This window comes from Panthera uncia, chromosome C2 (assembly GCF_023721935.1).
Source record: "Panthera uncia isolate 11264 chromosome C2, Puncia_PCG_1.0, whole genome shotgun sequence".
Taxonomy (NCBI): Eukaryota; Metazoa; Chordata; class Mammalia; order Carnivora; family Felidae; genus Panthera; species Panthera uncia.
Genome location: NC_064810.1, coordinates 111,963,717 through 112,035,805, shown reverse-complemented (window position 1 = coordinate 112,035,805; position 72,089 = coordinate 111,963,717). Strand labels below are relative to the sequence as shown.

The 72,089-nt window shown below is 39.1% G+C and overlaps 3 protein-coding genes across 5 annotated transcripts in view; 1 reads left to right on the top strand and 2 right to left on the bottom strand.

The window, feature by feature from the left end:
* Window positions 1–5,393, bottom strand: part of COMMD2 (COMM domain containing 2) — a 5,852-nt gene extending 459 nt beyond the window's left edge. The window contains exons 1-4 of the mRNA XM_049629732.1: window positions 5,208–5,393; window positions 5,034–5,111; window positions 4,269–4,351; window positions 1–3,477 (exon numbers count right to left, since the gene is read on the bottom strand). The exon at window positions 1–3,477 is cut by the window's left edge and continues 459 nt beyond it. Coding sequence (XP_049485689.1) covers window positions 3,217–3,477; window positions 4,269–4,351; window positions 5,034–5,111; window positions 5,208–5,274 — 489 coding nt within the window. The 5' untranslated portion in view covers window positions 5,275–5,393 and the 3' untranslated portion in view covers window positions 1–3,216. The remainder of the gene's footprint in view (window positions 3,478–4,268; window positions 4,352–5,033; window positions 5,112–5,207) is intronic.
* A 7,148-nt stretch (window positions 5,394–12,541) lies between these two features.
* On the bottom strand, window positions 12,542–41,510 carry ANKUB1 (ankyrin repeat and ubiquitin domain containing 1). The gene is made up of 6 exons (XM_049629743.1): window positions 41,135–41,510; window positions 39,168–39,311; window positions 30,832–31,048; window positions 21,060–21,174; window positions 16,540–17,478; window positions 12,542–12,955 (listed from the first exon to the last, which is right to left on the bottom strand). Exons 1-6 carry the CDS (start codon window positions 41,222–41,224, stop codon window positions 12,826–12,828), a joined length of 1,635 nt encoding a protein of 544 aa, XP_049485700.1. The 5' UTR covers window positions 41,225–41,510; the 3' UTR covers window positions 12,542–12,825.
* A 19,657-nt stretch (window positions 41,511–61,167) lies between these two features.
* RNF13 (ring finger protein 13) overlaps window positions 61,168–72,089 on the top strand; it is a 162,139-nt gene continuing 151,217 nt past the window's right edge. Inside the window, exon 1 of one of the 3 annotated variants that reach the window (XM_049629714.1) lies at window positions 61,168–61,315. The gene's annotated coding sequence lies outside the window, so the exon portion shown is untranslated. Of the gene's footprint in view, window positions 61,316–61,657; window positions 61,934–72,089 lie in introns of those variants that run through there. The other 2 variants (XM_049629716.1, XM_049629713.1) reach the window with 2 other exon arrangements.

Below are 72,089 nucleotides of genomic sequence, written 5' to 3'. Positions count from 1 at the left end.
CAAGAAGCCCAACTGAAGAGACTTTCGAGTGAGCAAAAATCTAACCCTGAGATTTCAGGATTAATTTATACCACAACACAGAATATTCTGACTAATAACTTCTTCCAATTAATTCTAGGTGATCTGGCTTCCAAAAGAACCCACGATACTGAAATTTAATGTCTAAAAATAATTTGGAAACAACAGGTCAATCCCCTTGAGTGAGCCAGTCCCCAAAATAATACAGATACTTATAAGTTAAAGTGTCTCTTTAAGATCATTTCTCCAGTACAGAAAATTATAGATATGAAAGATAGGTAAACTATAAATATGACGACTGAAAATACTACTTATTGATTCACTTACACATTGTTTATACTTCTTTTTCCTCTATATCTGCATTGATAGACAGGGACCAAATGTATCTAGGTGTATAAACCATAAATTTTTCATCCAAAGACTCAATCTATCCTCAAACTTTTACACAACATAATATCTAAATTAATATCCTTTACAAATAAGCATCTATATCATTCTTTAAAATTTCCAGGTGAAGGTTATACAACATCCCTAACAAACACCTAGTAAGACATATTTAGACCTAATTTTTTTCTCAGAAATGAATTTCAAGGACAGTACTACAGGATAAAGAACAGTAGCCCACAAGGTTCCTGATTAGGACTTATGTTCTGTCCTTCTCTTTGTAAAAATAACAAAAGCAATTTAAATGGATCAGTCCTAAAGGTAAATCGTCCCTCACCAATCTCAGATGCATTCAATTTACTTATGTTATTAAGTGCATTAATTGTGCTGGCAATTTATGAAGGGAAATGTTTCTACTAGAAACTGAACTATGATGATTAATGTATTTCTCATAAGCAACTGCACAATTAGATGGTAATTGTTCATTCACTACCAGTGTCCATGAGACAAATCAGTTACTCAAAAATGAAACATCCTGTAACTTGTCACTAGTTTCCTAGCAATTCAGCTGATCTTCATCTGACAAGTCTTCCTCCTATAAAGAAGAATCTACTCCAATTAAAATCCCTTGTAATAATTTTGACTAATGAGCTCAGAAAATCAATTAGTTCTCTAAGTAGCTTTTTTACCCCTTAAACGTATTTTACCACATGAAGCAATATTCATTCAGTATACACTCAACTTTAAACTATATTAGTTCTTGCAGTAACACACTATTCAAACCCATTGCACTGGGTAAATGAGCTCTCCCAAGTTTTAGAAAATTCAATTGCTTGTTTCTAATTTCTAAAAATGTCTTCATAATGGAAAAACTCAATGCAAATCAATAAAGCCAAAAAAATAACTTCTATGGGCTACTAGAACCCAAAAGTCAGAAATTACCCACACCCAAGAGAGAGCTAAAGATTTACAAGATAAATTACTACTGAATCTCATAAACATGACCATCTCACATCTCCTCCACCTGGTTATTATGAAAGGACCTAAACATAGAAGCTTGGCCACAGTGATCTCCTCCTTCCCATAGCCCCACAGGATTTGCTGCTTATGATGTCTCCCAAGAGCACGAACTGTGTCTGATTCTTTAAATCCACAATACCTAACACATGATAACTGTACAAGAAATATTTGATAAATAATTTAAGAAGCTACTTACCCTCCCCCACCTTTTTTTATATTCAGCACTGAATGCCTATTATGTACCAGGCATTGTGCTGGGGACACAGTACTGAACAAGACACAGTACCTGCCCTCATAGAGCCTACAATCTGGTTTATACCATACCCTGTGTTTATACCTATTCAAGCACTCATTACACTGGATTATAACTGCTAAACCCTCTAACTGAATTTCTGTATCCTGTTTGGACCATCTTACCACCATTCAAATCAGGAAGAATCCACTATAACAGTAATTTACAAACTTTACTGCAAATTAGAATTACCTGGGTAACAAGTGGAACTCTAAAAAATTCTGATGCTCGGACCAAACCCCATAACAATAAAGCAGAATCTCTGGGGCGGAACATAGATACGAATTTTTTTTTTTTTTTAACATTTATTTATTTTTGAGACAGAGAGAGACAGAGCATGAACGGGGGAGGGTCAGAGACAGAGGGAGACACAGAATCTGAAACAGGCTCCAGGCTCTGAGCTGTCAGCACAGAGCCCGACGCGGGGCTCGAACTCATGGACTGTGAGATCATGACCTGAGCCGAAGTCGGACGCCCAACCGACCAAGCCACCCAGGCGCTCCACGAAAATATTTTAAGACTATCCAGGCCTTTCCAATATGCAGTCAAGTTTGGGAACTAGTGTGCAACCTATTCAAAGCTCATTCCCTTATGCTTATGCTGCCTCCTCTTCCAAGAACATTAACCCTGGTTTTCTCTATTTATTGACCCTTCTGAAATTTTACCTCCTTTTGTTTAAGCTTTCCTGGATTCTGCAAGCATCCACTGAACGACCTAAGCCATGTTTGTGAAGTACAGTACATAGCTGTAACTTTATGTATACAACTATATTCCCCCCCTCCAGTAACTTATAACTATCTGTAATTACTAGTTATTTTGAGAACACCTAATATCCCTGAGTATATAACATCTTTTCCAATTGAGAAAATGTCTCATACTTCTTTTGTGTACCAATGCATTTGGCACAGCTCTAATCAGCAAATGATGACATTCAATAAACATCTATTAGCTGTCACTGCTTGATAAAGGGCTACATACAAGAGTCTGAGAACTCCCTTTCGGTTATCAATGTGGCTTTGCAAATGACTGAATCTTACAAACGTAATGTGTAAAAGCAGCCAGACACAAAAGAATATTTACTGAATCATTTCATATATAGAAAGTTAAAGAACAAGTAAAAGTATGTATTTGAAGTCAGGGTGCTCGTTAACCTTTGGAAAGGAAAGAAGAAGAATTGGTAAGAAGCAAAGAGGATGCTTTTGGGGTGTCTGTCATGGGCAAGTCTTGGTTTTATGGGTGTTTTTACCATGTGATAATTCACTGAGCTATACAATGACGTATGCACTTTAATCCATGTATGTTTTGCTTAGGCATAAAAGTTTTTAAAAATCAAATACTGCTTTAAAAATTTGCATGACCATCTCCTTACCAAAAGAACCTATTTGTTACAAACTTTGCAAGTGAAACTGATGTAAACACATTAAGCATATCAGAAAATGAACTATTTGTAAAATGGTCTCAGAATAAACATTAAAAAAATAAAGTTTCAAACCAAAGTTCAGTTAAGGTGGTAAAGAATACAATAAGCCTGAGGACATAGAACCAAAATTAATCTTATAGTTTGTCAGGTGGGGGGGGGGAAACCATACCTGTACATCTAGTCTCCATTCAAGGCTGTGGTAAGTGGGAAGGTCTGGTGCCAATTCACTCAGAATAGTTCTGATCTCTTTTCTGTTGTCTAGATAAAGCTGAAGCAATAATTTGTTCAATTCTTCAGAGAATCCCAGAACAAAAACAGAATCTTGGAAATCCAGTTCAGAAATCTGGAAGTGAATCAAGTTTAACAGAACATCAAATTTATGTTTGTCTAGAAATGCTAAAATATTTGATATACACAAAAGAATATGATATCTAATTCTTTTCTGCCTGGTAAAAGAAACAACATCCTTTATAGAGATAACTCTTACCCACTATTTTGAAGTCTGAGTTTCTGATACATAAAAATACTTGTATTAAAGCATAAAAAGAATTATTAAAATGCCCAGTTTCTCAGGGTGCCTGGGGGCTCAGTCAGTTGGGCCTCTGACTTCAGCTCAGGTCATGATCTCACAGCTCGTGGGTTTGAGCCCCATGTTGGGCTCTGTGCTGACAGCTCAGAGCCTGGAGCCTGCTTTCGATTCTGTGTCTCCCTCTCTGCCCCTCCCCCACTCGTGCTCTGTCTCTGTCTCTCAAAAATAAATAAATGTTAAAAAAAATTTTTTTTAAATGCCCAGTTTCTCTCCTATTCTCTGTCAAGTCAGATACTGCTAATATGCAAAAAAATAAAAAATAAAAATAAAAAAATCATTTATTCCTCCCCCTTCCTAGGATACCCACTATTGTATATGGCTTAACAACATGCAGAATTAGAGGGAATTCCAATTTATACTAGCAAGAGGCTTTCATACCAGCAGATCACATTACAGCCATATTGTTTAGGCATGGCTTCACTAAATCAATTATAAACCATTAACAACATTACTAAAATAAGCAGGTGCCTGCCAAGGCTATGATGCAGAGTATACTGGAGCTTTTTAAGGTTGAAGAAATACAAACACTCCACAGAAGCCCTTACCATAAGCTTTGAGCTTTCAGTGAGGAGGTATGTTAATCCTTCCACACCATGCTGGACAGTGTCACTGCTCACATTTAGTTTTCCTGGGAAAAAAGAAAAAAAAGCAAATAAATTATTGTGTGATATTTATCCTTGTATTCAAATTCTTATTTAGGAATAAATATTATCCATTATTCCATATTTGCAAACACTACGATGAAAAATAATGACTTAGTAATAGACTCCTGTTCATTCTCCACTGCTGGACAAATGCTTTGGGTATCTGCCGCCGTGTAACCTTCTTTTCAAAATGCAGACCCGTGGAGACAGACTAGCATCAGACATAACAGTCCTTAGTCCTTCTCTTGAATGTCCAGCTACTTCAAGTCTGGCATAAGTGGAATTCAAGGGCTGACAATCTCAGAAACTACCCTGTCCAGCAGGGAAAAAACAATACTGCAGCAAAAGCGGATATTTGAACTAATTATAACCAAACACTTGCATGATATTAATGGCTCACCCAACTATTTCACACGCTTTGGTGCATTTAAGCATCATAGTATCTTTGGCATTTGTCCATTTTACGGATGACAACACCGACTTAATAGAAGTTTTAAAAATCTCAAAGCTACTTAGGGGATGGGCAGGATTTGCGCCCTGAAGAGCCTTTCTGCTTTTATTCTACCACAATGAGAACTAGACCATTGGAGCTGCAAAAACCCCTATCTCTCCAGGGTGCCCAAGAATGGCCCGCACTTCCCCGCGAAGTGCCTCTCCCAGGCTTACTGGCGGCGCCTTCGTAGATCTTGGGGTTCGAGCCTCGCCTCAGGAATTCCACCGCAATCCGCCCAAACTCGGCGACCACTGCAAGGGAAACCAGGAGACCGTGAGTGCCGGGCACACCCCTTGTTCCCCTCCCCAGACCACAGAACACCACCCTCCGCGGCCGCGTCCCCTGACCCGTGCTGTCCACTTGCGGCAGAAAGGCCAGGTGCTCTTTATGCTCCTCCGAAAGGTCCAGCAGCATCTTCCCAAGTCAGAGGACTTTACTCGGCAGTGTTGACCCCGCCCTCGCCACTTCCGGGGCCAGCGTCCAAACGCAAAGAAGCTCCGGCTTCTCCACATCCCCAGCTTTGGGTTCCGGCCTGAGTCCTACACTCGAACGCCCGCCGATGGTGTATTCTGGCGTTGGAAGATTCTTCCGCTAGCAAATCGTATTGAAAAGACGTAGCCTGGTGGATGCGCGGTGCCATGCTCGGTGGAAGATGAAACGACGTTTAAAATCCTGCACGCCCCCATGTGGAGCCTACATGAATAATATCAGTAGCTAACATGTATTAAGCACTGTATCAGGAAATGTTCTTACATGTATTTACTTATTTAGAGTTGAGAAGAATTCTATGAGGTAGGTACCATTATTGTTCCCATGAGGGATAAGGAAACAGAGAAAGGTCAAGCGACTGAAACTAACTTTTATAGAGCTATTAGTTTGCACAGAGTTTTTGTATATGTTATCTTATTTGATTGATCTTATTTAATTCGCTCAAGAGCTATGACCTCGTTTTTACAGATGACGAATCAAAGCTCCAAAGATCACATAATAAGCCAGAGACACGGCTGGAAGGAGAGGGTCAGATCCCTTGACGACCTGCTCCAAAGCCCATCATTCTACACAGCAGGCTGAAACCTGAAGGTTTGTAACAATTTCTATGAGTGATTATGAATTAGGATAAAGATGATGATGACAAGGGGTGCCTGGGTGGGTCAGTTGGTTGAAGCCTCTGACTCTCGTTTTTGGTTCGGGTCAGGATCTCACGGTGTGTGGGTTTGACCCCAGCATTGGGCTCTGTGGTGACAGCGCGAGGAGCCTGCTTTAGGGATTCTGTTTCCATCTCTCTCTGCCCCTCCCCTGCTTGTGCGCTCTCTCTTTCTCTTTGTCTCTCAAAAATAAATAAATAAACATTAAAAAAAAAAAAAGGTGATGACAACAATGACTGATGCTTGCAGAGTTCAGAACAGTATTTTTATCTTTATGTGTTGAGACAGTGTGAAATTTTGGGTCTTTTCCCAGCTTTTTCTTCTCACCTGCTGTGGTTCAAATATCGGAGACTATGGAATTGCCAATTGATAGGAACAGGACTTTCCAAATCTCACCCCCCTTGGTGGGGAAGTTGGTGGGGGGAAAGAGAAGAGGGAGTAGAGAGAGATTTCATATCTATTGTTATATGTAGGGATTGAGATAATTCTCTCTATACTATCTCCTGGGCAGAAATGAAAATTGGAAGTTGTTTTAGCTCTGTTTGCTGTGTGTACCTTGTCCTTCACATTGAAATTGTTTGTTTCCGGGGCGCCTGGGTGGCGCAGTCGGTTAAGCGTCCGACTTCAGCCAGGTCACGATCTCGCGGTCTGTGAGTTCGAGCCCTGCGTCAGGCTCTGGGCTGATGGCTCGGAGCCTGGAGCCTGTTTCCAATTCCGTGTGTCTCCCTCTCTCTCTGACCCTCCCCCGTTCATGCTCTGTCTCTCTCTGTCCCAAAAATAAATAAAAAACGTTGAAAAAACAAAAAAAAAAAAAAAAGAAATTGTTTCCTCCACAGAAAGGAGGGGCACAGAAAGGAATGTCTTTAAATTTGTCAGTTAGGTCTTGAAGCAGCATTTGCAGAGAGAGCACAATATTTTCTTAGACTGTAAGTTGGAGATCAGCAAAAATAGCATCGTTTCCTGAAGCAGCTTTTATTCCTAATTGAGAAAATGTCTATTATTTAAGAATAGTTTTCGGAAAAAAGTAAAATCATGATTTTTTGACAAATATATAATGGACACATGTCAAAGATTGTAGTGAATCCATGGGTTAATGAGGGGATCATTGCAGTAAGAACCAGTTTCAGCTGGCACAAAGGAGATACTTCAAGAATCATACATTCATGGGGAATAAGAAATGCCTAAATGAATCTACAAGTAGATATAATACTATGCCAATATGATATAGCCTTTCTTCCCTGTGATCTCAGGGACTAAAAATGCGGGTGGCAGGGGTGAAGGTGGCGAATAGAAGTAACAGAATGGAGTGGCCAAAGAAAGTGATCAAGAAGCCAAGTTATAGCTGGGGGGAAACAGCCTGGGAGTTAGAACTCTCTGGGACAATTTACAGAGCAACGTTTTTTTTGTTTGTTTTTAAAAAAATTTTTTGTAAATGTTTATTTATTTTTGAGACAGGAGCAACAGAACATGAGCAGGGGAGGGGCAGAGAGAGAGGGAGACACAGAATCAGAAGCAGGCTCCAGGTCCTGTGCTGTTAGTACAGAGCCTGATGTGGGGCTGGAACTCACAAGCTGTGAGATCATGACTTGAGCTGAAGTTGGACGCTCAACCAAATGAGCCACCCAGGCACCCCCAGAGCAATGTTTTATTACTAAATATCATATCATAGTTTAGAGGAAATTACCTGAATGAAAAATCTGAAGTCTAGATTCTAGATCTGGTTTTCATACTTCCTATAAGGCCTCCAACAAGTTGTTTTTAAATGTTATAAACTTAGCCTCTTGATTTTTTTTTTTTTTTTTTTGAGAGAGAGAAAGAGAGCAAGAGAGTGTGCATGCAAGCAGTGGAGGGGCAGAGGAAGAGGGAGAGAGAGGAGTTTAGGCAGGCTCCATGCTCAGCACGAAGCCCAACATAAGGCGTGATTCCACAAGCTGGGGCTCAATCCCACAACTCCGGAATCCTGACTTGAACCAAAATCAAGGGCCAGACGCTCAACCGACTGAGCCACCCAGGTGCCCCATTATACTGTATTGACTTCACTTGATTGTCTCCTTTACTTTAGTGTCATCTCCACGGGTGTTTTAATGATGATTGCCCTTCTGTGCCATACAGGGCTGTTATCATGCTTAAATGAATTAATAAGTTCACATTAAGGAATTGATTTTTAAATATTTATTTATTTTGAGAGAGAGCGATGGAAAGCAAGCTGGGGAGGGGCAGAGAGAGAGGGAGACAGAATCCCACGCAGGCTCTGCACCATCAGCACAGAGCCCAGTGCAGGGCACAAACTCACGAACAGTGAGACTGTGACCTGAGCCAAAATCAAGAGTTGGACACTTAACCAACTGAGCTACCCAGGAACCCCAAGAAATTTATTTTAATGATCAAATTAAACAATAAATTAATGTTAAACAACTGAAAGATTTGCAAACTGGAGCATTTCTATTTTATAGCTGATTTTATGTGCCCAAATCATTGAGAATTCTGTGTGCATAATCATCCTAAAATCCATTCATTTGGTGCAACAAATGTTTGTTGAGCAATTATTCAAAGGTGCAAGCATATGCTATGCCTTGGCAGTTTGGAGGTGAACAAAACAATGTCTTTCCCTCTACACGATGACAATAAATTGAGGGGGACAATTAGGTGAAGTCAATATGAGTATGATGAGCTAATACTTGAGGTTTGAACAAAATGATTTGGAACCCCACAGAGAAGGTAGCAACTTCTACTGATTAACTGATTAACTCTGATTCCAATAAGATTCAGGCTAAGTGTCCCAGGGTATGCCTATACATGCTAATGCTAATGCTTTACAATTGTATTACATTATAAGTACGTAAGGTCTTAAAGTCACTTCGTGCCATTTTACTTCTGGGGCTAAAGTGAAGAAAGTATACTCAGTATTTTTTCATTTGATTTTGGCAGGGAAAAAGGCTTCATATCAATTGTCCTCTCTCATGCTTTCCTTATTTTTCTATTTCCCTCCACCTCATCCTTTTCCTTTTCCTTGAGATATCCCCACATTCCTTTTTCTTTCTCAGACATCCCAGCCCCAGAATCTTTGCACCAGAATTTCCTTGGCTGTGTTTCAATGTTATGTAAAATATCATCCTTTGCAAGGAATTGCTGTTTGGTTCAGCATGCATACTGTCACGAGGATAAGAGCCTGGTCATACCCATCACTCACATGGATTGCCCTCTTATGGGTCTGAATCTGGCACAAAATGCATGAATTAATTCCTTTGATTTTTTAAAAATTATTTTAGTTCACCTTTTCAATTGGATTATAAAATAGGTATATAAAATGGAAAAGATAAAAAATACTTTTTGTTGAATTTTCTCATATTGAACACACCTAGTTACCCAGGTCAAGAAATATAATGTTACCAGTGCCCCAGAACCTGGGTCCTCTTCCAGTTACTATCTATCCTTTCTTGTCTCTACAATGAACTAGTACCTATACACATGCTGCCTTATATCTCTTCGGCATCATCTTTGTATTTTCTTTTACATTAATCTTCTATGTGGCCCAACTCCAAATATCTAACTTGAAACTTAAAGGTATTTTTAAAAAATGAACTTTAGGGGGGCTCCTGGGTGGCTCAGTCAGTTAAGCGTCCGACTTCAGCTCAAGTCATGATCTCATAGTCCGTGAGTTCAAGCCCCGCATCAGGCTCTGTGCTGACAGCTCAGAGCCTGGAGCCTGCTTCAGATTCTGTGTCTCCCTTGCTCTCTGCCCCTCCCCTGCTCATGATCTGTCTCTCTCTGTCTCAAAAATAAATAAAAACATTAAAAATTTAAAAAGAAAATTTTAACAAAAGTTTTACACCAAAAACTAAAAAAAAATGATGAAAGAAATAGAGGAAGATATAAATAAATGGTGACATATACCATGGATAGAGAAATGCATCATGGGTTGCAAGATTCGATATTATTAAGATATCACGTGTGCCCTATCAAAATCCCAACGGGTTTTTTTTTTAATAGAGAATGACAAGTTTGTTTAAAAATCTATATGGAGGGGCGCCTGGGTGGCTCAGTCGGTTAAGCGTCCGACTTCAGCTCAGGTCACGATCTCGCGGTCCGTGAGTTCGAGCCCCGCGTCGGGCTCTGGGCTGATGGCTCAGAGCCTGGAGCCTGCTTCCGATTCTGTGTCTCCCTCTCTCTCTGACCCTCCCCCGTTCATGCTCTGTCTCTCTCTGTCTCAAAAATAAATAAACTTAAAAAAATAAAAAATAAAAAATAAAAATCTATATGGAAAGGGGCACATGGGTGGCTCAGTCAGTTGAGCGTCCAACTTCGGCTCAGGTCATGATCTTGCAGTCTGTGGGTTTGAGCCCCATGTTGGGCTCTGTGCTGATAGCTGGGAGCCTGGAGCCTGCTTCCAATTCTGTGCCCCCCCCTCCCCACCCCTTCCCCACTCATGCTCTGTCTCGCTCTGTCTCTCTTTAGAGACATTTATTTTAATAAATAAATGTTAAAAAAAAATATCTATATGGAAATGAAAGGACTAAGAAAAGCCAAAATAAACTTGGAAAAAGAAGAACAAAGCTGGAATAGTCATACTACCTGATTTCAAAGCCCACTATAAAACTATAGTAATTAAGACAGTGTGGTATAGTATAATTATAAGTAAGTAGATCAATGGAACAAAATAGAGAGTCTGGAAATAGATCCATAAATATTGTAAACTGATATTTGACAAAGATACCAAGGTAATTCAATGAGAGAAAAGATGGTTTTTTCAACAACTGGTGCTACAGCAATTTGATAAACAGGGGGAAAAAATGAATCCTGACGCTCACGTCGTATTACACACACAAACATAATTCAAGATGGACTATAGACCTAACGTAAAAACTAAAACTATGAAACCTCTAGAAGAAAACATACGAGAATATCTTCACAACTTTGAGATAGGCAGAGGATTCTTAAAGAGAAAATGGAAGACGTTAGCCATAAAAGAAAAAAAAATGATAAATTGTATTTCATCAAAGTTAAAAACTTTCATTCATCAAAAGGCACCATTAATAAAATGAAAAAGTGAGCCACAGCCTGTGAAAAAATATTTGCAATACATATATCTGTATGTATTTGTATCATACAGAGAATTTGTATCATGAGTATGTAAAAATCTCCAATAAACTAATAATTAAAAGACAACCCAATATTTCGGATGGGCAAAACTCTTGAGTTGATACTTCACAAAAGATATACAAATGACCAATAAGCACATGAAAAAGCCTGCAGTATCATTAGTCATCAAGGAAATGTAAATTAATACCATAATGAAATGTCATTTCAAACCCACTAGAATAACAAAATCCAAAACACTGATGACACCAAATTTTGACAAGTATGTGAAACAACCAGAACATTTGTACATTGTTAATGGCAGTATAAAATCATAAAACCACTTTGGAGAACTGTTATGCAATTTCTTATAATGTTAAATGTACATTTATCCAATGTATTATCCAATAATTCCACTCCTAGGTATTTGCCCAAGAAAAATGAAAGCTTATGTCCAGAAAAAGACCTTTACGATAATATTCATAGTAGTTTTATTCACAATAACACAGAACTATAGGCAACCCAAATACACATACAGCTGAACAGATAAATTATGGTGTATCCATACAATGGAATATACTAGGTAATAAAGAAAAGTCAAAGAAAGATCTGAATGAAGGAAGTATAGATATTGGAGTTATTAGACCTGGACTCCAAAATAACTATGAATAATATGTCCAAAACATTGGATGACAGATGAAAATTTTAATCAGAGAAGTAAAAACTGTAAAAAAAAAAAAGAAAGAAACAAATTAGAACACAAATATACAATAGAAAGAATTAAAAGTAATAGTTCACTGTAAAAAGCTAAACTATTAAAATTGATAAAAACCATTTATGTTTCATAACAATAAGTCATCAGCAAGACTATTTATGACAAAAAGAAAAGTAGAGAAAGCAAAAGTTACCAATACCAGGAATGAAAAAGAATATCACTACAGAGAGAGAGAAAAGAATATACTATTGATACATGCAACAGCATAAATATTACACGGAGCAACAAAAGCAAACAGAAGTGACCAATCATGTGATTTCTTTGACTAGAAAACTTTATGCATGGATACAGAAATCAGAGAAGTGGATGCCTATAGGGGATTAGGATGGACTTAGTTATAGGAGCTTGGAGAGACTTTCTGGGGAAATGGAAGTATTTGCATCTTGACTGGGGTATTGGTTATATTGATGTATATATTTGTCAGAGCCATAGAATCTTACGTTTAAGATTTGTGCAATTCACTGTGTGTACCAATTTTAAAAAATTAATGGAAAGCGATGTTTTAGCAGAAGTTCAAAAGATATCTAAGACCAGAACTTGACTTTTGTAGGAGGATGTTTGTAACCGTCCTTTTAAAATGAATTTATTTTTATTATGTTCTACATTAATATGGTTTAAAAAAAGAGAAAGCATTAAAAATAAACCCAGGAAAACAAAAGAGAAACTGTAAAAGTTCTCACCCCCATTCTTGGTTCCCATCCTTCCAGTTTTCCTACTCTGTAAGGCGACTACTACCTTCCATTTCTTATAGATTCTTTCTCAAACTATGCAAAACACATGCCTGGAATGTTCACTGCCAGTGATGGAATTCAAGAAAACCTGATGTTAGATATTAAATATCCTGTTGATAGTTGTGTAGCATTAGAACTATTATTAGAACTTATAGCATTAATTACTTGAAATGTTAACATTAGAACTGAAGGTTCTGTTTGATCAGGTCTTTGCCCAAACTGAGGTTGTCATGACTCTTCAAAGCACGATTTCTGGAGGATTTTCACATGCTGTCAGGCCTCCTTGTGTGGTCAGGTTAGAAATGCTCTTTTTCGCTAGAACTCTTGCTATTCCTAACTGCTGAAGCCATCGTTTCTCTTTAAAGGCACTGCAAGAAAACAAGACAAAAAAAAAATTGTAAGGAAGTCCAATCTTGTCCCTGTTTGTTGCTGAAATGATAGAAATCTTAAGGTTCATTTTGTAACTGTGGCTAGTTTATCTTCTCACACAGATAGGTTATAAAATAGAAAGTTGGAATCTTTCTGAAACTGGTTCCTTGTGAAGCAGTGGAAGTGTTATTTTCCCAAGCAATACTAGAAATTTAGCACTCACATCTAGAATCAGAAAACCAGTCAATGTCATACAGAATTCTCTAGCTTGAACCTTTTTCTATATTCCCAGGCATGCTTATATAGATGATATATTATCTGGTGTCTCCCTTCTCTTCCTTTTCCTCCCCAACAGAAACATGTTATTTTTCATTGATAAGAATTAAATAGCCTTGGGGAGCCTGGGTGGGCTCAGTCAGTTAAGTGTCAGACTCTTGATTTTGGCTCAGGTCATGATCTCAGTGTCAAGGGTTCAGTCCTGTATCAGGCTCCGCACTGAGTGTGGAGTCTGCTTAAGATTCTCTCTCTCTCCCTCTGCCTCTCTCCCCTGCTTGTACACTCTCTCTAAAATTAAAAAAAAAATGTTTTTAATTAAAAAAATGATATTAAATAGGCTTTAACTGAAATGCAGTGAAATTTAATGTTTTATAGTAGCTATTCCCTGACTATATGCTAATAAGGACTTGTGGATTTGAATATCATTACTCCTACTTTGTAGGATATAAATGTGATTTACTTTATTTTTTTTAAGTTTACTTATCTATTTTGAGAAAGACAGACATAGTGCAAGTGGGGGAGGGGCAGCAAGAGAGGGAGACAGAAAATCCTAAGCAGGCTCCGCACCTCAGCATGGAGCTGGACACGGGGCTTGAACCCACAAAAACATGAGATCGTGACCTGAGCCGAAACCAAGAGTCAGATGCTTAACCAACTGAGCCACCCAGGCATCCCAAATGTGATTTACTTTAGAGGGGTCCTCTGAGGTTCTGTCCTTTTTGTCTTCCTCTCTCTCTGCACCCTCATCCTGGGAGGCCTTATTTACTAATTGCTTCAACTCACATATCCATGACTCCTAAATCCCGACTGACACTTCCAATTTCCATGTCTTTTATCTTCTTTCTAAACCTGCCCCCTTCAGTATCCTTGCTCTAATAACACAGTGGCTTTGCTATCTCCTCACCATCTCTAACTCCAGAAATAAAACTCAATTCCTCCTTCTCTCTCTACTTCTACATCTAATTAGCAATCACAGTTTGCAGATTGTTCCTCAGAAATATCTGTCATATTTGGCTTTTCTCCTCTTCCCTACTATTTCTGCTCTAGTCCAGGTCTTTATCATTCTTTGCTTCCTTTATTGAAGCCTCCTAACTCTACTGTAGGCCTTCCACAGCTTCAGTAAGACTTCTTCCCGGTGACTCTAACACACATCTCCACCAGATACATCTTCCAGAATAAACACAAACTGATTATGTGACTTGTCTGATAAAAAAAAAAAAAAAAAAAGAACTTCCGTGATCTTCCTATCTACTTCCTAACAAGAAGCACACTCTCCACTTGGGCACCCAAGACGCTTCTCCATGCAGGTGCAGTCTATCTTGCTAGTTTCATCTTTAGCCGGTTTCTCCCTGTCCCCTAAAATGCCTTTTGCAGATCTGCTGACTTCTTTGAAAACTAAATTTCTCTCTTACCCTTTCATAAAACAGTGCCCTTGACCATGTTGGCACCTGTACCTGGCTCCTTTTCTTTACCACCACCCCTTTTGTCTGGCAAAGTTCTTGAAATTTAAAGGGCTTCCACCAATTCTATCAGAAGCAATCTTGCGTAAAATTACCTTAGTATTTCAAATATTTGAACTCCATCCAACTTTGCCTCATTCATCATTAATGTTCTGGATTAACTCCTTGCTTTACCTTTGCATGTTTGCATTCTGCCTAGCACTTCACTGGGACATAATAAGCAGTTAAGAATGTTTTAAAAGTGCATCTTTTGATTTCTAATGTACATCTTTTGATTTCTAATGTACATCTATTGATAAAACTAATCAGTGCTTCCTTTCTTATGTTTACAGCATGATTTTAAGATAACTATATAATTTTTTAATGTTTATTTATTTTGAGAGAGAGAGCGCTCTTGCGCACATGCATGCACAGGGGAGGAGCAGAGAGAGAAGGAGAGAGAATCCCAAGCAGACTCCTCACTGTCAGCAAAGAGCCCAATGTGGGGCTTGAGCTCACCAACCACGAGTTCATGACCCAAGCCGAAATCAAGAGTCTGATGCTTACCCAACTGAGCCACCCAGGCACCCCAATGTTTTCAATTAATAATTTTCTTGGGTATTTTTCTAGAATTTTAGGTTATCTCTTATACATTCTAGTCAGAGATAGCTCACGAATTATGAAAATTAAAATTGTTAAGCAGTTAGTTTCATTGTGCTGTTCCAAATTTTGCCAGTTTTATAGCCCGATTACTCTGACCACTAGGTGGCAGCAGCTTAGCTGAAATAAAGTAGAGTGGAAATAAAGACAAATACTGAAAGACAACTGAAACAATCGAGCCTTGTTTTTTTTCTTTCCTTTTCATTATATTGAGTAAGGGGGAAAACCACTCATAAATCTATATTCTACTGTAATATTAGAACGCAAAAAAACCACATAAGTAATGGATGGGACCTGAGATCTGATCAGAGTTGTGTTTTCAGTGAAATCTGATGACCAATGTCAAATTTTATCTTATGAAATGAATGTGCCTGAAAAGTCCACTCCTGATACACTGGTTTTTGTCTTTAAATGTGACAATGGATTACTTTTTAAGCTGACCTTAAATATTAATGTCAACTCTATCACCCTGTCCAATATAGATCTTTCCCAACCAATATATCTTGCCCAGTAAGTCAGCTGAAGTCTTTATGGTTCAGTCTGTTATTCACTTGTTCCTTTCTTTCCTTCCACTTTCATTACCATCCAGTCTTCCATGACACTTTTAATGTGTCTCTCCCCCATTTCAAGTCTCTCCCTTCTCCCTTTAATTATTAACAATTTCTTATTAGTTAAAAAAAGAGTCAAGGGACCTTGTTATTTTTATTTTATTTTTAGAGAGAAAGAACATGTGAGTGGGGGATGGGATAGAGGGAAGGAGAGAGAGAGAATGAGAGAGAGAGAGAGAGAGAGAGAGAGAGAGACAGAGAGAGAACCTCAAGCAGGCTCCATGCTTAGGGCGGAGCCCAATGCAGGGCTCACTCCCTGGGATCATGACCTGAGACAAAATTAAGAGTTGGACACTCAACCAACGGAGCCACCCAGGTGCCCCAGACCTTGTTATTTGATACAACTCTTTCTACTGTCTCTTTTCTTTCCGAAAGCCTGAGGAGTAAAATGATTTTTACTACACAGATTGGATTGGCCAGTAAAATCAATTCATTTTGTCCTAGACACAAGGCTAAGATGAGGTCCTTGAAGCTGGATACTGATGCATTCGTACAACCTGTATTACATTATATGGCATGGTAGGACTTCATGGACCACTTCCTGCCCTAGAGCGGCCCTATTAAAGGTTTGTCCTTATGTATTTAAAGAGAAAACGTTACCTGGCCACGGCTAAGCAGTAGATGGCGTTCTCCCTTGGAGTCTTACCACTGTGCTCTGAGAAGCACGCAAAGGACGATTTGAGTAAAAAATCAGCACTGGGTGTTGCATAGTAAAAAGATGGGTGTGAATAGCCCACTCTTGAAACTGGAGGGAGGGGGATTTGGGGGAGATATGTATTTTTTATGAACTTTTCTTTTTTCTTAGCTGCAGCAGTAATTTTTTTCTGATTTTGTTGTTGCTGTCTTTGTAATTTAAAGGACGTATTTGCATCTACCGGTGGAGGTAATTTCAAGGTTTGTCGTCTTGTGATCTGCTGTGAAATTGCCAAAGGATTGATAGGTTTCTTGCTTGCAGTTTCTTCCTTGAGAGGTGGTAGCTTACCCACAGTGCTTTGTGAGTCCTTGTTCTGAGCCTTATGCCAGCCCTTGGAGGTCATTTGTGGTGTGGTGAAACCATCCACCATCACGGTGTCTCCAACTTTTGCCCCAAGGACCCTTGCGCTGCAAAGCTGGCTTTTATTAAGGTTGTGACTCTGAGCTTTGAGGACCCATTGTTTTATTTTAATATAAATCCTCACGGGAACTGATATTTTCGGAAAAGAAACCGTGGACCACATTTTGCTCAATAAATACAATACACAGTCTTTATGCTTGTGTTTAAATGCGATGATCAGGGGGATTTGCCCCGCTGCGTTTTTACATTCCAGGCACAGCACGCTGCAGTTGACAAAGGCCTTCAGAATCAACAGTTGGCCCGCTTCTGCAGCTGCATGAATGGGGCATTTAGAGACATCTGCATGAAGGGCTTCATGGCACCATGCTCGATAGGGGTGAACACCGACAGCCTCATTGGGCCGCACGCCCTGCTTCAGGGCCCATTCAGTGAGCTCGATGTACCCATAGAAGGCGGCGATGAACAGGACTACCTTTTTCTGATACCTGAATGAACGAAACAAGTGGGAGTGGGTGTTTAGTAAGTCAGCAAACCGATAATGTAGTTACAAAACATACTAGTTAAGATATTTATTTCTTCTTAACTTTTACATAGAATGTTCTCAGGAAAGGTGTATGGTAATATACAGCTTAAACTGCACAGATCCTGCTTGTATAGATTATCCCATTATGCACAGGCAAATAATTCAAAGTGGGCTCCTTGGAGTGGTTTTCTTTTTTATGAAACTCAAAGTCCCAGTGAAAACAGTAACCTTTATATTTATTGGGAAAGTACTGGAAGAAATCCAGCACATTTTAGAACTATGGATTTCTATGTTTGTTTTGTCTTTTCTACCATCAGCCCTTATTTTCTGGCTTCTCAAAGTCTCTACTGCTATTCAGATCTAAACCACTACGTTGCACTCCCACCAGCACCAGTGCCATAGTCTCCTAACTGTCTCCCACCTCCTTGTATTTCCCTACGGGCTTTTCCTCACACAGCGCTCAGTGACCTTTTTATTCCCGAAACGGGAGATAGTTTATCCTCTGTTCCGAACCTTCCAATAGCTTCCCATTGCAATTGAAATCCTAACTCCTCACCTTGACCTACAAGGCCTCTTACAATCAAGCCCCTGCCCCGCTCTCCTGCCCCACTTTCCACAACCCCCTTCCCTGTCACTGTCCTAGAGCCACACTGGCCTTCCTACTATCCCTCCCCATAAAGCATAAGTTGAATGACTGGTGGGGGCTGTTCAGAGAAATAAGAATTAGGGAGGCAAACCTAGACAGAGTTCACTAAGTATTGTCCAGGATATACTTGGGCAGGGCTATCGGACCCCATTATAGAGATGGAGGCAAGCTTGCCTGGCATCATCCAAAACCACCTACATCCAAAACCAACTGACCCTCCTGTCTCTGATTACATGCTCACCACACCATCTTTTGATGTGTATGCGGCTTCCTGTGTAATTTTCCTGTACAAGGAGATGACCTTCTCAGAACATGTGGGTCTCCAGGACCCACAGTTAGATTATAACTAATTAGAATTATGCCTTAATACAGTGGCATTTTGGTTCACACATCATTTTTTTTTCCCCAAAATTCATTAGTGCAAATCAGCATCTCTGAATGTGATCAATTTTCTTATTTTGGGGAGAAGAGTCCCTCTTGGAAGGACTAACTGGCCTTTGCTTTCATATTGTTACCTAGACTAACTGATTCTATCTTCTAAATGTATCTTTTCACAGTTGAGTTTTCTTAGCCACACCTCTGCTGTCATAAGCTTCGTTCAGGCCACTGTTACGTCTTGACTATCTCCCTGTCCCCTGCCTGCCTCTATTCCTCACACTGCAACCAGAGCAATGTTCTAAAATGCAGGTCTCATCATGGCTTTTCTCTACCTTCAATGTCTTCCCAGAACTTAAAAGATAAAGCCCAAGTTCCTTCACATTCCTACAGGTGCCTGCAAGAGCTGGCCTCTCCTTATCCTTCTAGCCTCCGGCCACTAGCTCCCTCTCACTTCATGACCTACCATGTGGAACTTGTTTCAGTTCTTTGAAGCTATTCTCTTGCCCCCTGGGACTTTGTTCATGTGGTTCCATCAATTTTGGAATATCTTTTTTTTTTTTTTCCTCCCTTCCTTTTGCCTAAGTATCAGCCCTTCAGACGTCAGTTGCCTTTCTCAGGATGCTTTACCTGATCCCCTAAGTCTAGTTAGTTGCCCACTGTATACATTCCCAGTCCAATATCATGGATCATGACTGTATCCATGCCATGACACTTTCATACTGAACGGTGACAGCAACAGCACGTAGCAATTATGTCCCGCTTTCCATGTGCCAACCAGCCCTCTAAATTCCGATGATTTAGTCACACAATCTCTGAAACAGTTCTGTGAGACAGATGCAATTATTACTCCCTTTTCCTCAAGGAGGCAACAAGTACAGGATGACTGTATAACTTGCCCAAGTTTACACACTAAACACTTGGAGAGTAGGGCTATGAACCTAGGCAGAAGGGCCCTGGAGTTTGTGTCCCTAATCATTTTGCAATTCTGCTTCTCCAGGAATTGGTGACTTGTTTCTTGGAAGGCAGCTGTGCTCACCACTATACCACCAATGCACACTGTTACTTGTTTTTTTTGTTTCCTTTACTGGATTGTAAGGTTGAAGGCAGGGACCATATCTTGTTTATTGGTATATTCCTAGGATCATGTGTGGTATATGCTCAATAGATCATTGCTGATTGGGTGACAGAATAAAAGGAGCTTTTTAGCCTGATCATGTATATTCTCTGAGCTGATAGGTCTTTTTTTCTCTTTTTCCCCTCCTCCCCTGTGTGCCTCTGTCCATCCGGTTCCTATGTGTGTGTGTGTGTTTCAGCATGATGAGAATACAGATAGTGTGGGCAGGGAGATTGCAGTCTGGGAACCCATCACCAGAGCCGATAAGGCCTGGAACTGAGTGAGCCTGTGGGCCCAGCTGGGTCAGCTGAGCCATGCGCATGGGTGTACATTGGGGGCAGGGTCTAAAGCAGGCACACAGCCACACCCCCCACTGCTCACCCTCCTCAGATTTTACTTAAGGATTAAGTCAAGTGGAATGGTTAAGCATCTGAGCATTAGAATTAAATTGTTAGGATTCGGTATCTAGTTGTGCCCTGGCTAGCTGTGTGACATTGGTGATAAAAGAGTATCTACCTCATAAAATTGTTCTAAGTATAAAATTAGGTAATACATGTAACACAGTGTCTTGTTACAAAGTACTCAATAAATATGCACTATTAAAGTAACAATGCAATACAAGCCATTTCTTTGGATTTAGAACATGAAAAAAGGGAAGTATCACTATCTCTAAATAGAAATTAATTCAGAATATTGAATATTATATACAATCGCAGAAGCTGTTTTCTATTCTGTCACTTCTTAGAGCCCTTAGAGCTCTTGCTGGGTGTGTGGGCTTCTGTAAAGCATGATTGAATCACCAGGAGGGGTCCCTGTCCTAAAATACCATTGAATTAAAACCTAAAGAGTAATGCAACTTACATGTATGAGAAGCTGCTGACTGCAGAGATACATTAAAATGACCACCTGCTTCTCTGAGCCTACCATCCACTGCCCCAGTCACACATGTTCATGTATGGCAGAAGTATGAAGGCTTGTATTAAAAGCAGTTTGAAAAATTCTTTGGGAGCTTAGGGAGAGGCAGCCAATGTTTCAGCCAATCAGTTAGCAATCAGTGCTTTTTAGGATAATTGAATATGAGGGTGGCAAGGTACTTATTCTGATGGGCTTTCAAAGTGCTGTTAAAAGTCTGATTTCCAAACCAAACTGACATCACTTATTTAAATAGTTAGTGTTTCCTGAGGAAAGTCTACCTGAATTGCAATCCATCACCAAAGGCAGTCAGCCTTGGTGACATCCCTGCTATCTTTTTCCAGTAAATATCTCAATAATAATTTCAGGTTAATTCATGCTAAGTGGAATTGGCATGGTGCGGCACTCCAGCTGTAGAGTGAATTGATGGCTCAAGGTTCCTATGGAAGTTCAGTAAAAATTACTTAATTTAGCATTTGTCTTATCTCCATACTTGAGTACTGGTCCTTCATTTGATAAATAGCGTTGGACTTTAAGTTTTTGTCCCAGAAGACAACCCATCAGAAATTCCTTCCATCCATCCCAGACGTCCAAACGAAGTGTTGTGCCTGTGGATCAAGAGAGGCAGTTAATCATCCCAGTCTATCACTGTGGTTTGGAAATCCATAAAACTTCTAAGGATAGCTTCCTTCAACAGAGGCACAAGCTAGATGCAAATCGAAAAGTAACCTTGGACTAAGTAGACAGGGATGCTATTTTTAGCTTAGGCCTGCAGTCACTTGGAAAAGCCATTTAACTTCTGTGCACTTCCATTTTCCCAGCTGCACAGCAATTGCATATAATGCTGCAATACTTCTTTGCACCTATCTTAAAATAGTCCTGTGGACATTGATTCCGTGCTGACATATACATCACCATGTAGGGGCGCCTGGACGGCTCAATCGGTTAAGCATCTATCTTTGGCTCAGGTCATGATCTCACGGTTCGTGAGTTCTAGTCCTACACTGGACTCTGTGCTGACAGCTCAGAGTCTGGAGCCTGCTTCGGATACTGTGTCCCCCTTTCTCTCTGCCCCTCCCCTGCTTATACTCTTTCTCTCTCTCTCAAAAATAAATAAACATTAAAAAAATTTATACATCACCATGTCAACTGAAGCCAGTTGACTGAAGAAACTGTGACAGGACTAATGGGCTTTTGGGGCCGTTAGCTTACAAGCGGGCTATGGGTGGAGTTGAATGATCCTTTCGTTTTATCCTTCACAAAATAGATATTCTGTATTATGAACATGAAAGTAATCTGTTCATTGCCACTGGAGAATTTTTTTTTTTTTTAATGGGGAAAGAGAGGAAGTGCAAGTAGGGCAGAAGGGCAGAGGAAGAGAGAGAGAGAATCCCAAGCAGGCTCCACATTCAGCATGCAGCCTGATCCCAAGACCCTGGGATCATGACCTGAGCTGAAATCAAGAGTCTCACACTCAACTGACTGAGCCACCCAGGCATCCTGCTGCTGGAGAATTTGTCACTTGCTCCTCAAAAGTCTACTCTCTCCTGGTCTACGCTAGGTAGCACCACATACCCTTTGTCCTTCAGGCTGGTGTTTTTTAGGAATCTTCTTTCCTCAGCCTTCTTTTCTTTCTCTACACATTCCCCCGGGATAAAACCAAATCTCCTTCCTGTCTGGCTCACTCACTCACTCTGTCCCAGCCACTCTGACCTTTCACCTGTCCTTCAGACACACTACGTCTACTCCCATCTCAAGACCTGAAGACTTGTAATTTCTTTTGCTTCAAAGGGTCTTCATCCAGCTTTTCACAGGATAGTGTCCTTATTCAATTTTCAGTTCAAGCATCATGTCCTCACAAAGGACCCTCTTGGCCACCACTGCCCCCTCCCCCCCCCCCCAACTCCTTTAGTCTTTATCGTATGACTTTATTTTAACTTCTTCATAGCTCCTATCATCAGTACTTTAAATCATTTTTCTTGTTTGGACTTTTTTGTTTTTCATGTCCTCACTAAAAAGAAAGTTCCTTCAAGACTTGCCACATAGCCTGGCACTTAATAAGTGCTCACTGAATATTGGCTGACTAAGGCAATCTCAGTGATGCTATTGGCTTCACTGACCACCCACATGGCGTTCATTCCAAAGTCCAAATCTCCACACCAGGCCTCTGCTTCAGCTCCAGAGTCCCCCTGCTGGGGACACAGGCATCTAAGAGAGTGCACTATAAATCCATCGTTCTGAAAGACCACTCATCTTTCCTCAACCTACTCTTCCTCCTGCGTTGTGTCTCAGTTTGTGGCACCACTGTCTTCCTTGTTACCTCCCTCAGCTAGACATTGAGGAGTTACTCTTTGTCCTTCCCTTTTTCTCATGCACAATAGCTAAGGCCTGAAAAGTTTATCTCATAAAAGTTTAAGAACCATTTCCTTGCCTCCGTCTCCCCGGCTCCACCCTATTTCAGGCCTAGATGATCTTTCACCTAAATCTACCTCCGGAAGCTCCCACCAGCCTCCTCATCCCTTTATTCAGGTCTCTGCTCAACTGTCATCTCCTCTTCTAGCTAACCATCTAATAGCCTCCCCCCCCCCATGCTACCACATGACTCCCTGTTCCCATATCCTGTTTTCCTTTTACTAAGAAGTTCTCATTTCTATTTAAAATTTGCTCTTTTTCTGTTTACTTAGTGCTGCTTGCCTTTCCCACTGAACCGCAAGCTTCAAGACGCTAGGAATCTTGCCACTGTTGCTCGCAGCTCTATGTTCACTTTCCTTAGTGGTGCCTGGCTCATGGTGGATGATCAGTAAATATTTGTTGAAGGAAATTCTACCCTATTTCCCGAATCCATTTTGGCCACCTGCTGCCCTCCTAGCCCTTTGTAGCCCAGGAGGCTGTCCTGCACTTCACTGTGCACAATAGGCTGTTTCTGGCCTTGGGGTCTCTCCTTTTGCTGTCTGAATTCTTGTGACTTCTTACCCACGCCCTCCTGCCAATAGTTCATGATGCAACCCTGGAATCACCTCCTCCGGGAAGCCCTTCTTAATTATGTCATTAGCTCACCGCTCTAAATAGATAAAAGGACTGTTCAACTGGTTACCATAATGTATGTTGAAAGTCTTTATTGTTAAAAATACATTTCTGCTTTGGAATTCACAGTTTATAAACCCTGACAGAGAACTCTCTGAGCCCAAGCATTGTCTCATCCAGTCTGTGGGTTCTGTTCTAGTTATGTTTTTGGGCTGCAAGGAGGCCCTCAGGAAAATGGGGTTTATTGTACTGAGTCAAGGGCCAGATCTGCTGTACGTTGCGAACAAAAGTACTCAAGATGGGCCACTCCCCAACTCCCAGGAGCTCCAGGATCTCTCTCTCTCTTTCTCAAGCCCTCTAGCTCTTTGTGTCTCCTCCCTTTCTCTGCTAACAGGCTGCCCTGCCTTCTTACAGTTTGTCCTGCCGTAGCTGAGGTATGCGTGCAACATTGCTTTGCCATGACCCAACCTTACGTCATGACACCGTGAATTTTCTGCCCACACTGATAACTGGTTTTGTCTCTCTATATTTCCCAATTGGAATTCACAAGGCTAGTAATAATTAATGATAATAATATATTGAATATGAACAGCTAATACTCATTGAATGCTTATTATATGCTCTCCATTATTCTAAGTACTTTACGTGAATAAGAGAATGTAACATTTACAACAATCCTAAGTATGGGTTGTATAATTCTCTCCATTTGACATCTAAGGAAACTGAGGCACTATGAGATTCAGTAAACTGCCCAGGTTTTACATACCCAGTAAGTAGTGGAATCAGGAGTTGTACCTAGGCAATCTGGCTTCTGTGCCTACATTCCTGTCCTCTGTGTTATCTTTGTCTCCAAACAAGAATTTAATTGACTCAGCTGTGAGAGCTGATGTCATTGGACAATCGGTAGATTGGCTGACTGCCTTTGAATCAATATGATGGCCTTGGCAGTAGGAACTGGGAATATGTGTGACTTGGCTTATCCATACATACCCTCAGGCCCAGACACATAGTAAGTTTATAATAAATACTTGCAGGTGTTTATTATCCTTGATGCAATAGATTTAGTTGCTCTGAAGCTTCTTGCTGTACTTAAACTTTCTTATTTAAAGGTTTGACTCCTATGGGTAGCACTGAAAACAAGGGACTTTAAACACTGTTCCAAGTACATTTATTTCATCTCCTGACTTAAGTGATTTGCTGTGTTTGTAGTTTACTATAAAAATTACCCATAGGGGCCCCTGGGTGGCTCAGTCAGTTGAGTGTCCAACTCTTGATTTTGGCTCAGGTCACGATTCCAGGGTCATGGGACCGAGAACCGCATCAGACTGTGTGCTGAGTTTGGAGCCTGCTTGAGATTCTCTCTCTCTCCCTTTGCCTCTCTGCCCCTGTCCCCAGCTCCTGCTCTCCCTCTCTCTTAAAAAAATTGTTATCCACGGATGAGCATTGAAAAGCCTGATTGACACTGTACCGCAGCCTCCTTGATCCTCTACAGCTGAGGCTGCACAGCTTCCATCTGAAGAGCCAGCCAAGCTCTAGGCCCAGGAAATAACCTTAATTCTAGTAAAAGGGAATATGTTAAGCCAGTAGCTAAGGTGGGAAGTTGGCATTTCTGTTCATCTGGCTCAGATATTGTCTCAGTTCTAGCAAGTTGCCTTTTTATCCCTCCTGACCAAGCCCCCACCTTGTGCCCCAGAACATGAATGTCAGTATCCTACTCTACCTTTTGGGTTTTAGGACTGAGGTTCATCCATTCTTTGAGCCTGGAGCTGAAGTTCCTACTCTGAACCCCAATCCCTGGGGTTAGATTTCTGTTATGTGTTGTCAGAGCCTCTGATGTCAACAACTAGCTTGTCTGGTTTGTCACCTCTTATGTAATTTATTTATTTATTCATTCACTCACTACTTTGATGCTATGCTATGGCTCGCCCACCAGGCCCCTGCTGGGTCACCCTGGGGTCAACTTCTGCCTTCCTAAATGTAGTTGCAGACTGATCTGTCTACCTATCTCAGGGATCCCACCAGCAAGACTCATTTGAGACTAACTCCCCTTTTCCTGGCCCACCTGCCCTTTCCTAAGTGGTTGCCTAGCATTAGGATCTCAGCTCTTCCTTGATCATCCTGTCCACTGTTGATGAACCCCGATTCTGAAAACTACAGAGAAGGCTATATGATTTAAATCCTCATCAGCAGTAGGGCACCTCCGTCGAGCCCTGTATTTTATTCTCCTTTAACTCCCTATCTGGGAACAATTGTTACACGTGTTTTAACTATTAATTTTAGTTCCTTGCAGTGAAGCAGTCCTCATTTCTGAAGGAACAAAGGTAACAATGGATGGTTTTTCTCTTAATGCACAACTTTTGAAAATCCAGAGAACTTCTAAGCAAGTTAACCATTTATTGGATAATCCTTCCATCCCAGTTGGTTTGTAATACTTCTTTTGTCACATATTAAATTTCTTCATAAGTTTAAGAATTCTGTTGGAAAAATAGAAATTTACTTGAAATATGCTATGTTGTAAATGGAAGTAAAACTAATGAGACCTAAGCTTCAGGACCTCTCACTATATGAGTTTTCTAATCCTCTCTTCTTAATTTTGAATTTTTTTCAAAGACCCCCCAAAATTGTATATGTTTATAAAACCTGGATCTGCTCACTCTCTACTTGCAAACCCATCACCATGCCAAGCCATTCAGGAAAGCAGGTATGAGCAACAGTGCCTGTTCTAGGGAATTGTCTTCAACTTCTCCCTATGTGGTCCCTGTATCCCAAGTTTCCGGATTCCTCATCCATACTTTGAGGTCAATATCTGCCTATCTGATCTGAGATTTTTCTTCCTGAATATGGAAATCATTTCCCTGGTGTGGGTTTCCCCTCGTGGGAAGCAAAACAACACATTTATCAGAAATTAAAGAGCATGAATAAAAGTAGGTGCCAATAAAAGTTGGCAGTATAAATTGTTGGAAAGAACCCAATCCTGAGTGTGTGATTATGATTTATTACCAGTATGACCTTGAGCTGGTCACTTAACTTCTTTGAACCTCATTTTTCTCATTTATAAAATGAATTAAAATAACATGTAGGTCTTCAAAGGGCCTAAGGGCTGGTAGCAGGGCCTTTGAGCCAGCTGAGATTTCAGGGTCTGAGCTGATAGGACCCTGCTCCTGGAATAGTCTCTGAGATACAATGTGCTCATTCTGGCCACGAATACATGCCACATGGCATTTATAGTGAAAAATACCAATGGCATCATTCTGTAAAGGAAAGGTATTCCTTCATTCACTTATTTGTAAGGCACAGTTGTTCCAGAAAGGATTAATGTCAGTTTGTAAGCATATAGAAAATATAGACAGAGTAACTAGCAAACAAGCACATAGATAAGCAAGAGGAAAGCAAAAGCCAGGATAGAGATTTAAGAACTAGAAATGAGGCTCGTGGTGCCTGGGTGGCTTAGTTAAGCATCTGACTTCAGCTCAGGTCATGATCTTGCGGTTCATGAGTTCAAGCCCTGCATTGGGCTCTGTGCTGACAGCTCAGAGCCTGGATCCTGCTTCAGATTCTGTGTCTCCCTCTCTCTGCCCCTCTCCTGCTTGCACTCTCTCTCTCTCTCAATAAAAAATAAATATTTAAAAATTAAAAAAAAAAACCAGAAATGAGGTTAAAATGAACATATAAATGTCCCATACACATTGATACAAGAAAAGGTGGGTGTGGGTGTGGGTGTGTGGGTGTGTGTTGTACCTATATGATGTACCAATAAGCCTCAAGTCACAAAATCACAAATATTAGAGAATGTTTAGCTTTGGCAAATTCTTGATAAGTTAATCATTAAATATTCTATCACCAAAAACATCCTTTATCCTCTAATTACTTATCTTTTTTTTTAATCCCTGAAATCTTTCTGTCTCCATCCTCTTTATTAAAACTGCTCTGAGCTCACCAGTGACCTTTAAGCCAAATCAAAAAGTTTTTCTCAGACATTGTCTTTGGCCTTTTACCAGCATCCTGAAAACAGTCTCTTCCTTGTCATCTGTGACAATGCAAAGTCCCAGTTCCCTCCCACTTCTGACAACTTTGCATGTCTCCTTTTCTGACTCCTCTTCTGTCTACTTGCCCTGACTTCAGCATGTCCTGACCACTGGCCTTTGGCCCTTGACATGTTCCTTTCTGTACTTACTCTCTCAGGAAAGCACGTCTCCTAGGGCTTGGCCCCTGACCCATGGGCAGGATGCCTATAGCAGTATCTGCTAACCCAACCCATCATTAAGCCCTCACACCATATTTGTCATGGAGGAGAATTAGACGATGTCACATGTACTTACAACTTTGCTACCAACTAGCAGAGTAACTTTTAGGAAATAAACCGTACTCTCTGAGTTTCTTTATATCTAAAGTTCAGGACCCAAAGCATAAGCTCCTTTTCCCAAATTTCACCACCACCGTCCTAGTGTCGGAGCCTTGGTGCTTCCCTCTTCTTAAATGTGATTCAGCCTGACATCCTGTCTCTACTTCCTGGGTTTCTCAGATTCATCTCTTCTGTTGCTAGTGGAATTGGTTAATACTGGGATTCTCAGAAAGCCTGTTGGCATATCACCTTGCTTCTCTCTTCACTCCTATCTGTATCTCATGCTGCTTGCTACCAGATTAAACTTCTGCTAAAACATTTCTGTTCCAGAATGTACGTGGCTATGGTGGCAAGCATATTAAGCTTACATATTAAGCTCTGTTGCCTCACCCCTAAGACCCTTCTCAATCTGACCCCAGTTGTGTTTCCTGTTGGTCTCAGTGAGGCTCCTCCACTCTTTGGAACAGTCTCCTGATATTTGTCTTCCCTGGATTAAACCCATGTTTGTGAACCTGTGGCTTGTGTTTTTCTTTTGGCTCAGAAGCCTGGAATGTCTTCCCTTCTTCATTTCAGATGATTATCTTTGTGTGCTCACACCCAGCATTCTCCAGAATGCCTTCCCTTGAGCCCTTCAGCCTACACTGAGCTGACTTATTGGATTATAACTAAATATATGTGCATGCCTTCTTTCTACCACTTTATTATAAATGCTTGGAGTGCAGAAGCAGTTCTGCATCTCTCTATATGAGCTAGTAAGTATTTCCAGACTAAATGAACTATTGAAGGCCTTGATTTTTTTTTAAGTTTATTTCTTTATTTTGAGAGAGAGAGAGAACACAAGTGGGGTAGGGACAGATATAGAGGGAGAGAGAATTCCAAGCAGGCTTTGCGCTGTCAGCACAGAGCCCGACGCAGGGCTTGAACTCACAAATGGCGAAATCATGACCTGACCCAAGATCAAGAGTTGGATGCTTAACGAGCTGAGCCCCCCAGGCACCCCTGAAGTCCTTGATTTTCTTTTTTTTTTTTAAATTTTTTTTTCAACGTTTTTTATTTCTTTTTGGGACAGAGTGAGACAGAGCATGAACAGGGGAGGGGCAGAGAGAGAGGGAGACACAGAATCGGAAACAGGCTCCAGGCTCCGAGCCATCAGCCCAGAGCCCGACGCGGGGCTCGAACTCACGGACCGCGAGATCGTGACCTGGCTGAAGTCGGACGCTTAACCGACTGCGCCACCCAGGCGCCCCGAAGTCCTTGATTTTCAATATGAGCTTGACTGTTTCTCAGAAGCCTTCTGATTTTCCACTGTCTTTAGAAAGGGGTCAGTTTTCAACTCTTGATAGCATCAGGGATGACTCATTGACTGGGAAGGGGAGAACCTGGAAGACAGACTGATCATAACTCCTTTACCCTCTAGTTAAAAAAGGTGGACTAGCTATTGAGGAACACTAGGGATGCTTTGCACAAAGATATGAAGCAGCCCAAAGACTTTTCCTCCCTTCTCTTTGAGGCTCTTCTTTCCTTGCCTCTCCTCCTATGGCCTGTGTTCTAATGGTGGCCAAAGCAGTCTACTCTGGTCATACTCGAGCCCCTAGAACCTGACATTTGAAAACCATCATTCCTATGGGGTCATTTTGGGAGGCCTGGGTTATCCTTGACACATCCTGAGCAAATCATTTAACCATTTGGAATATTTTTGCTTTCTTTAAATCTATAAAAATTGGAGGTTAGACCAAGCCATTTCTAAATTCTCTTCTAGCTGTAAACTGTCATATCATAATCTGAGTACCATAGGCCTGAAGAGCAGTCACCCTAATTTTCTCATGTATCCTTTTATGTTTCATTAAATAACTAGATCATAAGTTGCTTGGGGACAAATGCCTCTTGTGTGTCCTTACTCACATAAGCCTCCACCATCTTCTGGGCAGGGCTGATCTCTTAGCAAGCATGCAGACTGGCATGTGCTTTACTGTGAGGTACTCTCAGGACAAATCCCAGAACATCACTTCCTTTGGTCAAAAACAGGATGATAAATGATGTCAAAAGTTTTGAGAGCCTCAATTAAAGTACCATGAAAGAATTAGCAAATATAAGAGTCAAGAGAAATAACAATAAATGAAAATTTAGCAGTTATAAAAAGCAAAACTGCCTAATTCAATGATGTTTACAAAGCCCTACTATAAATTGGGAGAAGTCCAATTCCATTGCAACAAATGTGACAACACAACGTTACCTAAACTTCTGCTAATTATCACAAAGATTCATTCACCTCAAGCAAGAATCTCTGTAAGGTTTGAACCATTTTCCAATAGAGTTAAAACAATCTGATGGTCCTTTGATTTTGTCTTCATGGTATATGGCTACAGCAGTCACAACCTGGAAGTACAATATTTAAATAAATGTTGTAATGTGTCCATCAGGGATGAATGCCAGCTCACTAATCTGTACATCAGGATGAATGCCTGCACAGTATCTGCTTCATGCTGTTTAAAAGATTAACGTAACTGATAATATCTTAAAATAAGATTGCAAGTCTCACATGCTACCATTCGTGTTAAAAAGGAGAAAAAGAACGTGTATTTGAACTTCCTTCTATGTATTCTTGAAATATATTTTGAAAGAGAGACATATAAATTGGTCTGAGTTTTGCTCTTCTATCCCGAGGATATTAACAAGTTATCCTACTTTGAGAAAAGAGAACAAGACTTGGCAGGGCTATGAGACCTTTCTTATTTCTTAGTCTACAGACCCAGCTACCAGAGAGGTGTATTGATAATTTACATCCCCACTGAGGTTACAGAAGTTTTAGTTTGGAAACAATTCCTCCATTTGTTGCAAATCTGGTATCGAAGAACCCTAGTGCTGAGCAGTAGTTAGTATCAAATATAGTGGGCAGTACCGATGTCTGTTTGGTAGTCCCTGAGGGTGTTGCAGTCATACATCTCCATTCCGTTTGGGGTCCGGAGACAGAAGACACTCACGGGAAAGCCACATCTCAGAGCTACCAGTGTTCTCAGATCAGACACTTTTTTACTAAGAAGGGAGATGTTCTCCATCATTGGCATTGTCTCTTGGGTCACAGCATTGAACACATAGAGAGTTGGCTTATCTTCTTCCTAAGGGGAAAGAGAAGGAGGGAACTTAAGAATAAGCACTGTCTTGGGGTTGGAGCAAGGGAAAAACGTTTCGGAGGGTGGCCCTAAGTGCCTGTAACTTCCATGATGTGGGTGCTAAGGATGAGGGCAAAGGCCAGTTAGGTTCCCTGGCTTCTGGTCTAACTCTTGTTCTTCTGTCCCAAGGATATTAAGGAGTCCTCCTGCTTTGAGTAGCATAAAGAAGACTTGGCAGGGCTTTGAGACCCCTTTTTTTAGTCGACAAACCCAGATACACAAGAGGCATGTTGATAATTTATATCCAAGCTGCACTTATGGAGGTGTTGGTTGAGAAACAACTCCACTGTTACGTTGTGCATTGATTTGGAAATACTGTGGATTCTTCGGGGCACTTGCATGGCCCAGTTGGTTAAGCGTCTGACTCTTGATTTTGGTTCAGGTCATGATCTCACGGTTGTGGGATCAAGCCCTGCATCAGGCTCTGCACTGACAGCATGGAGCCTGCTTGAGATTCTCTCTCTCCCACTCTCTCTGCCCCTCACATTCATGTTTTCTCTTTCTCTCTTTTTTTTTCTCAAAATAAATAAACATTTAAAAAAAAGAAATACAATGGATTCTAAACCTTTGGTCAGTTTTTAAAATCCTTTCTAAGAGGTTGTCTCTAAGGAATGGAACCAAGTTCAAGATTGGGGGGATAGTTGGCTTATCATTTTATGCTTTTCATTGTCTGTATGGTTTGACTTAAAAAAAAAACAAACGTGTATTTATTTTTACTCTTTAAAAAGGGAAGTTCTAAATATAAGTGAAAATTTTCCTTTTTTCTTTTTCTTTTGCAATCCAAATAGGAAAGCAAGTGGCACTGATGGATCTGAAGCAGAGTTAAAATGGAAACTTTGGGGAAAATGTTCATTCTCCTGTTAACAACAGGTGAATCAAGCCAAACTAAAACTAAAAACACAGGAAACGGGAAATGTGAAGGGGGCGAAGAGAAGACTATTAACATTTTCACTCTTCTAACAAAAAAAGTGAAATTGACTTTACTTCCTCTTTATCGGATTCAGGACAATCATTTTTTTCCTCGAAGGCTTCTTGTTGGCTTGGCAGATTTGGATGCACAGTGCTGCCACTGTAACATGGGACTCTTGGGTCTTAAGTAAAACTGAGAAGGGGGCTCCAGCCAGTCATTGCTCTCTTGTTCAGCCTCTGTTCTTCTCTCCCTTTCTCCTATCAAAATTTATTTCTGGATTCCCCAGGAGCCCCTCCCTGTTTCAGGCTCATAATACGTTATATTCATTCCCCTCCTCCCAGGTCACACATTGCCATGATATAATCAACATGCAGATCTCTCTGAAAGAGGCTTTAAAAGAGTAATGAATGTTATTAATGAACATTTAGGCTTCAAAGCTTTGATCTGGGGCCCATTTCAGTGACTCAAATCACCAGAAACAGGTTCTGGCCCTCTGTTTCCTGAGTCTGAAGTGCTTAGAACAGTTTTACTCAATAGCTTCTCATAAATCTGCTCAGTAAAAATTGAAAGGACATAGGTAGGATTCACCCTTTCCCTTTCGCCATGTTTATGTTTTCCTATGGCTGCATTAAAGACCAACCTAATCCATGTGATACATATAGGTAGGAAGAAATTCTATGAAAACTGAATAAAAAGAGTGGGGGGGGGGAGAAAAATTATATTTTAGATAATAGCTGTTCCTTATTTCTTTTATGATTACTCTGATTTCTTGTTAGCCCTTGGTACCGATACTAATTTATAGTTAAAATTAAATGTGTAATGTGGAAACAAAATAGCAAAGGCCCAAGTCACTCTTAATGGCTAACTAGCAATTACATAATGTTACAGAGTTAAGTTAAAAAGGAGCTTCTAATAATATGAATAAACACAAGCATCTATAACCTAGGTATACATAAAGCTCTGAAACAAGTAATAAGTTAGAATTGCAAAATATACGGCAATGTTTAGATGAAAATCAAAAGTGTAAATAAGAAAATATTATTATTAATGAAGCCAGGTTCTTAAGTTGCAAGAAAATTAACACCTACAGAATTTGTTATTTTATTTATTTATTTATTTTGAGTTTGTTCTTTCTTTTCTTTTTTTTTTCTTTTTTCTTTTCTTTTTTTTTTTTTTTTTAGCACCCAGGAACTTCCCAGGCCCATTTAATTCATAATGTATCTGGAATATAGTTCTCTTTGTAATATTTTAACTCTATTTATCTATCATTTTATAAACCTTATTTTTGTAAAAAAGCTCATTTTAAGTTCTAATGAGGCAGACCAATATTGGAGACACTTCTTCATGTTGGTTATTTGGAGGGGGAGCAGGTAGGTGCTGATTAATAGCAACTTGCCAACTCATTCTATCTACATAAGAAAAGCCATCTCTCTAGCTCTATGATGCCACTCCTCAAATTTTCTAAAGGGAACACTGGTAGTTATACTCAAGGAAGTCAGATGTTATTAAATAAACAATACTACTGCAAATAATTGTTGAACATACATAAAATTAGATTTTTCCCTTTACAAATAAACCAAGACACCATGGTAGGTAGGAGGTACAGACAAAATGTCTTATTTTTCAATAAAAACAAATACATAGATCTACTTCATGGTAATAATTCCACTTTTGTCTTAAGAAACCAAGTGCAAACTCACTGTAAAAACATGTGCATTACCAATAAAATAGGAAAAGTTAAAGAGAAACAGATGGAAATAAAACAAAAGTTAATGCAAGTTTTGAACACTGCTATACATTTTCTACAAGTTCTGCTTTTTTAGATTTTGTTCTTCTGGAGTTGCAGCACTAAAAAAGCAGAAACTTGCCCCAGTGATTCCTGAGTAGATGAAAAGAGGAAATAAATAATGTTTGCTTTTCATAAGAGACTCTTAAAAACTGAGAACAAACTGAGGGTTGATGGGGGGTGGGAGGGAGGGGAGGGTGGGTGATGGGTATTGAGGAGGGCACCTTTTGGGATGAGCACTGGGTGTTTTATGGAAACCAATTTGACAATAAACTTCATATATTGAAAAAAATAAATAAATAAAATAAAACCTCCTAACCAACCACAAAAAAAAAATAATAATAATAATAATGTTTGCTTTTGTTGAACTGAATGAATTCGAGATGTCTTCATAAACATCTTAACCTCATAAACTTCTTTTGTATGAAAATCATCCTGCAGACGTTATACTTGAATTCTAGGACACTGAATTCAAATACCTTTCTTCACCAAATTCTTTACATATTATTCTTTATGGCTTATCTTTAAAAAAATAGACATTTTTTAGAACAATGTTTTGTTTGTAAATTATACTTTTTTTAAGTTAAATTTTTTTAAATTTAAGTGATCTCTACACCCCACATGGAGCTTGAACTCATGACCCCAAGATCAAGAGTCACTTGCTCCTCCAACTGAGCCAGCCAGCCACCCCTCATTTGTAAATTCTACATTTTTAAGAAGCATATTTATACATTTTTTGTGTGTGTCAAGTATATTTAAAATCTAAAGTCACATATTATGTGTCTCCTGGATTTTGGTGTTTATATGTTGAGTGCCTTTCAAAAGCTAAAGGTATAGTAACTTGAATCAATTTTAGGACTTGTAATATATTTTAAGCTTCTCCAACTTGTCTAATAGACATTTACTCAATACTACCACAATTAATCTGATCTCTTACCGTAAAATAACATTCCAAGGATGCCCGAAAGGAATAACTAAGCTTTAACGCCATCCCTTGGTTGGTAGAAATATGGTGAGAGAAGGAGGCAGGGAACCCAGAAGGAGTGTCAGGGAGGCTGAGCCCACCTCACATGGTAGAAGGTGTGACCTGTCAAAGATTTGCTTGTTAGCCCCCTTTGCAGTAGGTCCTGGACATGTGACCAGGATGCTCCTAATCAGGCCTACCCATCCAGCCCTACTTTGAATTAGGGGCCAGTAAGGCAGAGCAGGAACAGACACAGGGAATCCTCTGTGGCAGTGGCAGATCTGAGGCATTGCTGCTGTGTCCAGGACCTGCTTCAAGGGCTTAGAGGTAGCCGAAGTGGTAGCTTTCCTGGACTAGTCCTAGGGCCTGATTAAGACATTGTTTTTGGCTCCATAATCTCTGAGCCTGATTCTTCAGTCTTTCTGTCAAGACTGTGAACTTCCCAGTAGCCTTTCAATATGTTTATTTTCTGCTTCAATTGTCCAGGGTTTGTTTCTGCTGCTTGCAGCTAAGAACCCTGATGCTAGATAAGAAAATTTAGGGCAAGGATGCAGGAGCACCTTGCCGTGAGGGTAGAGTGGGAGAGAGATGCCACAGTAAGGGAGGGAATCCAAACCCTGAAATGCATCTCAATACCTTGCTATACCATTTCTGATAACACTCATATACCTTCTTGTTAATTTTCACACTCTACCTCTCAAGGCCTTTGTCAACTTATTTATTCAACACCTATTTACAGAAAGCCTCATATGCCAGGTGCTATTCCAGGCAGTGGGTGCCAACAAAACTCAAGCAATAGTTTCCACAATAACACTGGTTGGAGTGAAGGGGGCAAGTGCGATAGCATTTCTGCATGTCTGACAACCTAGGCCTTTCCACTGCATCATGCCACGGTTTACCAGATGAATGGGCAGCAATGAATGGGCAGGACTGACTCCTGTGTTAATAGAACTTGGATATATGTGTTATAGAAGATAACATCTATGGTTTCTGTAGTTTTTTCCCAAAGAAGAAAAAACTAATACAATGTTCCTTCCCCACTATTCTCATATCACCTCCTCATTCACTTTTCCAAATGGGTCTACATTACCATTAAAGGAGAACGTGTAATACACAAGGAAGCTGGGAAATATATTGACTATTTAAAAAATGTATTTAAGAGCAGATCACCTCTTAATTTATCAGAAGTCTTTTCCTCTTTTCACACAAGCAAGCCTTGTAATTCACACAAAAATATAAGCACGATAAAGAAACCAAATATTTTGGATTTGTTTCGTAATATCTACTTGTAGTTTTTTAAAAAAGAAAGTTGTTTACTTGGCAAGTTTTTAAACTTTGCAAAAACATTTGTTTCTCATCTTGGTATGTCTAAGTTGTACCAAAATAAATGAAGAGCCTCTAGCTTTTCAAGATTCTCAGAAGGTAAAACTAATTGCGTGAAGTACCATAGTTAAATAGGAAAGGTACTGCTTAAATTTGTATACATCTAATTATGCAATAAAGCAACAACATGACTTAGAATGCAGCCTTGTGTTAGTTACTTAAGATAGATTAAACAGCACAGAACTGGTCTGACTGCATTCTCTGAGGCATGGGATATTTTCATCATGTATTTTTGTTGTTGTAAACCCATTTGGACTGTTATTATTCATACACAGTAAATGGTGTGGACTTTTGAAATAGGCCTGTTTTATCATCTAATCTAAACAGGAACTAAGGCAGGATAAAAACCAATATTTATGGCTTTTGCAGGTAAATCTCTTCTTTCAGATTCAAGATACTGTTTTTCTCCTAAAACCAGTGATACGAACTTCTCTCAATGTGATTCTACTGGAGAAAGTGAAGATTAAGATCAGTAAGATTTCCATTGAACTTGAGAGTTTTTAATTAAACCCTATGTGCTGGCCAGTCCTGTGATGCATAATTAGCTTCTGCCTCTCTTGGGTAAACCCATTTTACCTCTCTACTCTTTTTTTTTTTTTTTTCCATTAGGAGTTTAAACTCCAGAGAAAGGTTTGAGTTCAGTGTGAAGACAGCTTGCATCACTGTGATAGATGATGCTTTATTGCCAGAATTTATAAAATATTTTTGTAAGTAAAACTATGAAATGGATTGCATCGAGGGAGGGAAACTGAGGGGCCAAAGGTAGGAGGAAGACTTTTTACTGTATATATACTTTTTGTATCTTTTATCTATGTGAGTGTACTACCTGGTCAAAAGTACATAAAAGGAAGAATTTTTTAAATAAGGAAAATAAAGCCAGTGCCGAGTTAAGTAATAGTATTTTATTCATACTCTTAACACACATTATCTACGTCCCTAAACAGCTGTGGCTCAATCCATCTCTTCCAGCCAGCTCAAATATTAGTAATAAACTTATACCACTATCTCCAGGTAAACAAACAACATATCTCAAACATCATTCTTGGCACTGGAAAATTCCAGCACATTTTAAAGAGTTTATCCTGTACATTACCAAAAACATAGTATATGAGTATATTTAAAGACATGAGGAAAGACATTTAAGAAATGAGATTGGGGAAAAAAAAGAAATGAGATGGAATTTAGTCTACCCAAAAGAGTATTATACTATAATTATTTTAGTGCAGAGGGAGAAAAGAAGTCAGAGTTATTTTTATTTATCTTTTTGGTAATTAAGCAGTCTTCAAGAATATAACAATAACACATGAATAAGTGCTCATAAAACATTAAAAACACATATACAAATATGTTATTTTTATTTACATAAATGAGATCATTCAATGCTTATTTTTCTGTGACCTGTTTTTACTACTTAGTAGTAAATATTGTATTTTTTATTTTTATTTTTATTTTTTTAAAGTTTTTAATGTTAATTTATTTTTGAGAAAGAGAGAGAGAAAGAGTGCAAGCAGGGGAGGAGCAGAGAGAGAGGAGACACAGAATCTGAAGCAGGCTCCGGGCCTTGAGCTGTCAGCACAGAGCCTGACGTGGAACAGTGAGATCATGACCTGAGCCGAAGTTGGACACTTAACCAACTGAGCCACCCAGGCGCCCCAGTAGTAAATATTCTAGAGTATTTTTTTTAAACATAGACTCTCCACTTAGTCAATCAATAAAACATATTAAAAAACAAAAAGAATTAGCTTTGGCTATCATAAACATTTTTTAAGTGCTAAATATGAGAAAATTAGTGCCCCATTTAGCAGAGAATGTGTACTTAGTTGCTTAGTTTCTTGAGGATCATGTTTTCATTTGGGGTAAAGAACTATTATTGAATCATATTTCTTCCCTAGAGATCAGCTCTTAAACTCTTTAGGCCACCTGTCTCTAAGAAATTGTCAGAAGTTAAGGATCCTCCACCCAGAAAATCTCCAGGCACATAATTTTGCTTATTTTGCAATTTTAGGGTTTTGTAAAGTGCTTAAGTACCCCCAATTAAGCACCACTAATTAAGGGCACTATAAATGGAAAAGGCTGTCTCTGGGGTATGTACACATAATTAATGAAGGGCTACTCTCACTGGATTTGGATGTAGAAACTGCCCCTTCATTTAAAAATTTTTTTTTAAAATTTTTAATGTTTATTTCTGAGAGAGAGAGAGAGAGAGAGAGAGAGACAGTGCAAGTGGAGGAGAGGCAGAGAGAGAGAGGGAGACACAGAATCTCAAGCAGGTGCCAGGCTCTGAGCTGTCAGCACAGAGCCTGACGTGGGGCTTGAACCCACGAACTGTGAGATCATGAACTGAGCTGAAGTTGGACACTTGACTGAGCCACCCAGGTGCCCATCCCCCCGCTTCATTCTTACAGTTACTGAGAATTTCTTCCTTTCCTCACTCCACTGCCCCTAATCCATTGTGGACCCATGGAAGTGATTGAATTTTCCTTCCACATCAATATTCCAGATCTACGCCTTGGCCTTATTCTGATATTTGTAAGTGGGTTGTTCTGGGATAACTGTTTGGAGCAGCAACAAAGGGGATAGAGGAGGGAAGGGAGAGAAGGAGTAAACAAGGGGAACTCTATCCAGACTCCACACCTTATTTCCCCTTACAGCAGAAATAAGACCAGTTAGACAAATGAAAGACAGGAGAAGGCAAGAAAAGTTCTTCCTAAGTTATGAAATTACTTTTGTTGAATTATCCACACTTTACTCAAAATGAAGTAGGTATCTTGGAGAAATGCTATTCTGGGGGCACCTGGGTGGCTCAGTCGGTTAAGCTTCTGACTGTAGCTCAGGTCATGATCTCGCGGTCCATGAGTTCGAGTCCCGCCTCGGGCTCTGTGCTAACAGCTCAGAACCTGGAGCCTGCTTCAGATTCTGTGTCTCCCTCTCTCTCTGCCCCTTCCCTGCTGATGCTCTGTTTCTCTCTATCTCTCAAAAATAAGTAAACGTTAAAAAAAAAATGTTATTCTGATCACCATACCTTAACAAAGCATTTGAGAGTTGAACAAAAAGATATTCCAACATCCGCAAGACTCCAGCTGTCCTTTAGGGCTGCTCCAGCATACATCAGCTCCAGATACCGCCTGCCTTGTTCATCTTCAGAGAGAGGAATGTGGAAATAATCCTTAAAAATCAATAGCACTTTATCAAAGCAGTGTATCTCCACGTTACTAGACCCGCAATATAATCTCTTTTCTTTTATGTTTTTTTCCCCCACTGAGAATTATAAAATTATTTTGGACAGAGGAAGAGGTATTAGACAGGAGCTCTTAACTTGGAGTCTAGAGATCTCCACAAAAGTTTACGGATAGAATTTAGTTGGGAAAAACTGTATTTTATTTTTATTAACTCTAAATTAACCTGAGATTATATATATAGGCAACAAACTACTGTGTATATAGGCAACAAACTAAAGAAACAGTGGTTGGCTATATCTGTGACTTTGTCACCAGTAGAAGTCATAGCTATTTTCATATCACGCTATAGTTGTTGCAGAAATCTCAAAATATTATACTGATCACTACTTTGAAATTACAAGTTATTAGATGAATTGCTAAAATTTGTCAATATGTTAAGTCCACCATATCACAAATTTGGTTTTTAAAAAAATATGAATGTATGTATGTATGTATGTATGTATTTATTTTGAGAGAGAGAGCATGCATGCATGTGAACAGGGAAGGGACAGAGGGAGAGAGAGAGAATCTTAAGCAGACTGCATGCCCAGCATGAAGCCCGACACAGGGCTCGATCCCACAACCCCGAGATCATGACTTGAGCTGAAATCAAGAGTTGGATGCTGAACCAACTGAGCCACCCAGGCACCCCACAAATTTGTTTTGTAATGTTTGCAAATCATATTTCAATATAGCTTGTTTCCTTTTCTTTGTATGTATTTTATTGTATGCATTTAAAGACATTCTGAGGGGGGCGCCTGGGTGGCTCAGTCGGCTGAGTGTCCGACTTCAGCTCAGGTCATGATCTCACGGTCCCTGAGTTCGAGCCCCGCATCGGGCTCTGTGCTGACAGCTCAGAGCCTGGAGCCTGCTTCGGATTCTGTGTCTCCCTTTCTCTCTGCCCCTCCCCCGTTCATGCTCTGCCTCTCTCTGTCTCAAAAATAAACATCAAAAAATTAAAAAAAAAAATAAAGACATTCTGAGGAATCCATAGGCTTCATCAGACTGCCAAAGGATTCATGACATAGGAAGATTAAGACCCTCTGTGTTAGAAGATCTAGATTTCAGTAATCATAGTAATCTACTAAATATCATGTGACTGCGATTCAATAAATGCTCCTCAGCAAATAGAAATGATCATCTCGAAGTTAACTACTATCTGATGGTCAGGACCTAAACATTTGTCTTAAGTTCCCATTTTAGAGGGGATATTTCTAAAAATTTATGAGATACTGAATCCAAATTATTTCTTATCCTGGTTCTGTAATCATAAGTAAAATGGTCAGCCTCTCTGAGCTTCAGTTTCCCTGGTTGCAAAATGAGGCTATCGCTCAGAAGTTGTCTATAGTCCTCTCCACCTCAAAAATCTTTTGGATCTTTCTAGTTACTTGTTCACCAAATGGGCCATCTGTCTGACAATTGGCATGCTCTACTTATATAGTTTAGAGTTAATGCCCTGTTTTTGTCCTTTTATGAAGAATTGCAATAATACTACCTGGCCAGTGCACAACCCACACATTTCATAAAGAGAAGTCAAACTTTTTTTTTTTCCTGAGAATTTACTGACTCAGTTTGCTTCCTGTCTAACGCCTCCATGGTTACTATATTCTTATCAAACTGTTATGTAAGCAAATAATGATATTTTCAAATAGTTTTAGTTCCCTGTTTGCTGGAAACGTACCTAATAGTATCTCTGCCCCATGTACAGTTTAAATTTATTGCATAGTTAAAATTAGTATACATCTTAGTGGCTTAGGGACAAAGCACATACCTTTATCATCAGCTTGACAGCCTCCACAGTTTCATCTGCTGAAACATCAAATGGTTCAAAAGATCCCTCAAAGGCTATGAAAATCCTCATTCTCTCAACAAACAAACAACCCTGCAACTTTTTTCAAAGAATTGGATAGCTGGAAAAATTCCAATTCACAATTAAGGACAAAAACGATGGCCAGAGGCAGCTGTTACTATCTAGCTTGAAAGTTGAGTGGAGAGAATGTGAAGAGACAAGTCCTGCTGTATCAGTATTGGGTAACACAGACAACAGCTGCATTGGAGGAAATGTTTCTCTACAAATGGCAGTCAACAACCACCTTGTTCCGATATTACAGAAGCCAACAAACTTGACAATGGTTGGGGCAAGTGTGAACAAGATCAAACATGTAATACAGAAATGCCACACATAAATTACACTTTTGTGATGTGACCATCATTCACTGACTCTTGAATTTTTACTCAAGTGCAGCTGATTGAAAGACCCTTCAAAATAGATACGTGATTGGGATGTACTGGCAAGCAGTAAAGCATGTTTAAACAGAGTTGATTTTATTGAATGTGATAATCCTGAAAGTTCTCTGTAAATAACTCTGAGCTGATGCATTCTGGTTTCCTTAACAACTTTGTGTACTTGTTCCCTGGCAGTATTTCTAATCCCGCCATGGGGTACAGAACAATGCCCACTTGCACCAGGGAGATGAATGCAGAGGCAAATGACTGTGGTTTTCCCTTTGCATCTCTGTAATGGAATCTTTCCACTAGCAACACGATATAGTTGTATGTCTTTTAGTCCTTGCCTTCATGTTATTTAGAACAATTTACCATTGTTATTTTCTTCAACTTCCCTTAGCATTGGTGGAAAATATTTCAAACTCTATTCAATAAATGAGAAAAGATATTAAGCACCATTTCTCAAGTTTATAGAGTAAGCCTTGTACTGGATGGAACTTAATTCTAAGGCTCTCCCAGTATGATAAACTTGGTTTACTGCTGTTATGTCTGATTATTTGTGTGTATAAATCTTGTGTTCTTCCTCCATTTCCTCCTCATCTACAGCAGAATCCTCATCTTGCATTGCTTTGTATTCTTAACAGCATTTAGCACAATGTGAGTCACATGATAGATGCTCCATAAATATTAACCTGTTAGTTGATTCCATTGTGATTTCCAACCTGAATTCCAACCATAAGAAATTTGAGAAAATGGAAAACATAAAAAGGGCAAAGGATTTAATTGCAAAACTAACTCTTTTTGCCTCATATTTTTCAAGTGTTGCAACATCATGATATTTTCTTATGTTGTCAACATTTTGATAAGAAGTTTATCAACGTAGGGTGTAGTTCATGCTGTTTCAGTGTCTCCCCCCCCAAGCTGCTGTGTCTGTTGACTGGTGAAGGCTCATAGCTACACCCCCCTCTCTAAAGAATTGCCCTAAGTTGATGGGAGCTGCCTTGCCAAACAACTAGGCACCCTGCCTTAATAACAGATGGCTAAGGGACTACAAAAGTCCAGCCTTCTCATCTTAGGGAGTGAAAACTCTGCAAAAGATTCTTGTAGATCAGACTATGGCTGGACTTTACCTGAGACTACATTCTTTCTCACTTTTTCTTCTTCCCAACTCTGCTGAATTCTCTCCCTTGCTAGTTTTTCTTGTGCACTCCCTCAGTAATTGATACGCATCCCAATCCCTGTCTCAGGCTCTGCTTCCAGAGAAACCAACCTAAGACATAGGATCCTAAAGAAGCATATGTACTTTAAGAAATCACAACCAAGTGCTTTGTAGCTTCCTGAAATACGTGTGTATTTTTGTATGTTATAGTAGTCTTGCCTTTGGAGTAAATGCCCCGCTCAAAATTACGTCATTAAGTACTTACTCCTTACCTCTGTCGCCAGCATTGATGTTTGTAATGTGACCCTTTTCTCATCATCAGTTATTTGGACCAGAATGGAACTGTTAGGATCCTTTCTTTTTGGCTGAAGGAAAATAAGAACTTGTGGTTTGATCTGTAACATGCAACTTAGTCACTGTGGGTAAATCATCTTCTTCCTCCAATGTGACTGAGTGGCAGAGAAATCTAAGAAGAAAGAATGAAACAGACATATGAAGACGAACACAGGACATAGAGAGCACTCCCATGGTTTCTGCTGCCCTTGAATTGTGAGACACTCTGTATTTATATAATACATTCCGCCTATTTTGCTTAAGCATGCTCTAATTGGTTTCTGTCACTTAAAATTATATGAGTTCTTCTTCTTCTTTTTTTTTAATGTTTATTTATTTTTGAGAGAGAGACAGAGCATGAGTAGGGGAGGGGCACAGACACACACACACACACACACACACACACACACAGAATCCAAAGCAGGCTCCAGACTCTGAGTTGTCAGCACAGAGCCTGATGTGGGGCTCGAACTCATGGACCATGAGATCATGACCTGAGCTGAAGTGTCAGATACTCAACCAACTGAGCCACCCAGGTGCCCCCAAATTAAAAGAGTTCGAATTTATAGTCATCCTTTAAGATTCAGTTTCATTTGGAACAAGGTAAGAATATTCACGATCACCACAATTGTTGCTTAGTGTTATTGCCAAAACATTAGCCAAAATGTTTCAGTAAGAGAAATAATAATTGGAAAAAAGTAAAATTATCCCTATCATAGAAGGCATTTCCAAGACATTTTTTTTTGTAAACCAAAAAAATCATGACAATCAATTTTTGACACTATGACAAATAATGAGATAATTCAGCTAGGTGGCTGTGTTTGAAATTAATATATAAAAATTAGTAGCTCTCAAGAAACAAATGACAGATATAAAAGACATAATGGAAGAAAATACTCCATTTATAAAAGAAAAAATATCTTAGGAGTAAACTGAGCAAGAAACACATAAGAGATATATAACATAAATGTAAAAACATAATCAACAAACATAAAATACTTGAACAAGTAAACCAACATACCATTACGTTGGAAGGAAGGTTCAAAACCATTAAAGTCATCAATTCTTCCTAAATTAATTTATAATCCAATATTATCCCAATAAAAATACCAACAGGATTTTTCCAGCTTTATTGATCTATAATTGATATATGATATTGTGTAAGTTTAAGATATACAATGTGATGATTTGATATATGTATATATTGTAAAGTGGTTATCATAGCAGTGTTAATTAATACATCTATCACCTCACACAGTTACCATTTTGTGTGTGTGTGAGTGGTGAGAACATTTAATATCTACTTTTAGCAACTTTCAAGTATACAATACAGTATTGTGAACGAACAGGATTTTTTCTGAACTGTGCAAGATGGTTTTAAAATTAATATAGAAAAATAAGCTGTCAGTATAGCTAGAAGAACTCTGGAAAGGAAGAGTAATGAAAGACACTAACCTACCAGATTTAAAACATATTACAAGGTATAATAATTAAAACAGTGTAGCACTGGCACATGAACAGTCAGTAAAATCGGTGGAAAAATGGAAAGCATAAAAGTTGACTCATAAGAGTTTAGTATATGATTAAAGTGGCATCTTGCACCAGTGGGGATGGTGTGGGGAAATAAGATAGTATTTGATTAACCTGAAAAAAAAGGAACTAAACTTTTTACCTTGCATCATGAGAAATTAAAAATTAATCAAAAATTTAAATGTAAAAATAGAACTATGAAAACATTAGTCTTATATGTTTATAAGAATTATATTTTTTATTATCATTATTATCATTATTTGAGAGAGAGACAGATTATGAGCAGGGAGGGGCACAGAGAGAGGGAGACAGAATCCTAAGCAGGCTCCAGGCTGTCAGCACAGAGCCTGACAAGGGGCTCAAACTCATGAACTGCTAGATCATGACCTGAGCCGAAGTCAGATGTTCAACCAGGTGAGCTACCCAGGCGCCCCTATAAGAAGTTTTGGAAATCACCTTCAGTGATAAGATCTTTCTATGACAAGAAATACTGAATCCATTAAAGAAAACACTGATAAATTCAACTATAGTTTAAAAAATCTGCATGGAAAAACCCACTTGATATAAAGCCAAGGACAAAGTGAGGAAATATTTGTAACTATTACAGGTAAAGGTTAATTTCCTTAATGTATAAAGAGTACCTGGGGCACCTGGGTGGCTCAGTTGGTTGGTGCCCAACTTTGGCTCAGGTCATGACCTTGTGGTTTGTGAGTTCAGGCCCTACATTGGGCTCACAGCTGTCTGTGCAGAGCCCCCTTCAGATCCTCTGTCCCCCTCTCTCTACTGCTACCTTGCTTGCGCTCTCTCAAGAATAAATAAAACATTAAAAAAAAGAATACCTACACATCAATAAGGAAATGACAAAAAAAATCAGTAGAAAAATGAATAGATGATATAAACAGTTTACAGAAAAGGAAATACAAATGGCTTTCAAATATTATATATGCTTAACTCATAATAGGAGGAAGTGTAAATTAAACTATAACATGATGCTGTTTTTTACCAGGAAATTGGAAAAGATCCAAAAGGTTGATTACATACTCTTGCTAAGTCTGTAGTCATATTTTGCTATAGGGAGTATATTTTGGTATAATTCCATATAAAGGAAAATTTGGAAATATATTTTAAAGTATAAATGCACATGTTTTTGACATACCAGTGTTATTTATAGAACTTTATCCTTGCAAATATATATGCCTATTTGCAAAATGACATAGGTACATTATTTGTTGCAGAATTGTATGTAATAGCAAAAGATTAGAAACATCTTCCATGTCCATCAATAGGGGACTGATTAAATAAATTATTTTTCATTCATACAATGACACACAGCAATAAAAAAGAATAAGGATGTTCTTTCTGTACCAATATGGAGAAATCTCCAAGGTATATCATTAGGTGAAAAAAGTAAGGTGCAAAACAGAATATGTTGTATACTACCATTTGAGGAAGAAAGAGGGAAATCATGTCTATAGATATGATATACAACATGGAAGGTTTGCATATACCTCAAAGTTCTTGGGATTATATTTAGGAAACTAGAACCATTGGTGCCTGTAGAGAGGAGACTTGAGCAGCCAAGGGTCAAGGGTGAGAACAATACTTTTCACTGTATTCTCTCTCTCTTTTTTAATAGACAGTGGGCTTTTAAAAAATTTTTTTAAAGTATTTATTTACTTTTGAGAGAGAGAGAGGGACAGAGGCATGAGTAGGGGAGGGGCAGACAGAGGGGAAGACCCAGAATCTGAAACAGGCTCCAAGCTGTCAGTGTACAGCCTAACGTGGGGCTCAAACTCACGGACTGCGAGATCATGACTTGAGCCGAAGTCGGATGCTCAACCGACTGAGCCACCCAGGTGCCCCGACATTGTTTTTTAAAGAACTTTTAGGTTTATAGCAAAATTAAGCAGAAAGTACATAGAGTTCTCCTATACCCTTATACCTCCTGCCCCTACACATTACAGCCTCCCACATCAAAATCCCAAACTGAATAGTACGTTTGTTACAACTGATGAATCTACACTGACCCATCATCATTACCCCAAATCCATATTTTACATTATGGTATGCTCTTGGTCTTGTACATTTCATGGGTTTTGACAAATGTATAATGACATGTATCCATCAGTATAGTATCATCCAGAATAGTTTTGTTTCCCTAAAATCTTCCGTTCTCTGCCTATTTACCCCTTTTTCTCCCTTAACCCCTGGTACCCACTTATCTTTTTGCTGTCTCCATGGGTTTGCCTTTTCCAGAATGTCATATGGTTGGAATCATACAATATGCATCCTTTTCAGATACACCTTGTTCAGTTCGTAATATGCATTTAAGGTTCTTCTGTGTCTTTTTCCTGACTCGATAGCTCATTTTTTAGTGTGGGATAATATTCTATTGTTGGATGTACCACACTTTATTTCTTCATTCACTTACTGAAGGACATCTTGGCTACTTCCAAGTTTTGGCAATTATGAATAAAGTTGCTATAAACATCTGTGTGAGGGTTTTTGTGTGGATGTAAGTTTGCAATTCATTTGGGTAAATATCCTGGAGCATGATTGCTGGATGGTATGGTAAGAGTATGTTTAGTTTTATAAGAAACCACCAAACTGTCTTTTGGAGTAGCTGTACCATTTTGCATTCGTACCAGCAAAGCATGAGAGTTCCTATTGCTCCATATCCTCACCAGCATTTGTCGTTGTGTTTGTATTCTCTCTTTATATCTTTCAAGTTTTGAACCATGTGAACTCATTGACTAGTCAAAAAATTAAATTAGGTAAAATACAGTTATATGAAACAAAAACTAAAACAAAACCCAACTCAGTCCTTTCAAGAGTACTTCTTGATCTCCCCAGAAAAGTTGGCCTCCCTCTCTCTATTCCCTCACTACATCATAAATTTTTAAAAATTTTTTGAAGTTTATTTATTTGTATATATATAGAGAGAGAGTGCCCGTGAGAGCACAAGGGAGAGGTAGAGAGAGAGGAAGAAAGAGAGAATCCCAAGGAACTCCACACTGACAGCACAGAGCCCAACACAAGGCTCAAACTAATGAACCATGAGATCGTGACCTGAGTTGAAATCAAGAGTCGGATGCTTAACCAGCTGAGCCACCCAGACACTCCTGCATCATACATGTCTAAATTGTGGGATGTTTTATACTGCATTCCATTTATTATGTCAGTGTCAGCCTGTCCATTAGACTGTGAGCTCCTCCATGGAGGGGCAGTGTCTTAATCACCTTTGTATGCCCAGTGACCAGTGCCTTGCAGTGTGAATAAACAAGCTAGTTATTGTAGATTGATATCATTAAAAGTTACCTTGTAATAATTAAATGATAAGTAGACTTGAAAGTCTCTTAGCAATCTAGGGACAGCTTGCAATGATGAAAATTTTCTTACTTGTAATCTAGGAATAGCTTGCTTTAGCATCTAGAGGCGTTTTTTTAAATTTTTTTTCCCCTAGGAGTTTTTAATTAATTTAGTTAGCCTACTGGGTGCTTTCTACATGCAATAGAATATGCTAGGTCCTTGGAAGATTTGGTGATGAATGTGACCTTAAGGGATTTTCCATGAGTACGGAAAATGGTGGTTGTCCAACACGCCTGGACCAGGAACTGTATTAAAGGATGAAGTATGATCAGAAATATACAAACAAAACAGATGGTACAGAAGTGTAGAGACATTTGGTTTGACATGAAGATATACTGTTCATTCATTTTAGTCATTCAGTGCATGTACACTGAGCCTTTGATATGTATCTGGCATTATTCTGTGAGGGATCGTTGCAGTGAATAAAACAGTGTGTTTTTTGTTGTTGTTGTTGTTGTTGGTTTTTTTTTAAGGTTATTTATTTATTTTGAGGGTAGGGGAAGGAGCAGAGAGAAAGGAAGAGGACCCTAAGCAGGCTCCACACTATCAGTGCAAAGCCCGATACAGGGCTCGAACCCACAAACCGTGAGATCATGACCTGAGCCCAAATCAGAGCCAGACGCTTAACCAACTGAGCCACTCAGGCACCCCCAGAGTTTCTAGTTTAATGTGAATGAGTATGTGTGTTTGGAATGGAGGAAAGGTTAAAGGGTAGGTAAGGAATTGTGGGGAGGGACAAAGACAATAAATAATGGGCAATAAGTAAGCTTTGTTTAAAGAGAATGGTCAGATAATAGTGATAAGCATGGAAAAAGTAACACAAATCTAGGGAAATAGGAAAGCAAGTACTTAGTAGGAATAATGGTAGGAAAGAGGTTAAATACAGGAGACACAAGCAAATAGGAAAATGACACATACCCAGGGAGAAAGAGTAAGAAAAAAAGTAATGTTACAAGATCTGTACTGAGCTAAAAAAAGAAACAACTGTGTCATAATCAGTGACTAATATTTTAGTTCTCTGATTTCTCATATATTTCATAGATGGATATCTATGAAGAGTATCTATCAAGAATGGATATCTATAAAGAGTCATTACTTGATTCTTATTTCTGCACTTAGAGTCAGGGCATTCTCCCTATTACAGTTTAACCCCTTACTTCAGTTTCCTTTTTAAAACTCTGGAAATAATTACATGTTTTTGTTTGTTTGTTTGTTTGTTTGTTTAGTGAGAGAGAGAAAGAGCATGGGGAAGGGGCAGAGAGAGGGAGAGATAGAATCCCAAGCAGGCTCCATGCTGCTAGCCCACAAACCATGAAATCATGACCTGAGCCAAAACCAAGAGTCAGACACTTAACTGACTGAGCCTCCCAGGTGCACCTGAAATAATTACATGTTTAAATTGATTTTAAAATATTTTCTGATTTATGATATATTGATACATGTCATACATGTTATATGATATATACAAAACAACAAGAAATAGAACTTTATGTCATGTGGTAAATGATATTATAAAGAAATACTGAATGATTGGTGGTCCTTTAAAATAGTAATTACCTTGGGAATATATGATTTGGCATGAAAAATGCTGAATGCTGGTGTGTTGAGAGAACTCATGGCATCTTTTTTCTTTCTATTGAAGGTTAGTTGACATACAATATTATATTGGTTTCAGGTGTACGACATAGTGATTTGACAATTCTATACATTACTCAGCGCTCACTGCGATGTGTAGACACCATCTGTTACCATACAATGTTATTACAATATTATTGAGTATATTTCTTATGCTACAATTTTCATCTCTGGGGCTTACTTATTTGGTAATTGGAAGTTTGTACCACTTAATCCCCTTTTACCTATTTTGCCCATCCCCCACCCACCTTCTGGCAACCATCAGTTTGTTTTTTGTATTTGAGTCTGTTGGGTTTATTCGTTTGTTCTTTTATTTTGTTTTGTTTTTTTGGATTCCATATATAAATGAAATCACATGCTATTTGTTTTTCTTTGTCTGATTTGACTTATTATAATACCCTCTAGTTCCTTCCATGTTGTCACAAATGTCAAGATTTCATTCTTTTCTGTGGCTGAGTAATATTTCATTGTATGTATGTGTGTGTGTGTGTGTGTGTGTGTGTATGCATGGGTGTGTATGTGTGTATACCCATGCATACCCCCACACACACATACACACCCCCACACACCCACGCATACCCACACACCACACCATATACGTATACCACATCTTCTTTATCCATTCATCTGTCGACGGACACTTGGGCTGTTTCCATACTTGGTTATTGTAAATAATGCTGCAGTAAATGTGTATATCTTTTTGAATTAGTGATTTCATTTTCTTTGGGTAAATACCCAGTAGTGGAATCGCTGGATCATATGATAATTCTATTTTTATTTTTTTGAGGCCCCTCCATAGTGTTTTCCATAGTGGCTGCACCAATTTAGTAATAACCAACAGCGCCTAAGGGTTCCCTTTTCTCCACATCCTTGCCAACACTTGTGATTGCTTGTCTTTTTGATGCTAGCCATTCTGACTGGTGCGGAGTGGTGTCTCATTGCAGCATCTATTTTTAATATATAATTATGCTTTTATTTTTGTAACTTTAAATTTTTGTCACTAAGTTCTGTTGTTTTCATCTAAGAAAGCATAAATATGCAATTGAATCACCTGATGAGCCTCTTTTTTTTTTTTTAACGTTTATTTATTATTGAGAGACAGAGAGAGACAGAGCATGAGCAGGGGAGGGGCAGAGAGAGAGGGAGACACAGAATCTGAAGCAGGCTCCAGGCTCTGAGCTGTCAGCACAGAGCCCAAAGTGGGGCTCAAACCCACCAATCTTGAGATTATGACCTGAACCGAAATCAGACGCTTAACCATGAGCCACCCAGGCGCCCCTAAAATTCATGAAATTTTAGAAATTATATTTATTAGAAAATACTTATTTTTTTTTGCAAGTGAAAATATGCAAGCTTATTTTGACCACAAAGCTTGCTTCACCCTTGTCAACCTACCAAAAGTTTAAGAACTAGTAGTCTGTACTTTGAATATGAATTAGGCGTGATGATTTACTGTGTTGACTCCCTCTTCTAAGTAGTTCTTTATAATCGGAAAAGCTTTTCATAGAAAGGATTTGTTGTAGTTCTAGGTTGGATCTTGTGCTGCAATAGACCAGTTTTTTGAGAATAAAATCAAGTTTGAAAAAAGGAAGTAGAATTCTTAATTCTCAGTATTCTTCCTATCCTCATATTATTCCTGATTCATTTAAGGTATAGTTTTACTCAGTTTGTTTCTGTTTTTATTTAAGATCAAGACCTGAGCTGAGATTAAGAGTCTGACGCTCAACTGACTGATCCACCTGGGTGCCCCAGGTTTTTTTAAAAAAAGTAATATATTATTATTTTAATTTTAACTGAAAAAGCAATCATGCAGGTTTAAGCAATCCTAAAACACCTAGATGCATTGAGTTAAATATAGTGCATCTTTGTAAGTGCACGGCAGAGTTTGCAAGAAAGTAAGGGACGCCCTCCTGGGTCAACCAAAGAGGGAACTAAAAATCAGACTTTACAGTTTCTTGAATTTGCTATTTAGCAAAGAAAAACATGAAAAGAAACGATAGATTAAAGAGAATGGACTCAACCTGTAAAAGGAACAGATGGTTTAGAAGTTTGGTCTGGGGATTTCCAGCATCGCCTGGCTACTTGCTGGAACTTTAGAATCTTGGGCCCCACCACAGACCTACTGAATCAGAATCTGCAGTTTCACAAACTCCCAGGTGTTCTTATGTATAATAATGTTTGAGAAGCACTGGCTTACGTGACATCATAGTGGAGGAATACTAGGAAGATTTCTCCTGCCAAGTTTTTCCTCTCATTCATTAAGTATCTAAAATTTCAGTTTCACTTAAGGTATGGTAGTTTTGGAAGCTAACATAAAATATATACCTTTAAGAAAGCTAATACTCTTGTATCATTTATTTAAACATTTTCTCAACGACAGCTGGAAACAGCTTTGGAGATCAAAGACAGGTAAATTTCAGGTGTTGGAGAGTGAAGGACAGGCTCAGATAAGGAGTACTTTATGCAGAGATAGAATATGATAAATTCGAGGAACAAGAGACTGCATTACTTGCCCAAGATCCCCCAGGAGAGTTATCTGCGTCCAACCTGGAGCCCTCTTTCTCATGTTATGCTGGCTACTTATGCTTCATCATTTCAGTTCAGAACTCAGGCTCTGATATGGATAGACTTCATTCAAATCCCAGTTCCAGAGCCTGAGAGGTCTATTCCATTTCTCACTAGCTGCATGAGTTTGGATGAGTTATTTAATTTCTTTGAACCACAGTTTCCTGATCTGTAAAAATAAACACATTAGTAGAACCTACAGTTGTCATGAGGATTAATCAAATAATGTATAAAAAACTTAGTACAGTGTTGCTGCTACCATTGTTATTATTATTATTTAGGGGTGCAGGGGAACAAGGAAAAGTCTGGGAATATTTTGAGAGCACCAATCACCTGGGAATCAAGAGCTAGACATGGGAAATAGCAATATTGAAAGGAATGATTTGGAAGTCTTGAGACTAAAGTTGCCTAATTAGACATTTTACTTGGTCCTGAACATGAAGAGACCAATGAATAATCAATAAAATCATTACAAAGTAACAGAGAAGGAAGACTGAGTAAAAGAAGGAAAGGCTAAAAATGGCAATCAATTCTAGCAATTCTCATATGATATATATCTTTTTTACATTACAATAAAACCTTGGTTTGCGAACATAATTCGTTCTGGAAACATGCTTTAATCCAAAGCACTTGTATATCAAAGCGAATTTCCCCATAAGAAATAATGGAAACTCAGATGATTCATTCCACAACCTAAAAATATTCATATAAAAATGATTATAATGCTATAATACAAAAAAATGAAGAATGTAAAAAATATAAAGAAAAATAAACAAATTAACCTACACTTACCTTTGAAAAGTGTCTGGAGCGAGGGAGGCAAGAGAGAGGAGGGTTACTGTGTAAGACGACTTTCTTTTTATTTATTAAAAAATTTTTTTTAACATTTATTTATTTTTGAGAGAGAGAGCATGAGCAGGAGAGGGGCAGAGAGAGAGAGGGAGACACAGAATCTGAAGCAGGCTCCAGGCTCTGAGCTCTCAGCACAGAGCCTGACACAGGGCTCGAACCCATGAACTATGAGGTCAAACCTGAGCCAAAGTCAGAAGCTTAACCGACTGAGCCACCCAGGCACTCTAGGATGACTTTCACTATCACTAATGGAATCACTGCTCTCTATTAGCTCAATGGAATCTTTTTCTGCATGGGGGCCATCGTATACGCAGTATTAATAAACTCTTATCATATATTGTATTTAATGTAACTGGCAATAAGGCAGCAGAGGAAATGGTCTATATCTTCAGGCAGCCTGACCTAGAATGAAGCAAAGCTTACTAAGCTTACTCTTGTATGGAAAAGCAAAGAACTGTCCGTATGTGCTTTGAAATGACAAAAAATACACTAGTGCCAGTTGTGGGCACCTTCCAATGTTCTGAAAAATCACTGATTTCTGCCAAACACTGTGGCCTGAGACTGAGCATCCGAATATGGGCGATGATCACCCACAATCCCACAACGAGAGAGAGAGAAGAACCATTGGCTCATTTGTGACCCGGTGACGTTCAGCATCACGTACTACGTGTATTGAAAGACATCGCTTGTTTATCTAAAGTTAAAATTTATTAGAAATGTTTGTTTGTCTTGCAGAACACTCACAGAACAAGTTACTCGCAATCCAAGATTTTACTGTGTCTGGTTATTATGACTATCTAACATAACTAGTGCTTTAATTGGATCATCTGAACACATGGCAAGAGTAAGTAAGCAGTTCTCCCACTCTTTAGTTTGGGAAATGAACATGCTAGGAGCAGATGCATTTCATGAAATTGCCAAGATTGATAAGATTTAACTACAATCAGGATAGAATCCAGGAGAATTTCCAGACTATGGGGCTAGTCACCAGATGCAAAGTCTCTTTCAAGGAAGTAAAATTGTGGACTTACTAGCCAGCATAAATTCATGCTTGATACAGGAAATAATCAGTGAACAGAAAGGAAAACTATTATGAGGAAAATAAGCAGTACTGGGAGAAATAGCAGTTCTAAAACACAGTTTATTGTCAACATAACTGAAACAGAACAAACAGTAGGCTAATTACATATCATTTGTTTGTTGGAATGTTTTATATCAATACAGCACTTTTAAGTTAAATTCGAACTTTAACCACTGCCCTCTTTAGTAAAATCAAACACATCGTCCTCGTCCCTTCCCTTCTGCTAGCACATGCTGCTGTCTTGTCCCCTGTAGTGGCTAAATTGTGGAGAACACTTACATTTGCATCAAAGCCCTGCATGTTGGGACAGTGCCATCACAGATCTCCTGTATCCTCATCTTTTCTGCTCAGTGCTTCCCATTCTGTGGACTTTCCTTCTCTTCCTGAAAAATGTATTTGATTTTGCAATCTGCAAGAAAGTATTGAGGGAGAGGACTTATCAAATGTGAGGTATCATTGGCTGACAGTTAAATCTTTTTGATTCCAAAGAAAATAATTAATTTAGGAATTTAAGATACCATTGTAAGGTTTCCATGTGGGAAAAATTGGGGGCCGAAACCAAGCATTACTCAAAACATGATATGTAGGTGACCAACTGCTCGACCTATGCTACAGGCTAGCTCTAAATGTGTTTTATTTAGTTTAGTAGTTTTATTAAAATGCTGCAGAGGAGGCTGCTCATTATAAATGATCTCAAACATTCTCGTGTATTTAATGCTACTTTTACAACCGTGTTTTCTAAATTTATACCTCCTGTTGTACCACTCTTACTTTTATTCAGATGCCTACTGGACATCTCCACTTGGATATCATAATCTTAACATGTACAAAAGCGAGCTTGTGCTTTTTTGCTCCCCAAATTTTGTTTTCCTTCATCAACCCAGGTTTCTCTAGGTCATAAATGGTACCGCCATCCACCCAGTTGCTCAAACTAAAAACCTTCATCTGTCACATCCATCAGTGAATCTTCATAATTTGAACTCCAAAATATATATTCATTCCGACCATTTCTTTTTGTCTCTTCTGCTATCACTTTGATTCTGGCCATTATTTTCTTCTTGGATTATTGCAACAATCTCCTAACTGGTTTCCTTGTTTTCACTCATGTCTTTCTTCAGTCTATTTCTTATGTAATTGCAGGGGTGGTTCTCTGCTTGAAATTCCTAATTAACTTTAGGATGGAATTGGAACTTTTACTATGGTCTACAAACCTTTGTATCAGTGACTTTCAAATTTAAGAATCACTTGGAGAATTCTTGGCCTGATTCTCAGCCTGGGCCCGAGAATATGAATTTCCAACAAACTCCCAGATAGGTCTGATTCGGCCAGTCAAGAGCCATACCTTGAATAGTAATGCCCAACTGCAACCTAGTCTACCACTCTTCCCCTCCCTCACTACATCCCAGCCCCACTGGCTTCCTTAGCCACAAATGTGCTCCACTTGTTCTAGCCTCAGGAACTTTGAACATGCTGTTCAATTCTTTCTGAGTGCTCTTACTCTGCCTTTATTCGATTTTCTTTTGATAATATCACCTCAATTACTTACTTTTCTCTTTTGATGTATGATCTGATGGGACAGTTAATTAAGGCACCCTGATCAGGGATGAATCTGTGTCACAAGGTAAGCCAGTGGAAAGCTCCTTTCCTGGGATTTGAACTGAAAGCAGAGTGATAAAAAATGGCTGGAGTAGTACTGCCAGGATGAGAATGTTAATTCTACGGGACAATTAGAGCTACTGGTTATTGATCTTTACGAGAGCGTACTTCAGGCATCCTTTTAATCCTGTGAGTATCCCCATAGCCTTTAAATAAATTGCCTTTTTAAACTTAAATTGACCAGAGTTGGCTCCTGTGGTTTTCAATGTAGGAATCCTCATTCTTTAAATCTCATCTCATGTTGTCTTTTCAGAGAGGTTTCTCTGACAGTCTTGTACAGTATGGGTCCCTCCTTTAATTCTCAAATGTTTTTTCTGCATATATCAAGGTAATCTTATAGCTTTTTACTTTTAATATATTAATGTGGTGAATCTTGTTAATAAATTTTATAATGTTATCTTCAGGAATAAATACTATTTTGTCATCGTTTTTTGTTTGTTTGTTTGTTTGTTTGTTTTAAAGCTTTGCTAGTTTTAGTTTACCACTGTTTTATTTGGGATTTTTTCGTATGAATTCAAAGTGAGATTGGCCTATTATTTTTCTTGTACTGTCTTTGTTCAGTTTTGATATCAAGGTTATATTATCCTCATGGAATTAATTGAATAGCTTTCCCTTTTGATTCTATGAAACTGCGTGAAAATTTTATTACCTATTTTTTGAAGGTATGGTAAACTCATCTTTAAAACTTTCTGGAGTTGATTTTTATGGGAGAGGGCTGTAGATTTTTTTAACAGTTTCAATTTTCTTAGTCTTCTTTGGTTTTCTACATCTCATGTGTTTCAGAAGTTAAAGCTTTTTTCTAGAAATTGTCCATTATTTTTTCATATTTATTATTCTAAAGTTCTTTATTTAAAAAAAAATTTTTTTTAACGTTTATTTATTTTTGAGACAGAGAGAGACAGAGCATGAACAGGTGAGGAGCAGAGAGAGAGGGAGACACAGAATCCGAAACAGGCTCCAGGCTCTGAGCCGTCAGCACAGAGCCTGACGCGGGCTCGAACTCACAGACCGTGAGATCATGACCTGAGCCGAAGTCGGACGCTTAACCGACCAAGCCACCCAGGCGCCCCAATTCTAAAGTTCTTTATAGTATTCTCTTAAAGTTTGAAAAATTACCAACTTTGTCTATAGTTGGAACCTAATATTATATTCTAGTCATAAAACATGGGTTATAGGCCACTGATTCTTTGATATTTGTTGATATTTGCATTACAATAAGTATGTTGCTATTTGGGAAAAGATCCCATGTGTACTTGAAAAGAATATTTATAGGGCTCTCTGTATGTTTCACATGTTGTCTAAATATTCATCATTTACTTAAAATGCTGTATAAAATTCTATTCTGATTATGGATTTGCCAACCTGTCCTTCTAAGTTTGTCAATTCTTGCTTTAAACATTTTGAGATGTTTCTGGATGCATATTGGTTTATAATGGTAATAACTTCTTTGCAAATTTTTCTTTTTGTCCTTATTATTAAATAGTTCTATTTATCCTGATAATAATGCATTTGACTTTAGGCCTGTTTTTTTGCCTCTTGACAGTAATACAGCTATATCAACTTTCTTTTGCTTGTTAATGGCTTTGCATATCTTCCCCTTCCTTTTATTATCAACCCTTTGGTGTCCTTTAAGTTTTAGTTACTATATCTTGTTAAAAAAGAATATAGCTGACAATCTGTCTTTTAACTGAGAAGTGTGCCCCATTTACCTCTTTAAAAATTTTTTTCTTGAAGTTTATTATTTATTTTGAGAGACAGAGAGAGTGATAGGGGGAAGGGCAAAGAGAGAGGGAAAGAGAGAGAATTCCCAAGCAGGTTCCACACCATCAGAGCGGAGCCCGATAAGGGGCTTGAACCCACGGATCTTGAGACTGTGACCTGAGTGGAAAACGAGAGTCAGACACTTAGCCAACTGAGTCACCCAGGTGCTGCCTCCCCTGCCTCCCCATTTACCTCTTTTAGAGGGTGATTAATGTATTTCTTGTGCCTTGTGTTGTATTGCCCATTTATAATACCTACAATATACTCCTTTCCCACCTCACCTTTCCTGCCAGTGGAGTAATTACGTATGCTTTATTCCCTTTTGACATCTACTGGTTTGAAAATTATACTCAATTTCTTGGCTTTCCATATGTTCTTGCATCTTACCCTTTTCTTTTGGGTTCAGTTTTTGACTTCTTGAAGACATCCTTTAGAAGTTCTATCAATAAAAGTCTCTTAGAAGTAAATGCTGTTTTTCCTCTGAAAATGCCTTTACTTTGCCCTCACATTTAAATGATGCAATCAGCATACAATTCTAGGTTGACAATTGTAATTATTTTATTTAAGTATTTGAAGATATTATTTGATTGACTTCCAGGGTTTTTGTTGTTGTTGTTGTTGTTGTTGTTGCTATTGAGAAAGTCAGCTGCCATCTTTTGTTGTTGTTGTTGTTCTGTTGTTATTTCAGAACTGCTGTTTTTCTTTTATCTTCTTTAAATTTCACTACAACGTACCTGCATGTGAATTTATTTTGTTTCTTTTGTGTGTGTGTGTGTGTGTGTGTGTGTGTGTGTGTGTCTTTAGGGTATAGTCCCTGGGTTGGAATTGCTGTGTCATAGAAAATGTTCTTTTTCAGCCTTTCCAGATAATGCCAAATTGTTTCCCAAAATGTCTCAAAGCACACTCCTGAGTTCTTCCATCTTTATTAACTTTATATCACATAAATTTTTGCTTGCTTATTTTGTAATAACTTTGTTAGCAAATAGAGGAAGACTGCTTCTCAGTGTTCCTAATAAGAAAGGAAAAGTTGAAATTGTATGTCATTCATCTTAGGTAAAGAGAGAGAGAGAGAGAGAGAGAGAGAGAGGGAGGGAGAGAGGCAGACAACTCACCCCAAGGGAAACAACCACCAGATCATTTATAAGGCATTTAACTTGATGTTTATTTATTTTTGAGAGAGACAAAGCATGAGTGGGAGAAGGGCAGAGAGAGAGAGAGGGAGACACAGAATCCGAAGCAGGCTCCAGGCTCTGAGCTGTCAGCACAAAGCCTGACGCGGGGCTCGGACTCACGAACCGTGAGATCATGACCTGAGCCGAAGTCGGACGCCCAACCTACCGAGCCACCCAGACACCCCAATAAGGCATTTAACTTGAAACAGACTTTTTTTTTTTTTTTTGGTCTGACCTTTTTCAATTCCCTTGAAAATAAATAAAATAAGCATTGTTGAAAAACCTGATACTTGTCTTTTCGTGTTCTGAACTTTTCACTATATATCTTACAAGATGAACTTATTCATTAGTTTGGAATCTGGTAAAGATTTGGGAATCTTAAAAAAAAAAAAAAAGAAGAATTGGGAGTCTTTTCTAAATGTTGGCCCAAAACTCCCTAGAACAGTTTTAGTTACATTTTGTACTTTTTCAAATGTGCCTACTCCTACATATATGAACTCCTATGGATTTTTTATGGATTCCATTCCTTATCACAGTAATAATTTTATTTTCTTTTCAAAATAAAAATAGGTTTTATTCTGATTGTAAAATTACCATTTATTTTCTGACTGTAAATATAATAAGGTTGAGAATCATCTTAATGTTTCTAGTTGTTATCAGCGCTTAAAGACACTGCCTGCATTCTTTGCACTAGAGAGAACTACTTCTAAGCCATTTTAGACAATTAGGCATTTGGGTATCTTGTCTTTTTAGTTGTTGTTGCAGTCTTATAATATTTTGGAGGTAGGAAATACTACAATTTCACATGCTATCTGTTTCTACTTTTAGGAGGATGTAAAAAAAACCAAACAAACTGTGAGATACGAAGTCCTAAAAGCTAATTTTCCTTTATTTGTTTTTTAATATACAGAGATAATTAGTAACTATTAGTATCATGTGCCATATTAACACTTCATGTTCTTGAAAACTATGTAACTAAGATATCTATCCATCTTGCTGTCTAACCTACTTTTAAACAAATTGGTACGTTTTCCCAATCTATTTTCTTCCAATTTATCTTCAGTCAGCACAATGGGGAGAATAATTGCTTCTGCAGACAATAACTGCATAATTCTGCATAAATGCAGTACGGCTCGCACATTACCTTGTTCATAACTAGAAGAACTATACCTGTTGTGATCTGAAGAGGAGAATAAAGTCAGATTAAAATGTTCTATACTAAAGGTGCTTTTATTTAAGAAATAAACAAAGCTATTTTTTTTAACATGTAAAATGTGGACAATATTATTTTTTGCTTTTTTTGATGTCGTTCAAGAACTCTGATTTAACATAAAACCAATTTGAGATAATTTAATAAAATGCTTATAGATATTGTGGCTATGTTTGCATTTATTACACTAGCCTTTATGTAATATTTCCAATTCTGATTTTCTGTTTGTTCCCCCCTCCCTTTCCTTCCCAATTCTGATTTTTATTTATGACTTTCTTTAAAATAAAATATATATTTTTTAATGTTTATTCATTCCTGAGGGACAGAGCACAGGAAGGGGAGGGACAGAGAGAGAGATAGAGAATCAGAAGCAGGCTCCAGGCTCTGTGCTGGCAGCCGGTGGTCTGAACCCACAAACCAGTGAGATCGTGACCTGAGCCTAAGTCAGACATTCAACCAACTGAGCCACCCACGTGCCCCTTTATTTATGACTTTCTTAGAGGTAGATCTGTGTATTAAGTATTGAATGTCTTCATAACTAATGAAAATCAAAGAATGTATAGAATACGTAGCCATAATACATAAGAGAGCAAAGTACCTTTGATGGCCGTTGTTGAATTCTATTTTTAAAATTTTTTGTGTTTAAATTTTGAGTACATAATATTCACAAGGTTCAAAATTCAAAAGGCATACACAGTAGGGAAAGTTTTCCTCCCATTCTTTTGTGCCAGCCACGCAGGTATCCCGAGGGCAATCAAGGTTACAAGTTACAACAGTGGTGTTCTACAGGTGGTTCTTTTGGTGATAACCCCCTTTAGTCCCTCCTTTGTTGAAAAGATGAGGTTGAAGAATGTGAAGCCTGTAATGGATTTTTAAAGGGACATTATTTTGAAGCAGAAGCAGGACCAGAATTTAGGTTTCCTGGCATTCTTTGCCGTAAGCACAGTGCCTCTTTAAAGTTGCTAGTTGGTGACTGGTTTAATCAGTGAGGATGTTCCAATCCAGGTAATTTAAATTTCAAAGTAGCTTGGTTTAAGATTAGGATACTCGGGTCCGAAGGTTAATCAGAAGGGCGGTAGGAAGAGTTTTTTTGTTTTGTTTTGTTTTTGGCTCGCCAAAAGGAGGCTCGGGTTTTAAAAGGCTGACCTAGGGCTTAATCACACGGTTTGACTTTTGCTGAGTCCCGGGGATGGCGCGTGTCAGGCCCGGAGTGCTGACGTCAGCACGGCTCCGAGCCAGGCGTCCGGGTACTCGCTTTCAGCCTTCAGTCTGCTCGCATCTCTAACAACGCGACCCGGACTCTTATCTAAGGCGTTGGTGGGACTTGATCCCATCCATCGGATCTCAGCCTGGACTCCATGCAGTGGGGATGAGATTTCGTCCTCGCCCCTTCAGCCAGTCGGGTGAGTGTGGTGCAGGGAAGAGACTTAACAGTGCCAGAGCCAGCCCCGCCCAGGGGCAGCCCGCCAGCTGGGTCTCGGGCTGCTTCGTCCCAAAGCCAGAGCGGACCAAGCCGGCTGGCCCTGGCCGCTCCGTATGGTCCCCTGCTGACCCCACAGCCTCCACGCCTGGGGACGAACAGTGGGTGGTAGGCTTTCACAGCCAATCCCCTCCGCCAGCCTGCCCCTTCCCCTGCCAAAAAGCGGATCCTTCAGCTGCGCTGCAGAAGCCCGCCCCCCCCCCTTCCCTTCCTTTCCCGGGAAGACCGATCACGCGGCCAAGGCGCCACTCCACGAACTGGGCTTTTCTCCCTGCCAGCTGGAGCAAGCAGCGAGACGCTGTGTGAGAGTGGGAAGGGCCTTAGCAAACAGCTCTGTGGCCCAATGGTTTTTCTTCGTCTTCGCGTGCCGGCCAATGAGGCCCGCGAGGCGGGACTTCCGTCTAGCCTTGGTGTTGTCGTCCCCACTTCGATTCCGGCTGTGGGGGTCGGTGCGGATATTCAGTCATGAAGTCAGGGTAGGGACTTCTCCCGCAGCGACGCGGTGGGCGAGCCTATTTGTGTTGCGGGGCCAGGCTTCCAGGTAAGAGCCTCTCTGGCCTCTCGGCGGCCGGGCAGGGGATTGATTCCTTTGGGGCCTGGCGGGGGGAACACACCCCCTCACCGGCCCTCAGTGGCGGCCCGGCTGCTGAGGTCTTTGCTGCTCCTCCCCAGGCTGGGTGCGGAGGAAATAGGCTTTTTGCAAAAGGTAAAACAAAAACAAAAACAAAAACCCTCTGCCCTCTGACGGCAGATTCCCGCTCTCCCCCACCCCCACCCTTTGAATTTGTGTATAAAGTTGTTGTATTATCTGTTTGGCTTCTCACATTCCCATCCTGCGGTGGCAGGAGCCTGGGAAGATGTTTAGAAGGCTTCTCTTGGTCAGTCACCTGCCGCAAAGTCCCCGGGAGATATCGCTTGACTACAGTTGCGGGGACTATGTAGTCTTTGAAAAAAGGAGGGCAGTCACCTCCCTTCTTTGTAACCTTCCTCCACCCCCGACTGGAAGCTCAGATTGAAGGTGGAACGCGACTCTACTAGGGACAGATTCCATGTCCCAGTCCTCTTAAATCCAGCAGCTCTACCAGGGTACTTACGGAGTTGACCTGCACTGATGTAAGAACTCTGTCCCAGTGAGGGAGTGGGCAGACACAAAAGCCAAGCTATCCCAGAAGCATTCAAGCAACTTAAGTGGCAGCCACTGAGTGTTCTCTGCTAGTTTTTGGTGAATTCCTTTATTTTGTCCTAATCTGGCAGGAGTAAATTTCCAAAATTATTGTTTCATCCTCCGTTTCAGCACCGTGGGCAGCTGCTCAGGTTCGTTTCTGTTGCCCCAAACTTGCCCTGAGTGTGAAATGTTCCTCAGTGATGCAGCAGGAACAGTGAAAACTAACGCATTCCTTTCAACAATGATCTGTTGTTCTCCAAGGAGAACATCTGCAGTTTTTGATACAATATAAATAACTAAGATGGGTGTGCCTCCAAAGGGTTGTAGTAGAGAAATAGATCAATTCAAGATTTAAAGGGCTTTCAAGGGTTTTATCTTTTTAAGGACAGCTTTTAATGGGTTGGGAAGATTAGTTCCATTTCAGAGAAACAAAACTAGACTTGTTGTAGCAGTTAAAAGGAATTTTAAACGGGAGGTAAAAAGTGTAGTGCAGGGGCGCCTGGGTGACTCAGTCCTTGAGCATCTGACTTCTGCCCAGGTCATGATTTCATGGTTGGTAGGTTCCGTGCCCCACATAGGGCTTTTGCGCTGACATCCGAGAGCCTCCTGCTTCGGATTCTCTGTCTCCCTCTCATTCTGCCTCTCCCCTATTCACCGCACCCCCCTCAGTAAACATTAAAAAAATTTTTTTTTTTTTTTAATTGTAGTGCAGTGTTGTAGTTTGGGGCCCATGGAGACTTATTAATGGGTTTCAATTAATGGGAATCAATTTAGCACATTGACATTAACATTAGAAAGAGAAAAAATATCAGAGGACATCTATGGAGTGAGACTATTCTTTTGAAGCTTTTGTTTCAGTTTTTTAATAAAATGTGTGTATATGAAGAGAGTGATGCAAATGTATACCATGTCATTGTGGATTATGGAAAACACTGGATCCAAATATGGTTGGGTCCAGCTTTCAGCTCTGCTTCTTGCTGATTCTGTGACTTTACCTGTGAGTAAGGGAAGAATTGTAGGAATTTGTTGAAATAAAATGTCTGTTACACAGTTAAGCTTCAAAGTTTTTGGGGGTCTGTTTTTGTTTGCTTGTTTTGTCTTTGAAACGATTGGGTAGGAGCTCAGTTATTTCCATGTCAGGAATGACAAGTGTTTTATTAATATGTGTATTTTTAACTTTGTCTTTATCTGAAGCCAGCCAGCGTGGTATCACCATATGTAATAGTAAATCGTATGGACATAATCTTGGTTTGTGAGGTTTAATACTGAAGGGTTTGGAATAAGTTCTCATCTATCCTAGTTCAAAGTTCTTTCTCTCAAGCATTTTGGAGGGGCTTACACTGTTAATAGCATTCAACACCCTTCCTTGATATTTTTCTGCATTCCAGGGTAACATACTTATCAGAAGCTTTTCAGGCACTCATTTTAGCAAAGTTAAGGTAGGACTAAGGGTATGATAAGTTTATATCTTTGAATTAAAATATTTTATGCCTTACAGTTCTTGCCATAAAGATGTATAAAATGAAATGGCCTGGTCAGATATCATGGTATACTTGCTTCATGTTACTATGACCTAGAAATACTTGGTGTGTAAATAAAAAGTGTCATTTTGGACATTTTAAAACCTGGGAGTTAGCAACATATAGCAGAAGACAAATAAGTTTGAGTCTCAATAATGGTTTTGTGCCATTTGACATATTACTACCATGTGGCATTGCATATGGTAGTTTCATGTGGCCTAAAAAAGGGAAGAAGGTTAGGAAGCATTGTTAGTTTCCCCAAAAGAGGAAACAGAACTAATAGACAAATGAATCTCTTTTAATAAAGCATGGCAGTTTAATCATTGTTTAAAGATTCCTGTGTTGTGCAAATATTTATTGAGCAATAATAAAATATATTGTTGGGGCACGTGGGTGGCTCAGTCGGTAATAGTCTGACTTCAGCTCAGGTCATGATCTCACTGTTCGTGAGTTCGAGCCTCGCATCGGGCTCTGTGCTGATAGCCCAGAGCCTGGAGCCTGCTTCAGATTCTGTGTCTCCCTCTCTCTTTCCTCCTCCCCCACTCATTCTCTGTCTCTCTCTCAAAAATAAATAAACATTAAAAAAAATTTAAAAAAATATATTGTTAAGCTTATACAGCTTTTAAAAAAATTTTTTTTTTTTTTTTTTAACATTTATTTACTATTGAGAGACACAGAGCATGAGCAGGGGAGGGACCAAGAGATGGAGGGACTCAGAATCTGAAACAGGCTCCAGGCTCTGAGCTGTCAGCACAGAGCCTGACGCAGGGCTCAAACTCACAAACTGCGATATCATGACCTGAGCCGAAGTCGGACCCTTAACCGACTGAGCCACCCAGGAGCCCAAGCTTTATACAGCTTTTGCCCAAAAGTTGATTTGGGAACAATAAGAACATATAATTGGTATTGTCAGTTCACATATTATAGCCTATAAATAAAATAACAACACTAATAACAGTTAACATTGATTTTTTTACTATGGGCCAAATACAATTCTAAGCACTTTACATTATGTCATGTAATTCTGTTACTGATGTGGTAAGTAGTACAATTATTCCCTTTTTATAGATGGGGAAATAAAGACCTTACAAGTACATAACTTCCTGAGTTCATACAGATTGCTAGTGGAGTAACTGGGATTTGAACCTAGGCATCCTGACTATCAAGCTTGTCCATCTTGTGCCATGTTTTATTGAAAAATACAAAATACTATGAGGTTATTTTGGATTCTTGCTTGTTTAGATTGGGTAAGCTCCTTTGGCCCTCCATTTCCTCAATTCCTTCCTCAAAAATATACTCTTAAGCCATTATGTTTTTGTGGGGATTAAGATCATTTGTAAAACACTGAACAGAATGTGTTCAATGAATGATACGTGCCTCAACCTTTTTCCTTTTATGTTGAGGATGTGATCATTTGAAAGGTTATTAGCAGTTGGAGGAGGATGGGAGAGGAAAGAGTTCTTCATAAGGATGCTACCCAAGCAACTAAATAGAGGTAGGAAAGCAGAGAACATTTGCTGAGGTTGTATGTTTAAGGTACAGGCTGGTAAAGGTAGATCGATGCAAAGTATGGAGATCTTTAAATGCCAGATAAAGATTTTGTACACTATTCTTAGTTGAGAAGAAGCCCTCTTTATGGATATGAAAATGGAGCAGAAATACAGTGAAGGAGCTTAAGCCTGGAGGTAGGAATACCTGGAGTTTAATTAGAGTAGTTGAGGCAAGAAAAGGTGATGGTGGGATTATAATGAAGGGTATAGATTTGAGAAATGTTGACATCAACATTGGGAACTGACCTGAGTATGGGCCTAAGATAGTGATGTTATTAAAAAAAAAAAAAAAAAAAAAAAAAAGATATTATGATGAAGAACAAGTCCTGGTAGAAGCAAATGTTGGAGGAGAATTAATTAATTAATCAATTAATTGAGAGAGCATGCGCGCATTCAGGGGAAGGGCGGAGAGAGAATCCCAAGCAAGCTGCACACTGTCATTGTGAGCCCTACTGATGCAGGGCTTAATCTCATAAACTGTAGATCATGACCTGAGCGGAAATCAAGAGTCAGATGCTTGGGGCGCCTGGGTGGCGCAGTCGGTTAAGCGTCCGACTTCAGCCAGGTCACGATCTCGCGGTCCGTGAGTTCGAGCCCCGCGTCAGGCTCTGGGCTGATGGCTCGGAGCCTGGAGCCTGTTTCCGATTCTGTGTCTGCCTCTCTCTCTGCCCCTCCCCCGTTCATGCTCTGTCTCTCTCTGTCCCAAAAATAAATAAAAAACGTTGAAAAAAAAATTAAAAAAAAAAAAAAAAGAGTCAGATGCTTAACTGAGCCACACAGGTGCCCCTAGGAGGAGAATTTATGATAGGGATTTTAATTTTGATACTGAGGAGTTGTTCAAATGTTTGGAAATGTAAAGTGGGAGCTGGGAGCTCTGTGTATTCCGTAAAAAGAGAAAATGCCAATTTTTCACACTGTGAGGAGATGGTCTAAGGCAGTCCTCCTCCTGTGGGTCAGAATTTTATAGGAGTGATGTGACTCCTGAAGGTCCGTCCTTAGAAATGCAGATTTCTCACTTGATAGAGATGTACCCACTATTTCTCCCTGTAATATATTTTGTGTCCTGGGAGGAAGGGAGGGAAAGTAGTAGAGAGGGAAAATTTTGGAAACCTAGCAGTGCTCATATTTATTATTTCAGAAGAGAACCAGTAAATTTGGAGGCTTGGGATTCTCACAGCAAGAACTTGGAAAGATGCTATGATTTTTATATAGTACCAGGCATTTATACACACACATGTTGAGCATTGAATTGTTGTAACATCTCCAGATTTGTTCTTTTTGCCCTCTTGTCTTTGTTACCCTGAATTATTAATAGCAAAACCTTTACAATCAGAGAGCCTGTGTGCTTATTATGGGGACAGCAAAGAAGAGGGAACCCAGAGAGATTGTATTTATAGCCAGGAATGTGGGAGAAGAGTCTCAAAGGATAACAGGAGAAGGCTGCATGATGTGGTAGGAAGAATAGAGATTCTGTGAACGAATCTAACTTTCTGCTAACCATTCTCTGGCTTCAGTTTTTCATTCTGTAAAATGATGAGAATGATAATCCCAATTCTGAGCTGCTACAGGAAAGAAGGAAAACATCTGGAGACCTTTTATACTTGAAAAAGGGCTCAGGTCTAAGTAGTAGAAGGGCTTATAGGTTTCTTGGCAGATTTACTAGGGTTTGATGCAGTTGGGTAGGGCATGATGTTAAACAGTATAGTTTATCCATCTGTGAACTAATTTTAGTTCTGTTTAATATAAGGTCTGAGTAATTGGCCAATCAAATAAAAAATTGGAGGTTAGGCACACACATTAGGGTAAGGAAAGGTTTACATGTTTTGTCACATCATTACTGGAAATAGTACTTCCATCCTACTATTTGGATCCTAATACTTATAGCATTCATGCAGTCAACAAATATTTAAGTACCTTTGATGGAAGGCCCTGTTCTAGGCACTCAGAGTGTATCAGTGAACCAAAGAGACAAATCTTTGGCTCTCATGGACCTTATCTTCTAGAGGGAGAAATAATGTATATTTTAATAATGAAAAGTAATTAGATCTTTTTTTTTAATGTTTATTTATTTTTGAAGGAGAGAGACAGAGCATCAGCAGGGGAAGAGCAGAGAGAGAGAGGGAAACACAGAATCCAAAGCAGGCTCCAGCTCTGAGCTGTCAGCACAGAGCCCGACGTGGGGCTCGAACTCACAAACTGTGACGTAATGACCTGAGCCGAAGTCGGACGCTTAACCAACTGAGCCACCCAGGCACCCCAATTAGATCTTTCTTATACTATGTATGTATAAGGTCATAATTTTAAAAAGATAATAAGAGTACGATACCAGATTGTAACTAATATTGTAGAGCACTTTGAAATAAGGGACTATGTTATTCTTACTCATGTGTGTCTACCCATTTCCTCGTCTTCCCAGTGGAATGACTTTGATGTATTTATACTCAGCAAATGTAGGTATTCATTAAACATCCATGATAGGGAGAAGGAAATATGTTAAAGGGAACAAATCTTAAAGATAAAGGAATCAGTTAAATGTAGTAAGTATTAAGGATCCAAGTACTCATTAGATTGAGGATTGGGCAAAAATGAAGGATGTTGTAAATTGCATTGCCTACTTGTCTATGAGGCTGAAATGGAAATAAAGTTATATTGGAGCTGAAAGCATCAACATTAAGGGAATCTGGGTGGACCCAACTTGCCCACTAATTAGTTGGGTGACTATATTACTGCACCTCTCAGTTCATTTCCTCATTTATAAAATGATGTTGGAACTTTTTTAGTCAAAGAATTTCTACTTTTAAGACTTAAAAAATGTTGATTGTAGTAATGTTTCATTTTACTAATGCAGATAAAAGAGCTTCCATTGGATGGTAGTCAGACTAAATTTATACTCTTAATTAATGAGGTAGATATTTAAAAAATATGTCTACAAAATTAATGTTATCTATTTGATGTTAGTTACTAATAAGACTGCATTATAATTTTAAAAAATGAAGCCAAACAAAACCTAATGTATAGTTTTACTTTTTGCCATTATGTAGGAAAAAGAAGCCATAGTATTAAAAAAAATTTTTTTTAATGTTTATTTATTTTTGAGAGAGAGAGGGAGACAGAGCATGAGTGGGGGAGGGGCAGAGAGAGACGGAGACCCAGAATCTGAAGCAGACTCCAGGCTCTGAGCTATCAGCACAGAGTGCGACGTGGGGCTAAACTCACAAACCTTGAGATCATGACCTGAGCCGAAGTCAGACGCTTAACTAACTGAGCCACTCAGATGCCCCAGAAGCCATAGTATTTTAGAACTACACTCCCCAACTCCTCTGGAATGGTCACAAACCATAGTATTTTAGACTCTAATAATGGATCTTAATAGTTATCCGTATTTCCGTACTTTAATTTTCTAACAGCCTTTGATTTTGTGCCAGGTGCTGAGTATACAAATGAGAAAAGGCTATAATCTCTAACTTCAAGGAGTTTAAAGAATAATGGGAGTGATGAACAATTTAGTTTTGCTACATTGTGGTGGCATAGAGAAGGCACATTACATAATGAGAGGCTGTGAGAAGAGAAAGTTCATCTGGTCAGAGAAGAAAGAAAGACTGAGGAAGAGTGAATGGCAAGGGACAAAGCTGGAGACGTTATGGAAAACTTTCTCTGCTAAGCTACAGTTTAGTTTTGAACTTTATTCTGAAAGTTGTTTAACCTGTTAACAAATTTTATGCAGGAAGTAATATGATTAGGCATTTGTATATCTACCTTTACATTCCTCTTAAGAGAATTGTACACAAGAAAGATATGTTATTTCAATGATATAGCCCTGCTTGAGGAAATCAGTCTTAACTCTGAGGACAAATGTTAATTTTGTGGTTTTAGGATATCAGAACTATGAAATATTTGAACATTAAGACATTTAAATGTTCATAACCACATTAAGTTGAAGAAACAACTGAAATTTTGGGATCGTCTACTTATTGAAGTAAGAGAACTGGTCAGTTATAAGAATTTGATTTAGAATCCGTTCTAAAGGGCTAGAAACTTGTTGAAGTTTGAATGAATATGACTCTAGTTCAGGCTCAGTTTCTAATAATTGAGATATTCAGGTAAACTTTTATAGAGGAAATGAATTTCTAGGGAGAAACACCACGAGATGGATGAATATTTCTAAATCAAGTCATGAGAGAGAGAGTGGGAATTGAACTCTTACTTTGTTTAGATGTAAAATACCTCATTAAATGTTGAAGAGTACTTTATCTGCCTAGTTACTGTGCTTGAATTTACATGTTCGACTTTCAAAAAAGAACTGTGCTTGTAATTTACACATTTGTCCAACATTTATTATAAACATTAATTAAAATTTTTTTTTGAGGTGAAATTCATATAACCTAAAACTAACCATTTTAAAGTGCACGATTGAGTGACATTTCATACAGTTACATTGTTGTGCAACTACCACTTCTGTCTAGTTCCAAAACATTTTTATCACTCCAAAATGAAACCCTATACCCATTAAGCAGTTACTCCCCATTTACTGCTGCCCCAAACCCCTGGCAGCCACAAATATGCTTTCTGTTTCGCTAGGTTTAATAGATACCTCCTGGGGCGCCTGGGTGGCGCAGTCGGTTAAGCGTCCGACTTCAGCCAGGTCACGATCTCGCAGTCCGTGAGTTCGAGCCCCGCGTCAGGCTCTGGGCTGATGGCTCGGAGCCTGGAGCCTGTTTCCGATTCTGTGTCTCCCTCTCTCTCTGCCCCTCCCCCGTTCATGCTCTGTCTCTCTCTGTCCCAAAAATAAATAAAAAACGTTGAAAAAAAAATTAAAAAAAAAAAAATAGATACCTCCTATTTATTATGGAAGTCTCCTAGAAATGGAATCATATAACGTGTGACCTTTGTGTCTGGGCCTTTCACTTAGCATACTGTTTTCAAGGTTCTGCCTTGTTACAGCAACACTGGTGTGGGTGTCGCTACTTCTTTCCTTTTTACAGCTAAGTAATTGTATGTATATACCACACTTTAAAAAAAAAATTTTTTTTTTAAATCATTTACTTCTGAGGGAGAGAGACAGACACAGACCGTGAGCAGGGAAGGGGCAGAGACAGACGGAGACACAGAATTCAAAGCAGGCCCCAGGCTCTGAGCTGTGAGCACAAGGCCTGATGTGGGGCTGGAACTCACAAGCCCTGAGATCATGACCTGAGCTGAAGTCGGATGCTTAACCGACTGAGCCACCCAGGTGCCCCTGTAGATACCACACTTTATCCATTCATCTATTGATGGACACTTGAGTTCTTTCTACCCTTTGGCTATTGTGAGTATTGTTGCTGGCAACATTCATATATAAGGATTTGTTTTGAGTACCAGTTTTCATTTCTTTTGGGTATATGCCAGGAGTGGAATTGTTGGGTCATATGGTAGTCCTATGTTTAGCTTTTTGAGGACTCACCAAACTGTCACAGTGGCTGAACTATTTTACAACTCACTGGTAATGTATGAGGGTTCTAGTTTTTACATTGCCACAACATTTGTTCTTTTCCATTTAAAAATTAATATTGTTGCCATCCTTGTGGGTATGAAGTGGTATCTTGCTATAGCTTAAAAAAATTTTTTTTTTAACATTTATTTATTTTTGAGAGACAGACTGTGAGCAGGGGAGGGGCAGAGAGAGAGGGAGACACAGAATCTGAAGCAGGCTCCAGTCTCTGAACCGTCAGTATAGAGCCCGATGTGGGGCTCAAACTCAAAAACCTTGAGATCATGACCTGAGCCCAAGTCAGACGCTTAACTGATAGCCACCTAGGCGCCCCTCACTATGGTTTTGATTTGCATTTCCCTAATGGCGAATAACGTTGAACATGTTTTCGTGTGCTTGTTGGCCCTTTCTATATCTTTGGGGAAATGTCTATTCAAGTTCTTTACCCATATTTTAACTGGGATGTTTGTCTTTTTATTATTGAGTTGTAAATGTTTTTATATATCCGGGATTCTAGACCCCTAGAAGATATGATTTAAAAGTATTCTCCCATTCTGTGGGTTGTCTTTTCACTTCCTGATAATGTCCTTTGATGCATAAAAGTTTTTACTTTTGATGAAGCCCAATTTTTTTTCTTGCTGTTGGCTTTTGATGTGCTAGCAAAGATTCCATTGCTGAATCTGAGGTCATGAAGACTTGCTCCTATGTTTTCTTATAAGAGCTTTATCATTTTAGTTTGTATTTCATGGGTCACCAAACCATTTTGAGTTAATTTTCACCTATTATATCTTGAGTTTGGTGTACAGTTGAAGGGACTGTTGTTTTCCCTTTGAATGGTCATGGCACCTCTGTCAAAAACCACTTGGGCATAGATGTATGGGTTTGTTTTGGGGTCTTAATTCCATTGGTTGACATGTCTATCCTCAGGCCCATTCCACACCGTTTTGGTTACTGTAGCTTTACAGTAAGATTTTGAAATCAGGAAGTATGAGTCC

Excerpts from the sequence above, each read along its gene's own strand:
- ANKUB1 (XM_049629743.1), bottom strand. The coding sequence starts at position 41,224 with ATGAGGATTTTCATAGCCTTTGAGGGATCTTTTGAACCATTTGATGTT. Across the intron at positions 39,312-41,134 it reads CTGTCAAGCTGATGATAAAG|GATTATTTCCACATTCCTCT; the intron begins GTATGTGCTTTG and ends TTGATTTTTAAG. Across the intron at positions 21,175-30,831 it reads GGACTACCAAACAGACATCG|GCACAACACTTCGTTTGGAC; the intron begins GTACTGCCCACT and ends CTTGATCCACAG.